Here is a 68,110-nt window from a genome sequence, read left to right on the forward strand (position 1 = left end):
TCCAGTGCCTCCACCCGCACGGGCTTCTCAGCAGGATCTTTCCCACCGCCTGCGGATCCATCCCCCGGCGAAATCATACCTTATCGCCCCCGATCTTCACACTTCTCCTTTCATTCTCCGACAAATTCATCTTCTCCAACATCCCCAACACCTTATCAGCTTTTGGATCCATGGTGACATCCAAAACAAATGACTTCTAGAACCCTAGACTCTACTGCCCCTCGCTCGGTACCCCACATCGCAGCAGGAAGAGATGAGAAGGCCCCGAGCGGGGGGACTTGAAGTGGACACGAGGTTGGAGGTGGAGAGGTGGGTTTCGAACTCGAGATCGGATTCCTGGGAGGGAGTCAGATCATTGACAAGGAAGAAGACGAAACCCTAGACTCCACCTGGGACACTTTCTCGAGTCGCCCTGGAGGCGCCGAGACCCATTACTCCTCTATCTGGAAGGATATATACGCGCAACTGCCATCATTCAGAGCGCTGAGACAAGAGTGTCTATTGGTAATGGGCCAATGATAGTGTTTTGGGCTGACCTTTAATTTGGTTTGGTTCTCAGACCTTAGCTCTTACTTTTCCTGCCTTGTTCTCGCACACTCTTCGGCCAAATGCAGTTGTGGCCCGAGTCCTTTCGACACTGGATTTACTTCTCTCCCTCCGCCCCGACTAACCAATGTTGCAACAAATGAACTATTGGAGCTTCAATCACTAATGGCGTTGGTCACTTTTGATCCCGACAGAGCAGATATACACGGGTTCTTCGAAGCACTGGGAAATTAAATTTCCCACGGCAAGGGACCATTACTTTATTTCTTTTGAATCCTACCCAGATGGCCCTTTTTCCAAAACAATCTGGAGGAGCTATTCCCCCCAGAAGTGCAAATTCTTTCTTTGGCTACTTCACAAGCAAAGGCTCAGTACAAATTCCATGCTGCATCACTGCCACATGCACCCAACAGGGCAATGCCCTTTCTGCAATGCCCAACATGCACCCAACAGGGCATTGCCCAACAGGTCTATTCGTTTCTTGTGTCCTCGTAGTGACAGCTTCTGGTCATTCACCGACCTCCAACCTGGTTCACTAAAGCAGCCCATGGTTGTGGACCAAATTTGGACGGAAAACCCCATCGAGGAACCTTGCCCAAGAATTCGAAGCACGGTTATCACTTGCATCCTCTGGAGCATATGGAAATGTAGGAATGCGAAAATTTTCAGGCATGAGGATGAAACAAACTTGACGATATCTAGAAGATGTAGGGATGATCTGACTTTGTGATCAAATAGATGTTCTTTCCCTTCTGCTAAGGCGAAGTTGCCAGCTCTTGGAGTAATTTGTTCCCCATGTAATTAGGTCAAGTAGTTTTTATTTACTCCTGTCCCCACCTTTCCCCACTTTTCTGAACCTTTTGTAAAACAGTTGTATTTATCTGTCTCGGAATTAATAAAGATCAGGCATCGTGCTCCAGGGTTGCCGTAGTTCTTCCTTTCCAAAAAAAAAACGAATGAGCTGACAACAGAGAGTCACATGCATGCATGAGTCTGATGACAACTTTATCCTTTATTCCGTTGCGTGCTCATACGTCTATCTATAGTAGTATTTTCCAGTGAGAAATTATATACATATTGTTTCTGCCTGCCATGCGTGCCCTTTACCAGCGTACCGCAGCGTGCATGGCGGCTAGCGCGCGCGCTTTGTCTAAACATAACGCTGTTTCGACCTTACTTTAATTTCTCTCCCATGCAGGCATGCAAAGGCTCCCGGCCTGCCTAAAAAGGCGAGTGTGTATGCTAGCTTTCGCTAAATTCAATCCAATCCAATGCAGTTGCTGCTAGTTGTCTCTACACATTAATTTTGTGCCCATAAGCTTTCACGTGTGCCCATAATTTTGTGCCCATAAGGCGGTTGAAGCAGAATATGAGAGCCCAGAATGATGTATGGTTCTCGCAGTTTCTATTAAAAATTGGTGATGGAACAGAAAAAACCTTCCCAAGGTATTTGTGCGTAAGAAATGGTTGGATAATAGATGGGTTGTACCGTATAATCCAACACTCCTGATGAGATATAATTGCCACATCAATGTTGAAGTTTCAAGCAGTATCAAAGGTTGCAAGTATCTTTATAAATATGTATACAAGGGCACAGACTTTGCATCATTCGCAGTTCGAATCAAGACCAGAATGGAGAGATAGAGATAAATGAAATTAAACAGTACAGGAAAGCACGGTGTATAACGTCTATTGAAGCAGTATACCGGCTCTATAGGTTCCCAATGTTTTCTATGTATCCCCATGTTTTACAGATGCAAGTTCATCTTCCTGGCATGCACATGGTCCTATTCAATGATGACGACAACCTTGAAGATGTGCTGGAACACGCTAGGAACCAAAGATCGATGCTAACAGAATTCTTCAGAATGAACAGTGAAGATCCAAATGCTCGAAGATACTTATATAGGGAATTTCCAGAACATTATACATGGAACAAGTCCAAAAAATTTTGGTCTACTAGAAAAAGAAGTTACCAGATTGGAAGTTTGGTGTATGCGTACCCATCTGAGGGCGAAAGATTCAATCTTCGAGTTCTTCTAAATCATGTTCGAGGTCCAACATCATTCATATCAATCAGAATAGTTCGTGGTGTGGTGAGTCCTACTTTTAGAGAATGCTATGAGAAACTTGGTCTTGTTGAAACAGATAGGTCACTCGACAATGCACTTAGTGAAGCAGTAGCTTTTCAAATGCCATGTGCTCTCAGAAGAATGTTTGCCACAATTATGATTTTCTGCGAGTACACAAACATTCGTACCCTCTGGGATAAACATTTCGAATCAATGGCTGAGGACTATGTGCGTGTTCATGGAAATTCTTCAAGTGTTGAACAATTTGTCCTTAGGGACATCGCGGATATTCTCTCCTCGATGGGTAAAGACATTAGAAATTACGGCCTGCCACATATGCATTAGTCTGGTAATATATTTTTCCAACTTTATTTGCGATGTTGTGTTGCTATTATTATTGTTTATTGTATACTTGTACTTATAATTAAAATTTTGGCCGAACAGGTGAGACAAATAGAGATTATTATAGGGAACTAATTGAGAGGAAAATTGTTGTATTTGATGAAGATATTAAATTAGCCGAGTCTCTCAATATTGAGCAAATGGAAGGTTTTAACGAAATTTTTGATCATGTCATCGGAAATAAACGAAAAATTTTCTTTGTGGATGGTCCTGGTGGGACCGGCAAGACATCTTTACAGGGCTCTTTTGACCAAAGTTCGATCTACGGACCGCATCGCAGTGGCTACAGCTACATCTGGTATTGTAACATCCATCATGCCTGGAGGTCGTACGGCTCATTCGATGTTCAAAATTCCCATAAAACTTCAAGATAATTCTGTTTGCAACTTTACCAAACAAAGTGTTACTGCGGCACTATTGCATGAGGCGTCTTTAATTATATGGGATGAGGTTGCGATGACACGAAGGCAGGCTGTGGAAATACTTGACAGATCGTTACATGATATTACAGGGTGTGATTTACCATTTGGTGGTAAAATAATGGTATTTGGAGGGGATTTCAGACAAATTCTACCTGTTGTTGCTAGAGGTACTATAGCACAAATTTGTGATGCTACCTTGCTTCAATCCTATATATGGGATGATATCAAGATAATACGGTTGAAGCAGAATATGAGAGCCCAGAATGATGTATGGTTCTCGCAGTTTCTATTAAGAATTGATGATGGAACAGAAAAGACCTTCCCAAATGATTATGTGGATCTGCCAGATGACATTATGCTTGAGTATAATAATGATCAGTCTATTGATATTCTCATCGATCATGTGTTTCCTGATCTAGCTAACAACTGCACCTCCGCCAGTTACATGCGCGAGCGTGCTATCTTGTCAACAAGAAATGAGTATGTTGATAGCCTCAACGCGATGATGATTGCAAAGTTTTCTGGAGAAGAAAAGGTTTACTACAGTCATGATTCTGTAGATGATGACTCAACTAATAACTATCCTCTTGATTTTCTGAACTCAATTACTCCAAATGGTCTTCCTCCGCATGAGCTTAAAATTAAGAAGAACTGTCCTGTCATACTTATTCGAAATCTGGATCCTCCTCATGGACTGTGCAATGGAACTCGACTTATAGTGAAGGCTTTCGAAGACAATGCAATTGATTGTGAAATTATAAATGGACAGCATGCTGGAAATCGAGTTTTTATACCAAGGATTCCATTGTCTCCATCAGAAGATATTTCACTACCTTTCAAGTTCAAAAGGAAACAATTTCCAATAAGACTCAGTTTTGGAATGACTATAAATAAAGCTCAGGGTCAAACTATACCAAATGTTGGGATCTATCTTCCAGAGCCTGTTTTCTCTTATCGACAGCTATATGTTGCCTTATCAAGAGGTGTTTCACGTTCAACTACATGGATGCTAGCTAAACCTAACAAAGATCTTGATTCCACCGGCAGAAGAACCAAAAATATTGTTTTCAGAGATATTCTACGATCTTCAAAATGAAGGTATCTCATATGATGTATCCTTTTTTTAGTGTAGATGTTGTTGGTTATCACTAATACATTATAAATTGAAAGGGCCAATCTGATTGATTTTTTTACTTAATGGAACTTTTATCGTTTGCAGTGACACCGGAGTCCATCATAAATGGGATATGAGTTGGAAATTAAATTCTGGCGACATGGTGTGAAAATTTTGCATCATTAAATTTTTATAATATGTATGTTAGATGTGGCATTCATATGTGGATTTTCTGGAAAAAAAAAGATGTGCTACAATCAAGATATGACCAATGCAAATATTTTATTCTTACCTTTACCCTCCTATATAATTCTTGCGATGTCATTAATGGGTTGCATGTATGTATGGTCATGTCCATATGATCTGTATATCTCAAAATTTTCATTTTGGGTAAATTTGTATCGAACAATGTACTAAATATTGTATCCACAAGCTAATGGTAGATGTGGCTATGAATATATTATTTTGTAACATAATTCTTTTATTTGGTTTTTCTAAAACACGCACGTGCACCCTACTAGTAATAGTTCAAATAAGGTACAATACTATTTTTTCTCGGGTCTACGCTTTTTTCATGGCCATGAAAGTTTCCAATATATCATCTGGCTCAATGTAGGTGACTAGGATAGCATCCAAAAGATTATCTTGTATCTCAATTGTACAAGCACGAAGCTAATTACCTTGCCTAGTTGCCTCCGTGGCTGTGGCTGTGTGGCTCGCAGGTGACAGCATGACAGGTTGCGGCACGCGCTCGGCGGTCCGGCCTCCGGCCTCCGGCTGTGCCGGCGTGCCGCGTACTCCTAGCCTTCCGGGCGGTGTGCCTTCCTCGCGTAGGGTTTTGGACTTTTGGGGCGAGCGGGTCGCGAGGAAGCATTTTAGATTCGATGTTTTTCCCACTGTTAGCCCCTGTCGTGCGTGCGGATGACGAATTTTTTTTCTGAGCAGTGGAGCCGGTGTGAGAGGTGGGAGGGGATGTTTTTAGTAAAATGCTATTTCAAAAGGTTTGGTTCTTTATAGTATAGATATAGATATAGATAAAACCCTGCAAATATTCATTCTTGACACACATATTAGTCTCAATCACCAAAATTACAATTATGGCCTAATGGGCCATTTTTCTTACAGTTAAACATGGTCGTGCCAGCTCTCTTGCTTCCATTCTCGGCTACCCCATCTAGCTCCTTTCCGCAGCCTTACCTTGGCTTGCCACTATCCACCTCAAAGCTCTCTACTGGTGACTTCCTCCCTATGATTGATGCTTCTGACAAATACTTAGCAGGCTGGAGGGGCCACCTGTTAAGCGAGATAGGCAGAACGTTTTTGGTAACTTCTGTTCTTGCCTCTCAATCGGTATACACCATGAGCTCTCTTCTTCTTTACAAAGATACCATTGACTCCCTTGTTAAGAAACAGCGAGCTTTTCTTTGGACGGGTTAAGATAAATGCAGGGGAGGGCAATGCAAAGTTGCTTGGGATGAAGTCAGTCTCTCAAAGGACAAAGGTGGCCTTCCTTGGTGTCGCTGATTTGGCCAAACGAAACAAAAACTTACTTAAGAAGTTCCTCTTCAAATTCCATTGCGCTCCCCCCGCACCGTGGATTGATTGATTCCGTCAGAATTATGGGTGGAATGACAACTTTGATTTTGGCGACGACACTATGGCCATTACTCCTATGTGGAAGGATATATACGTGTGCAACTGCCGTCATTCAGAGCACTGAGACAAGAGTGTCTATTGGTAATGGGCCAATGACAGTGTTTTGGGCCGACCTTTAATTTGGTTTGGTTCTCAGACCTTAGCTCTTACTTTTCCTGCCTTGTTCTCGCACACTCTTCGGCCAAATGCAGTTGTGGCCCGAGTCCTTTCGACACTGGATTTACTTCTCTCCCTCCGCCCCGACTAACCAATGTTGCAACAAATGAACTATTGGAGCTTCAATCACTAATGGCGTTGGTCACTCTTGATCCCGACAGAGCAGATACACGGGTTCTTCGAAGCACTGGGAAATTAAATTTCCCACGGCAAGGGACCATTACTTTCTTTCTTTTGAATCCTACCCAGATGGCCCTTTTTCCAAAACAATCTGGAGGAGCTATTCCCCCCAGAAGTGCAAATTCTTTCTTTGGCTACTTCACAAGCAAAGGCTCAGTACAAATTCCAGGCTGCATCACTGCCACATGCACCCAACAGGGCAATGCCCTTTCTGCAATGCCCAACATGCACCCAACAGGGCATTGCCCAACAGGTCTATTCGTTTCTTGTGTCCTCGTAGTGACAGCTTCTGGTCATTCACCGACCTCCAACCTGGTTCACTAAAGCAGCCCATGGTTGTGGACCAAATTTGGACGGAAAACCCCATCGAGGAACCTTGCCCCAGAATTCGAAGCACGGTTATCACTTGCATACTCTGGAGCATATGGAAATGTAGGAATGCGAAAATTTTCAGGCATGAGGATGAAACAAACTGTTAGATATCTAGGCAATTATCGGTATATTTTAATTCCAAAATTAAATGTATAAACTAACAATATTTCTATGACTTTAAGGAGTAAAATAAAACATGTGAACATGTTTATACTTATCACACATATAAGCATAAACAATATAAATAACCAAAGTTTCAGGGAGTACCCTGAAGCGGGGCCGTTGCCGGAGGCATTGGCTGCGCTATTACCAACTGGAGTAGACATCTACTCGGTTGGCCTCAGTCGAAGTAGTCGAACTAAATCGGTGCAGGAAGAAGTTCGCAGTGCAGTCCCGCGAACGGTCACCAAGATGTAGTCGACGTAGTCGTTCGGCCACCAGAATGTAGTCGACGTAGTCGTTCGGCTCGTCCACCAGGAAGTAGTCGTACAATCGGGCAAAGCCTTAGTATTTTTGAGTAGTCACGCTAAAGCATTACCCAAAAACCTGATTGCCCGCCTATCCCGTGCAGGATCTCAAGGCGAGCAAGGTTTCGGAGGCCTGCTCACGCTAATTCTGTGCGCGCAGAAATTAGCGTTGGAGAACTCAGTTGTTGCAACTGGAGAGGGAGAAGAGAGGAGCCGAGTTGCCTCAGTGCTCTGGTGCAGAATGGATGAGGGGAATGTCACTCCTTATATAGTGACTCAGGTGCTCAGGATCGTTGAACCTGGACACCATCAGAGTCACTTAGGTGATGCGGTTATGGCCATTAATTACAGATTTAATTGCACGTTTAATCGCACGATTAATTGCTGTCAACGGCAAAATAGCCATCACATCGCACCGCGCCACGCCGCACCGCACCGCACCGCACTGCACCTGCACGTCACGTAATGTCCGGCCGCGCACGCGCACGCGCACGCGCACGCGCACGCGCACGCGCACCGCACCGCCCGGCCGGCCGGCCGCGCCGCGCCGCGCCGCGCCTCGTCTCGGCCTCGGCCTCGGCCTCGGCCACGGCCACGGCCACGGCCCGGCTCGGCGAGGCGAGCGAGCGCGCGCGCGCGTGTGGTTCACCGTCCTCCTCTTACCGGCTTCACAAGTGGTGTACACGAAGTCCACCTTTTAAGTCGGTTGAGATCCTCCTCAATTCCCGATACGGAATTAAGCATTGATTCCCTAGCATTAATAGTGGGCTTTAAATTCTTTTAATGTTTTAGAATGAATGGGCCAAGCCCATTACTCCAACAATCCCCACCAAGAAATTCAAGCCACACTAGAAATACCCTCATTCCCTCATTGATATACCAGTATTCGACAGAGACTGTTAAGTTGAACTTCCATCTAGGACAAAGGCTACACTTATTCACAACTGTGCAATGGACTATGCCTTGAATTGCCAGTTTTGTGCAAACAAGTTTGACCAGAGCCCTACACTGGTACTAGGCTGCATAAGCATCCCCGCGGTTTGGAGCTTATAAGTCATACTCCAGGCCCTTCACGAGTTTCTAGAGAATACCCAATTCTCATAGACCATGACCAGTGGTCAAACTCATATAGGTGTGTTCCTTTCAGATGTTCTGTAGGACAACATCTTTGTTTCAAGAAAACAACTCATTTGTTTAAAAGAAACCACCTGGCACACATTAAGGTATAGACCAACCTGCCGTACAGATTAGAAGAGAAATGCACCTTATACACGGAATGAGCCCTTTTCACAAAGGTTCTCTTCTCACAGTCAGACTTTAGTTTGTTTCACCATCCTAATTCACGGGATCTCCGATCACATAGGACAGGTTTCCACTATAGAATGACTCACGTGGGTCTCAAGCCCAATTCCATAGATGCATTGTCTATCACATTTCGTGAAAGACCCTTTGTAAACTGATCTGCCAGATTTTTAGCCGTCTGAACATAGTCCAGGGCTATAACTCCGGAGTTTCTCAATTTTCTGACAGATTTCAACCGCCTTTTCACATGTCTAGATGACTTCATGTTATCCTTAGAACTATTCACCTTGACAATTACCGTTTGATTGTCACAGTTCATTAGGATTGCCGGTAACGGTTTTTCAACTATCGGCAAGTCCATAAGGAGCTCACGAAGCCACTCAGCCTCAACAGTGGCGGTATCTAATGCTGTGAGTTCTGCTTCCATAGTTGACCTCGTTAAGATGGTCTGCTTGCAAGACTTTCAGGAAACAGCTCCACCACCAAGTGTAAACACATATCCACTTGTGGCCTTTATCTCATCAGCATCAGAAATCCAATTTGAATCACTATACCCTTCTAGTACCCTTGGGTACCCGGTGTAGTGAATTCCTTAGTTCATTGTCCCCTTCAGATAGCGCATTACTCTTTCAAGAGCCTTCCAATGATCATCTCCCGGGTTTGAAACAAACCGGCTCAGTTTGCTTACAGCAAACGAGATGTCAGGTCTTGTAGCGCTCGCTAAATACATTAATGAACCAATGATCTGAGAATATCTCAGCTGATCTCGCATTATCCTTTTGTTCTTTCTAAGAATTAAACTGGCATCATATGGTGTTGAGACAAGTTTATAGTCGCTATAACCAAAGCGATTTAACACCTTCTCCACATAGTGAGACTGTGTAAGAATCACCCCACCATTGATCTCTTTTACCAATTTTATATTAAGGATAACATCAGCTTCTCCCAGATCCTTCATCTCAAAATTTTGAGATAAAAACTCTTTGACTTCCTTAATCACATTAAGGCTAGTGCCAAAGATCAGTATGTCATCCACATACAAGCACAAAATCACTCCTTCAGCCCCACCATAGCGATAGTACACACATCTGTCAGCTTCGTTCACAACAAAGCCGGCAGAGGTCAAAGTTCTATCAAACTTTTCATGCCACTGCTTAGGCGCTTGCTTGAGACCATATAAAGATTTTAACAACTTACAAACCATTCCTTCTTGACCCTTTGATACAAACCCATCCGGCTGATCCATATAGATCTCCTCTTCTAACTCTCCATTGAGGAAAGCCGTCTTAACGTCCATCTGATGAACGAGAAGACCATAAGAGGCTGCCAGGGAAAGTAACACCCGAATTGTGGTCAATCGGGCAACTGGTGAATAAGTGTCAAAGAAATCTTCTCCTTCTTTTTGGGTATAACCCTTGGCCACAAGCCTAGCCTTGTACTTTTCAATAGTACCATCTGGCCTAAGCTTTTTCTTGAACACCCACTTGCATCCAACCGGTTTACATCCATAAGGACGTTCAACGACCTCCCAGGTTCCATTAGACATAATAGAATCCATCTCACTCCTTACTGCTTCCTTCCAATAGTCAGCATCAGGAGATGAATATGCCTCTTCAATGGTTCTGGGTGTATCATCTATGAGGTATACAATGAAATCATCACCAAAAGACTTTACAGTCCTTTGTCTCTTGCTCTTTCTCGGAGCATCATTGTTATTCTCCTCAGGATTTTCTACAAGTGTATGTTCATTGTGTTCTATCGGCTCAGCAGAGCCATCATCCTCGATGAACTCTTGTCTAGATGAACTTGTTTCATCTCTCAAGGGAAAAATGTTTTCAAAAAATGTAGCATCTCTGGACTCCATTATAGTACCAACATGCATGTCAGGTACTCCAGATTTCACTATTAAAAATCTATATCTAACGCTGTGAATAGCATAACCTAGAAAGATACAATCCACAGTTTTAGGTCCAAGCTTACGTTTCTTAGTTATTGGCACACTCACTTTTGCCAAACAACCCCATGTACGTAAGTATGACAGTGTTGGCCTTTTCTTCTCCCATTCCTCGAATGGAGTTATCTCTTTATTCTTTGTAGGAACACGATTTAGGACATGACATGCAGTCAATATAGCCTCACCCCACCATTCCTTGGAAAGCCCCGCTGTATCTAACATGGCGTTAACCAAATCCGTTAGAGTGCGGTTCTTTCTTTCGGCAACCCCATTTGACTGAGGTGAATAGGGAGGCGTCCTCTCATGAATAATACCATGTTCCTCGCAGAATAAAGTAAATAAATTTGAGAAATACTCGTCACCACGATCTGACCTAACTCTTTTGATCTTTCTCTCAAGTTGGTTTTCTACTTCAGCTTTATAGATTTTAAAGTAGTATAAAGCTTCATCTTTTGACTTCAACAAATAGATGTAACAAAATCTAGTACTATCATCAATCAAAGTCATGAAATATTTTTTACCACCTTTTGTCAACACTCCATTCATTTCGCACAAATCGGAATGAATTAATTCTAAGGGTGCCAAGCTCCTTGCCTCCGCGGTCTTATGAGGCTTACGAGTTTGTTTTGATTCAACACATACATGACACTTAGAATTTTTGACAAAAGTGAACTTTGGAATTAAGCTCAAATTAGCTAAGCGCATCATACAACCAAAATTAACGTGACAAAGCCTCGAATGCCAAACATTTGTTTCATCAACGTTAATAACATTGTATGCAATTTTATTACAATCATCTGACAAAGAAAGACGGAACAAGCCTCCGCTTTCATAACCTTTTCCAACAAAAGTACCAAACTTAGACAAGATACATTTATTGGACTCAAAGACTAATTTGAAACCATCTCTACACAGTAGAGAGCCGCTGACTAAATTCTTCTTGATGGTGGGGACATGCTGTACGTTCTTCAGCTGCACGGTCTTCCCCGAAGTAAACTTCAGATTTACCGTACCAACACCAAGAACACGCGCATGTGATCCGTTCCCCATCAGCAAGGAGGAAGTCCCGCCGGTCTGGTAAGAAGAGAACAAAGAAGCATCAGCACAAACATGAATATTAGCACCAGTGTCAACCCACCACTCGGGTGAACCAAAGACTGAAAGAACAGTAGGTAATAAATTACCGTACCCCGATGTTCCTCCAGGCTCGCTAATAACCATGTTGGCGGAGTCGTTGCCTTTGCGGTTCGGACACTTTGCAGCAAAGTGATCCGTACTAGCGCACACATAGCAAGCTCCCGTCTTCTTCTTCTTCTTAAAAGTGGTTGTCTTCTTAGTCTTTGGTTGGTTCTGCGGTGGCTTTTTCTTGTTCTTGTGGGAGTTGTTCTTCTGAACAAGATTGGCACTTGAAGCACCAACAACTCCTTTCCCACGTATGTCCTTTGCTCTCACCTTCTCCTCAACATCAAGAGTCCCTATGAGTCCATCTATTGTGAACTCCTGTCTCTTGTGTTTTAGAGAAGTAGCAAAGTCCCTCCAAGAAGGTGGCAGCTTAGAGATTATACCTCCAGCCACAAACTTATTGGGTAACACACATGGGGACTCTTTGCTGCAATTTTTGAGATCTTTTGCCAGAGTATGTATTTCATGAGCCTGTTCCACTACAGAACGGTCTTCGACCATCCTGTACTCAAGGAACTGCTCCATGATATACAACTCACTCCCGGCGTCAGATACTCCATATTGAGCCTCAAGAGCATCCCACAATGCTTTGCCAGTTGGCAGCCGGATATAAGAATCCACCAGGTTATCACTGAGAACACTAATGATCAAGCCTCGAAAGAGGATATCAGCCTCATCGAACGCACTCCCTTCCTCTGGAGAGAATTGTTCAGGCTTACCCTCTTTCACATGGATCACTCTCGATAGTGTTAACCACAGTATAAGCCGCTCTTGCCAACGTTTGTAATTTGAACCATCAAAAGGTGATGGTTTGATTGATGCAGCAAAGCTAGATACCGAAAGCCTATTAACACAATCAGGTTTTTGGATTGTTAGATATCTAGGCAATTATCGGTATATTTTAATTCCAAAATTAAATGTATAAACTAACAATATTTCTATGACTTTAAGGAGTAAAATAAAACATGTGAACATGTTTATACTTATCACACATATAAGCATAAACAATATAAATAACCAAAGTTTCAGGGAGTACCCTGAAGCGGGGCCGTTGCCGGAGGCATTGGCTGCGCTGTTACCAACTGGAGTAGACATCTACTCGGTTGGCCTCAGTCGAAGTAGTCGAACTAAATCGGTGCAGGAAGAAGTTCGCAGTGCAGTCCCGTGAACGGTCACCAAGATGTAGTCGACGTAGTCGTTCGGCCACCAGAATGTAGTCGACGTAGTCGTTCGGCTCGTCCACCAGGAAGTAGTCGTACAATCGGGCAAAGCCTTAGTATTTTTGAGTAGTCACGCTAAAGCGTTACCCAAAAACCTGATTGCCCGCCTATCCCGTGCAGGATCTCAAGGCGAGCAAGGTTTCGGAGGCCTGCTCACGCTAATTCTGTGCGCGCAGAAATTAGCGTTGGGGAACTCAGTTGTTGCAACTGGAGAGGGAGAAGAGAGGAGCCGAGTTGCCTCAGTGCTCTGGTGCAGAATGGATGAGGGGAATGTCACTCCTTATATAGTGACTCAGGTGCTCAGGATCGTTGAACCTGGACACCATCAGAGTCACTTAGGTGATGCGGTTATGGCCATTAATTACAGATTTAATTGCACGTTTAATCGCACGATTAATTGCTGTCAACGGCAAAATAGCCATCACATCACACCGCGCCACGCCGCACCGCACCGCACCGCACTGCACCTGCACGTCACGTAATGTCCGGCCGCGCACGCGCACGCGCACCGCACCGCACCGCACCGCCCGGCCGGCCGGCCGCGCCGCGCCGCGCCGCGCCTCGCCTCGTCTCGGCCTCGGCCTCGGCCTCGGCCACGGCCACGGCCACGGCCCGGCTCGGCGAGGCGAGCGAGCGCGCGCGCGCGTGTGGTTCACCGTCCTCCTCTTACCGGCTTCACAAGTGGTGTACACGAAGTCCACCTTTGAAGTCGGTTGAGATCCTCCTCAATTCCCGATACGGAATTAAGCATTGATTCCCTAGCATTAATAGTGGGCTTTAAATTCTTTTAATGTTTTAGAATGAATGGGCCAAGCCCATTACTCCAACACAAAGTTGACGATATCTAGAAGATGTAGGGATGATCTGACTTTGTGATCAAATAGATGTTCTTCCCCTTCTGCTAAGGCGAAGTTGCTAGCTCTTGGAGTAGATTTTTCCCCATGTAATTAGGTCTAGTAGTTTTTATTTACTCCTGTCCCCACCTTTCCCCACTTTTCTGAACCTTTTGTAAAACAGTTATACTTGTATTTATTATCTGTCTCAGAATTAATAAAGTACAGGCATCGTACTCCAGGGTTGCCGTAGTTTCTTTCCAAAAAAAATGAATGAGCTGACGACCGAGAGTCACATGCATGCATGAGTCTGATGACAACTTTATCCTTTATTCCGTTGCGTGCTCATACGTCTATCTATAGTAGTATTTTCCAGTGAGAAATTATATACATATTGTTTCTGCATGCCATGCGTGCCCTTTACCAGCGTGCCGCAGCGTGCATGGCGGCTAGCGCGCGCGCTTTGTCTAAACATAACGCTGTTTCGACCTTACTTTAATTTCTCTCCCATGCAGGCATGCAAAGGCTCCCGGCCTGCCTAAAAAGGCGAGTGTGTACGCTAGCTTTCCCTAAATTCAATCCAATCCAATGCTGTTGCTGCTAGTTGTCTCTACACTAATTTTGTGCCCATAAGCTTTCACGTGTGCTCGCATCCATTAACATCGGAGGTTACTATGTATGTTTGTCTAGCTATATATATAAGCTAGCGGAGCAGTAGCCGGAAGTATGTAAGAGATAAGTGCAAGGTCTACACTGCCACCGTCGTCGCTGCTTCCTACTCATTCGAGTCAAGTAGTGTCACGCATGGCGCAAGAAAAACAAGGTACATATGCATGTATAGTAGAATATAATGCTAGCTATCCCCATGTATTCATAAATTATACATTTTTATTTGTACAGCATGCACTACATAACATTTATATACCTGTCTAGATACATAATAAAAATTATACATCTAGATTTGCCAAAACGATCTATAATTTGGAACAAATGGAGTAGCATATATTCTTGTTGAGTATTTTGGTTTTATTATCCTTTCTACAGTTACTCTTTTGCATGCATTGAGGTTTGTATGGACAAACATGTTCTCCAAGTGCTGGCACACCACCCAGCCCACTTAGCAACAGCACACATTTAATGCAAGCAGGGGAAACCTGTTCTCCATGCTGTGGGTTGTTTAGAGGTGTGTGGGTGGAATAAATTTAACCAAACAAGCCTACTACTGGGGCATATATGTATTTATGCTATCTAGGTTAATTAGTTGGATTATATGATCGGGAAGTTCGGGTATTTCACTCTCAGCCGGTGAGCTAATTAACATTTTGTAATCTTGTTTCAAATATTTTGACCAATAAATGATCAATGAAAAAAATAGCTACAAAGTTTTAGATCTTGTCAAGAAATACATCTTTTGTATATAGCCTGTCTACATCAGAAATTGTTTGAAATTTTTGAAAAAATCATATGAGAACTTAAAATGAACATTTGGAACATTTCAACTACGAAATTGTAGATCACTTCGACCACTGCAAATTAGGTATTCATTACCATGTCAACATTCAAGATCGATCATTTGAAAATTAACTTTTTTAATTTTCAATCTAAGAATTTCAATCATATTTTTGCAACTCCAAAAAAAACTTTGGTATAGACTATGTGTACATCTTACATTTCAAATTCTAAGAAATTAAAATGAAAATTTGGGACTATTAAAACATTTCTAACAAAAACTTGTCAACTAAAATAATTTTGGTATAAAGTTCATCTTCATCAAATTTCATATAAAAAAGTTAAAAATTATGTTTGATGTAAATATTTCTAAAGGCGGTCCATTTAATAGTGCTGCCTCTATTAATCGATATCTAGAGGCAGTATCCTTTAATGCCCACCTCTATTAATAGACATTTTTTTGGAGGTGGATATATTAAGATGTTCATTTCTATATCTCTGTAAATAATTGATTAACATAGACGATCTCCTTAAAATGGCCACATTAGAGGCGGGTGTTTGCCTGAAACCCACCTGACAATTTATAGAGACGTCTCCTAAAATGTCCGCCTCTGCTAATCAAGGGTATATCTCCTAGAATCTCTTTTGCAGTACTGGCCGTGGAATCCCACACATGTATATAGCTAAACTAATATATATATATATATATATATATATATATATATATATATATATATATATATATATATATATATATACTCGCGTGTAGCTACTCTCACCATCAGTATACTATCATATGTATGTCCACATACTCATTTATCAGTTTGAGTATGTTCGCATACTATTTCTAAGATACTTCAAAGGGATATGTATGAAAAATTTCAAAGCATCCCTATTTTTTAAATATATTAAAATTATACCTTAGTATTAGTATATAAAAATAAGTATGTCCATATACCCTACGTATAGTCACATACCCAATGTATATACCATCATAGATATTCTAGTATGATCACATACTTCATGTACATACTCTTCATTGGATCAGATACGTCCTATATCATGAGATACACATATAGGAGTAACTACAAGCGAGTGTAGAAAGGAATTTTCCAAATTGTTCTCGTTATTACTGAAGACAAAATTGTATACGTCCTATATATATGACTAATAACTGAAAACAAAATTGTTCTCATTATTACTTAGCAACCTATGGTCTCATGTTTTTGAGGGTTTCATTGTATCTGTGCATATTTTAGCACACCTCTGTTGGTTGTGTTTTAATGAAACACTTATGATGATCCATTATATAAACGATGCACGATTTTCACATTTTTGTTTATATATTGTTCAAAATGCACTCAAATCTGAAGGGGTAAACTTGCTGATGTGATCAACTTTAGGTTTCTTGACCATTGTTTTCTTGACAGTTGCTGATATGATTAAAAAGTAGGGACCTAGAGTAAAAAAAATCTACTCTAGTAGGGTCCCTACTTGAGTCCCTAAAGTAGGGAGCATCCCAAATCCACCCCTTGAGCCCATCATCTCCTATGGGTGGCTAGAGAGGTCCCTAATTTTATTTTATTTTATTACTATTTCTCTCCCTTGCGCGCTTGCAAACTGCCGCCCCGTGCTGCCACCACCCTGGGCTTGACCGCCCCCAGCCTCCAGAGCTGTGGCACCAGCATCACCGCCACCCCTAAGCTTAAGCACACCGCCACTCCCCGAGCTGCAGCACCCACGTCGCCGCCCCTGACCTCAAGCACCCCATCGTCCCCTGAGCTGCAGCAATCCCACCCTGCCCTAAACCTCCAACACCCCCCGCCCCATCCCTACATACGGGTTTGACCATGTCGTGGCCCTCTCGCCCCGATCCCGACCCGACCGGAGCCTCACCAGGCAGCTATCCTGCCATTTATCGCTTGCCTCACTGAGCCAAAGCCCTCTCCTTTCCCGCCACCAGGCTCCGCGGCGAGATTCCTCAAAAACTCGAGCTGGACCAGCGCCACCGAGCCAAGTCTGCCGGCCACCAATGGAGCTCGAGTGTCACCACCTAGGTTCGCTCTGAGCCTCATTCGCTACAACCCGAGCTCGATTCGCCATGCCGCCCCCCTCCTTCACACCAGTGGTCGAGCTTCTGCCGCGGCAGACATGGAGGAGTTGCAACGCCCCTCTTGATCCGCCGGTGGAAGGCTAGATCTTGTCGGCCTGAGCGGTTGCAACCGGCACCCCTCCTCTCCCGCTGAATTTGCCCCGCTCGTGGCCCCTTCGGCGAAACAATAGGCTGCCCAAGTGCTGCGGAGTCTGCGGCAGAGGGGAAGGAGAGAGAGAAGGGAAAGAGGAGGAGATAAGCTAGCTTTGACTACCGACCCCACATGTCATAATAGAAAGGGTGGACAATAGATTGGTAGGTGGCTCCCACTTGCACTACTGGAAATCAAAATTTCTGTGTGTGCCAACAACCGCCAGAAATATAGGGGAAAATTTTTCTGACGGCCAACCAATAGGCAAATCCCGACAGGGATAAAATGACAAAGAAATTAAATTTGCCTGTCGGTCTCCCGATAGAAATAATTTGCCTGTCCGTCTCCCGACAAAAATATTTTCTCTGACGGGATTTTCCTGAGGGCTGCCTCACAGAGAAATTAGCATCTGTCAGGTTTAGGAAATCATCCAGAATCATTACCCTGTGGGTCCTGCCCGATAGGAAAATCTCATTTCTCTGTCAGTTCTCCATCAGTGTTATAAATTGTATCCCTGACTATAGTTTGACAGAAAAATAATAAACAGACCGATAGAAATAGAATCACAGGCATTTCAGGTGCTAATATAGCATTTTGCAGTATCCTTCACGGTATAGTTTTGACAGAAAAATAATGAACATACCAACAGAAATATGGTCCTGATACATTCAGCTCAAAGATACATATATGGTCCAGATCACTAGCATAGAGGTTCAACCAGATTACAAAGCTAGAACTAAACTAGATACATCAACAACTAGATAAAGAAATGTCTTTTCCTTCACTACATAGAGCATAAAGGTCCATGATCATTCTAGTCTAAGTTATCGTTGTTCAGCCATATGCTGTCCAAAAGACAACCATGTGTTCAAAAGACAAGTCAGCTGGCATGATATTTGTTGCTGACTGATGATTGCACCAACAGTCATGCTTACCACATGTCATGTTCATTGCAGAAGTCACGAAATTCACTATCGATTGATCCACCATTGTTCCTGCCAATATTTTCTCCATCTCCATCCAATTTCTGAGCTGTGTCGAATCCATCCATATCTTCACTATCCATGTCCTTCCCATCTAAGTCCTCTCCATCCATGCATGTCTTCACAATTTCTGTCCTCATCAATCCTTTCCATCCAGGTCCTCCATGTCCTCATCTTCCATGTCATCTCCAGCATGAGATAAATTAGTAGGTAACTGCAAAAATGATAGTATCATTCATATAAGTAAACAATATAGTGTTTAAAAAATAATATACGCAGGCAAACCAATACTACAGCGCAAAAAATGAGAACAATCACAATACATGAATATTTAGTAGTCAGAATAGATTCATAAATATACCACAAAAAAAAGAGCTTTACCTTGAACAAGGACAATTCAAGCCTCTTCCTTATGTGTAATCTGCTGGTTGACTGCATATGGGGACCCCCAGGTCTCATCCCTGGAACAAGCTGCTACTGGAAACCAAATTCCAGCTGGAAGAAAGTGAATATACCATCAATATATCCATTTAGTTCAGCATATTAGCTAATGTAAATGAAATGCTTGATGCAAAGAATGAGTATATAACAGGACTGATGTTGCTAACCAACTGAAAGTCATAAGTGCAAAACAATAATAAACTATGCCTCACTTTGTATGCCAGTACAAGATAAAAATTTCATAACCAAAGATGCAGTAGGAGAAGGGCACCTTATCAATTGAGTTTAGTGCAAAATAAGACATCAGTATCACAATAGGAAGCAATACAATGTAGTATGCCTCTTAGACTAAACAAAATGTTCAGGTTCTGAACTCTAATTCTAAAGTTTCAGAAGACATATTTTAAAAGTTAAAAAATACAGTAGGAGAAGGGCACCTTATATCATAAAACAGAGGTTGTATTCCCTATATGGTCAACATTTCTTTTTTGCTTCAACATTGTTCTAGATGGCAAACGGCCAATCATTTGCCAGCTCTTCTTTTACATGAAGCTTTAAATAAAAATACTGCTATGTGCTAATCTATAGTAAACACTTGCACCAATCTATACTAAACACTGGCACCCTAATTTCACATTTAATATTAGCATAATGCAGACTCGGCTGGTTTGAGGAATATACATGTACCATTGCTTTTCTATCTTCTTTGCGCTCGGGCCAGGGGGAGAGGTGGGAACGCCCAGGGCTAGGGTTTCCAGTAGTAGATGCGATCTGAGCCATCCGATTAGTGATGAATTGACAAAAAAGATTGGGTCGTATGGGTACAAACGGCCCAGTCCCATATTTTTGGTCCATTTAATCTTTTATTCTTACTCCCAACTAATTAAGGCATCTTTATTAAGTGACAAAAAGATAATAATCTTATATGTACCAATACATTTTTCACATGTATTAGACTGCATATAGGTTGTCTTGCAGAATATTCAATAATTTTTTAGCTCATTTACTATTTTTAATAGTTTAAATGATTTTCTGTATATTTATTGAAAGTAATTACAATTTGAACTACAAGTATCTCAACTAATATTTAAAAAATTACAAAAAATATATTTTAAGAATTTCCATTCCATTATAGCTCATAGCCTAAAAATAGATGAAAAGTCAAAATGTTTGTTAGGAAAAATTCACACTTCTATTTCTAAATGATCATATAGTAATTATAATAATATATAAATTTAGTCAGAAAATTCTAAAAATTAACATGGCAATATATTCTTTATCCATAAGATTTCCATAGAAAAAATGAATAATTTTAATAAAGTAAGATCATATATTATTCATAAAATGGTACATCTCTCATATAGTTTCTTATAACTCAAAGCAAATTTTGAGATTTGCATACCTCATAACATTTTAAACTCGTATGGACCTCAAATTTTGACACAATCCCAAGTTTGTTGTAATATTAGAAAAGATGAAGTTATATTAGCAATTGTTATGCAAAACACGTGTATATTGATTTTAGAAAAATATCACTAAATGAAATATATTGATTTTAGAAAAATTTAGAGAAAAGAACTATCAAATTTGGAGTTCATATGAGGGATAAATACCAATTATAAATTTTAATTTCAGATTAAAAATAAAAAGATGAACCATACACGTATTCTTCACCTAACTCTAGATGGCGCAATTTCCCTATGAGTTGCACATCAACCGATAAGGAAATTAGTATTTCCCTGTGAGTTTTATAATAACCGACAAGGAAAGTGCAATTTTCCTGTGAGTGCAGGAAGCCGACAAGAAAATTATCATTTCCCTGAGAGCCTTGGTGGTACTGTCAAAAACATTTAGCGGCACAAAGGGAAATTTCGATTTTTAGTAGTGTTGTCATGACATGTGGCTCCCATTTGTCATAACAGGAGTAGGGGTTGGGTAGTAGGTGCAGTTGATGGCAAATAACATAGCCGTAGAAAGTTGAGACATCAGCCCCTACTCAATAAAGTATGGGCTGGAAGTAGAGACTGTTGCTGGAGATGCTCCGATCAAAGAGAAATATACAAAATTATTCTGTACACTACTACATAAAACATTTATAGGGGCAGGTAAAAATGTATTTTTAGGGGTGGGTGCCGCACCCGCCCCTAGTTTTCGCAGGGCGGGTCATGGGCTCACCCGCTCGTACAAATCGATTTGTAGAGGCGGGTGAGCCCATGACCTGCCCCTACTAATTATTTTTTGAAATATGAAAAAATTAGAAAAAATAAGAAAACAGCAAAATAAAAAGTAAAAAATATCTCTGCTAACCGGCCACCATCACAAGGCCCTATCCTAGGGAGATAGGATTTTTTTGACGATATATGCCCATTTGCATAAACCGGGATTCAAACCGTGTACCTCAAGCCTCGCTTGCGCTAACCTTACTTACCACCACACTACACAACCACTTGTGACTTAATGGGTATGCTATTCTTTTATACTAAATCTGAAATCAATTTGTAAGGGCGGGTGATGCCCTCACCCCCCTACAAATGATTTTTAGGGGCGGGTGATGCCCCCACCCGCCCCTACAAATAATTTTTAATTTTATTTCAAAAGTTTGTTTAATTCAAAAAAAAGCAAAACACATCAAAAAAAGGTGAAATTTTTAGCATAAGCCTATTATGATATATAGAACTAGGAAAAAATATCAAAACTATATTTCAGCATATATAGTACATTAGTACCTAAGAGTGTGAAACCATAGTGTATAATTCACTCACTCAACTATCTCATATAACTCAAGGCTAATTTAATAGTTTCCACATCCATAATCACTTTATTCGCTGAAATATAATTTTAATATTTTTTCTGATTCTATAGATCACATTAGGCTTATGCTAAAAATTTCACCTTTCTTAGATGTGTTTTGCTATTTCTTTAATTAAATAACTTTCTATAATAAAATTAAAAATCATTTGTAGGGACGGGTGAGGGGGTGATCCGCCCCTAAAAATGCATTTTTTGGGGGCGGGTCACCCCCTCACCCGCCCCTAAAAATGGACCCATTTTTAGGGGCGGGCGAGGGGGTGATCCACCCCTAAAATGCATTTTTAGGGGTGGGTCGGTTGCTACCGTAATTCCACTCCATTTGTAGTAGTGGGTCAAATTTTGAGCCACCCCTAAAAAAATCTGGGACGTTACTACAAATTATTTTTATAGTAGTGGCAGGCCCATGCATGCGTTTGGACTCCAGGAATTAAAATATTGCAACGCAATAAGGCAAGATTTGGTGAGACCACCGTACCTGAGACCTGGGATAGATGATTTAGCTCCGTTCATTAGCCGAGAATAAGTTATTACTGCCGGTTCTAAACTTCTCATCACATACCAACTGGGCTACACGACACATGTAACTATATAGCTGACGTTATTTTTTTAACTACACATTTTAGAACATTTTAGAATCTTATATTGTATATTTAACACGCAAAACAATCTTAAATGAAAAAAGTTTGCAAAGTTGTAGATCTTATCAAGTACTATAACTTTGATGTTGACTTTGTCTCCATTCGACATCTATTATCTTAATATAATAGTGTTAAAAGAAGTCACCACGTTCGCCGAGAGGGTCTAGAAATTATTATATTAGTCGAAAAAAGAGAAGAATTTGCACTGTTAAATTTTATGAAGATCTAAGGGCCTAAATTAATCTAAATAGTTTGTATAGAATACGATATACCAAAACTCAGAATTAACAAAAAAGGAAAGCTGAAGCTGATTTCAATACGGATTGGAGCCAATGACTGATACATGCCATCCATATTCAGCTATTAGTTACCGAATGTAACAAAGAACGAATTTGGCAAGCACATGTACTCAAAAGCTTGCCAAGCACACTACCCGTACTAACACATGTCCACACATAATTTGCTATGCACCATCGTGATGTATCCACCGCCGTGAGACATTTATTCTTTTCAGCTAACCCAATCAAATAGAGTTATCAAATGTTTACATTAAAAAGAAGGGATGGACATCAAGTGATCGATGTTGTTACGTAGATTTGCGTGTATGCTAACTTATTAGAAAATCAATATCCAGTATTTCTTTGAAAACCCGGCATGTATTAATTATTTTAATACTTAAGTGTGATACAAAGTCATGACATTCGCTATAGAGCATATAAATTACCATGTTAGTCAATGAAAAATATAGATATCTCCAATTCTCCATGATTGATCCCAGTGGGACCATATCATAATAGTGCGGATTATTTGATACGGGTAAAGTACAAAAGTACAACTGTATTTTAAAATAAATCTTAGCCTCATCGCAAATACAAACATAGCCTTCAGCACAAGGAAATTGTTAGAGATGAGGGCTTAATACAATGCCAAGGAAATAGGAGAGCAAAAGAACAATATTGTTAGAGCTTGTCAAGGACATGGAATGAATGGATGAGGAGCAGTGTGCGACCTCCACCAATGAGAAACAACAACCCAAGACCTATCACAATGGTGGACATGTTGCATAGACGCATGCTACATGCTTGCTAGAAAAGGGAAAAATAAATAGGTTGGACATGATATTAGCACCATGTGCAGCATATATAGTGGTGCTCCAATGGTGGAAATATAGTGCAACTGAAAGCACCCATTTGTCAAGTATAGACGATTGACCAAGACTGCACCTTTCGTAAGCCGAAGGTGTCTTTAGAACATAAAACCAAGATGACAAGAATACATCAGGTGTCTAAACGATGCTCTTAAGAGAAGCAATCGGTGTGAAAAAATAAAACTCACTTATGATTACATTGCAACATTGTAAACAAACCATTCAAAGACACAACACTCCTACAACTATTATTACCTCAGGAGTACAATGTATAAGCACCGGAATCGGTAGGGTGTGGAAAGTGAAAGGAGGTGATGATTTTCACTAGACCACAGATTGTCGTCCTAGAGACGATATATCTGTTAAGCAGATGTGAGAAATGGGAAGGTACCTGTGAAGCACCTGATGGAAGGTTTTCAGGGCTTCACAAATTTCGGTGGACACACTGGGCAACTATGATGGCAGCGAGATTGAAAGAGACTAGAAGAGAGAGAAATAGAAAAATAAATCATTTTTTCCAGAAGGAAAAAGATGACCAACTACAAAAAGACTAGCTGGGGTGGGTCTCGAGGGTATATCCCCTATTAGTTTGCAAAAATATTTATAACTAAGGGATTTTTATAAAAGTTTATAAATACTAAATGGATTAAAAATGTGCAACATTAACTATTATTGTATACCCAAGATAGGTCCAAAAAAAACAATAGAACTAAGGAAAAATAGCAGTTTGTTTTTATAGACTTCGGAATGTAAGTAACTAAACATTCTACATCAATTACATAGAAATAAATACTAAAAGTTCATTAGTACAAAAAGCTAAATTTATTGTCGGTCTTCCAAATCACCGGCGAGTAGATTAGTGTGCGTCACAGGTGTGGATGGAATCGCAAGGGAAGACACAAGGATTATACTGGTTCGGGCAAAATGTTCCTACGTCCAGTTCGCACCGCTCATGCTCTTGCTCAAATTTGTAGTAGGGGGTTACAAATGATCGAGGGAGGGAAAGGGCTTCCAAGTCTCTGGGTTGCGAGAGTGCATGTGCGAGTGCGAGTGTTGATGGTTCTATTGTTCCATCGTCCCCTTGCCCTGTTTCCCTCCTCTCCTTTTATAGTCCAAGGAGGAGGAAAGGGTTGGATACAGGAGAGGGGAGAAGAAAAGAAAAGAATAAAGTGAATGGGTCGGGCGGCGCCCGACCCTCCTTCGTTGTTCATCCGCCGTAGCAGGGCCCGCAGTCTTTGACGATGGCGTTAGATTGCGTGAGTCAACCGTGCTTGGTCCTGTTGGAATCATGGTGGATGGGATTTGGCGTGCGTACTGTTAATGATGCCCCATGGATGATCTCACGGCCTGTAAGGGTTGGTGGGTCCGATCACATCCTCGTCCGGACGGGTCATGATGTTCCTGGCGCAGACTTCGTGGGGAGTGGTTGAATCGTACCCCCTCGGAATGGTCTTGTCTTATCGTCGTCCTCTCTGCTCATGCTGATGAGTGAGTGGTCACATCCCCGCGCGTGAGTCTTCTTTCTGACCAGAGGGTGGCCCCGTGCTCAATGGGGGTGACATCTCATCTGGCAGCGGTGGGCCCTTTTTGCTGCGAGTTGGCGCCTGCCCCTCTGGGTCGGGCGAGGCGGATCGTCCACCAAGGGTTGGTGTCCACCCCTGGGGTCGGGCGAGGCGGAGCTCGCTGCCAAGGGTCGGGCGAGACTATTCCCTTCAGTTGAGTCGGGCGAGTCGATACTCAGCCCGGCCGTGGGCTGTCCCCGGCTTGATGGGCCGTTGCCAATCGTTGAGACCCTATCTTGATATTCGTCTGTGATGTCGTTTACTTGGCTAATCCTTGGCGGCTTAGCATTTTTTATGAGTGATTGGGGGTACCGTTAATTTTATCCCCAATATTTATCTTGAACAAAGAATTCAAAAATATAATATAAAAATATAGTCATGCTATCTGCGCGGTTGCTACACTTGGAAAGTGCAGTAATAACCCATATATGAAGATTAGGGGCACAATAATATCACGGCCTAAAACTATTAATTTATTTATTTTCTCATCGAAGAATAGTGGGCGGTCACTGCCTGAATTTGCAGGCTCGATATAGTTGATTTTAAGCTAAAAAAATAAGGCCTTTTATTTGTCCAACCCAAGCTCGATTCTACCCACAAAATGATCAGGTGTATTTGTCATGCGTGTCCGTTGACAGCAAGCTAAAACACAATTAAGCATTCATGTTTCATGATGGTACGGTAGCTGGAAAATCTACTTGGAAGCAAACATAGGAGAGAGAGTAAGACTATCTGTTTACTGGTACTTCGCATCAAAAGAAATCATACCATTTAGGAGTATCAAATAAAATTTGTTTATAAATTTTTTTGCAAAGACGAGTGCTAATTCGCGAAACGAATCTAACGAGCCAAACTAATTCATAATTTGCTATAGTGGTGCTACAACAACCATCCACTAATTATGGATTAATATACCTCATTAGATTCGTCTCGCAGTTTTTTCCCAGGGTTCTGCAGTTAGTTTTATAATTAGACTTCATTTAATACTTATAAATAACAAGATTCTCTTTAATGTGACATAGTCTAAAGTGTAGCCCCTTGATCCAAATAACCCCTAAGAAAAGGGGGAGGACATATGTTACCAAGAGAGAGAGAGAGGATGAGCACAAATGAGAAGTCTATACAACCTATCTCAAAAGTAAATTAGATGACCCGGGAAGATGAGTCGTGCTGGGACAAAGATGCAAAAGATGCAAGAAAATATGGGAGTATAAATGCAATAGGGTTGTGGCTGATTTAGATTGGGGATTACAGAAAAGAAAAGAGATTTGGATATGATGAAAACTGAAGAGGGTGCATTCACTTCTCACAAAGATTTCAATGCAAACTCAAAATTAAATTATGAATATTATTTCTGGTGGTACACACTTAATCACTCGCCTAGATATTCTTCTACAAACTAAGGATAAATTATCACCGTGAAAAAAACGTACATTGCTGGTCCAAAAATAATCAAATATGATCCTATTAAAATGTAAATATTTATATATTTTACACAAAAGTTTTTCTTTTCTGTAGTGTGGTTATACTATATAATAACAATGAATGACACACGTGGATACATGCAGGCGAAGATGATATAGAGATGCAAGAAATCCGAGAGGAACGCAGTGGCAGCAATTTCCACACCACGGACGCATTGTCATTCGAATTCCCTACTATCAAGAAGGTCCGGGACAAATCACGTGCCGCCATCCACGACAGTGCTAGCTACTACAAGCCATGCCATGTGTCGATCGGCCCGCGCCACCGATGTTCCTCCAACCTGTTGAGGGAGGCCAAGAAGCGGGAATGGCTCGGCCGTTTGAAAGCAGCTGCTAATGAACGGCCAGAGGTACAGGTGCGGTATTGGTCACTCTCCCATTGTGATTTTATTTTAGGGTTCATAATTTATTATCCAACAAAACCTGTCACTGCATATCGTTTTTGGACAGGTACATACTAGTACATGTCTAATTAGTCCATAAGGCCGGCCGGCCAAGCCTTAGTGGGGCTTTTATATCTCAATTTTCAACACTATCATATTCGTTGGAAATAACTAGTGTGTATAAGTTTATCCCCATAAAACTTATTTCATTTCATGAAACTTTCATCGTCTTTTTCTTCATTAATACTATAACATGTTAACTTATCATCAAATTTCTATGAAACGCCCACTAAGAATGACCTGAATATATAGCGTTAGTCGATCTATGGTCATTTGACTTACATTACTGTTAGGAGATGCTCATAGTATGGATGGGATGAACCATGGGCCAAGTATACCTGCCAGTTTGCAGCCCAAGGAAGGTACGCGATGGAGCCTGAGTCAGTACAAAATAGGAGAGCATCGCCACAGGGAAAAGGGGGGTCGATCAAATATTCAAAACTAGAACACCTTCTCCTCCTGTTACTCCCTTTTATCTGTTCCTCCTCCAGCAGGTTCCCGGCCATGTATCTCTGATTACCATATATATTATTGAAAGTAAATCAGACGCGTGAGCATGGGAGAAGCGCTGCCCCTAAACTCAGGGTGCTAGGTATGCATGTTTATCTTGATGTGCAATGCACCAGAGAGTTTACAATATATAGGGCTTTAGAGATTAGATCGGCCAAACTAATTTACAAGAGATATGTTACAACAAGAATTCAACAACTCAATCTATTGGCTGCCCATATCTCTAAGAGTCCTAACAGGTTACATCATCTAACACTCCCCCTCAATCTGATCTTTCTAGGTTAAGATTGTTCTTGAAAATTTCCATCTGTCAAACAGTCAGAGCTTTTGTAAACCCATCTGCCACTTGGTCCTTTGTAGAAATATATTCAACTTCGAGCAATCTTCTTGCTACTCTTTCACGCACAAAATGATAATCAACCTGTATATGTTTTGTCCTTGCATGAAAAACAGGATTAGCTGAAAGATACTTAGCTCCAATATTGTCACACCACAACTTTGCTGCTTGCGGTGTTTGAATACCCAATTCATACAACAGTGTTTGTATCCACATAACTCCTGCTGTAGCATTTGCCACTGCTTTGTACTCAGCTTCAGTGCAGCTTCAGTGCTTGACCATGACACAGTGGCTTGTTTACGAGCACTCCAAGATATTAGATTTCCTCCTAAGAAAACAGCAAAGCCACCTGTTGAACGCCAATCATCCAAGCAGCCGGCCCAATCAGAATCTGAGAAGGCAGTAATGAGCGATGACGACGACCTGCAGATCTTAAACCCAAGCTTAGTTGTGTGCTTCATGTATCTCAGAATCCGTTTCACCGCTGCCCAATGAAGAGTAGTTGGCGCATGCAAATATTGGCACACTTTGTTCACCAAATAAGATATATCCGGTCTGATTAGTGTCAAATATTGCAAAGCTCCAACAACACTTCTATAATTTGTAGCATCACTTGGACCAAGTGGAGAACTTTCATTAGCTGACAGTTTTTCTGAAGTAGATAACAGTGTACTCACCAGTTTGCAGCTCATCATGCCAACACGTCTTAGGACATCATTTGCATACTTCTCTTGAGTCAGGAGGATGCCATTCTTTACCTTGTTTACCTCAATTCCAAGGAAATAGTTTAGATCACCATGGTCCTTCAAGGCCAACTCTTTATTCAAATCTTGCAAGAGCACTGACGTTGCATCCCGTGTAGAGCTAGCAACAATAATATCATCAACATAGACAAGTATAAACATCATAATTGTTCCCTTACTGTAGTAGAACAGAGACGTGTCGGCCTTTGATGATTTGAACCCGAGCTCATGCAATTTGGTACTCAATTGTGAATACTAAGCCCTTGGTGCCTTTCTAGACCATACAAAGCTTTCTCTAAATTGCAAATATAATTAGGAAGTGATTGACTCTCATATCCTGGAGGTTGCCTCATGTAGACTTCTTCTTCTAGAAAACCATGGAGGGAACACTACCGGAATTCTCCAATTCGCCGTGTGCCCCAAGCACACGGCGAAGCCTAGTAGGCACACGGCGAAGTCTTCGCCGTCAGTGGCCGACGACGAACCCCCGACGACAGCGCTAGGCACGGCAGAGGCCTAGTTTGCCGTGTGCCATCTGTCGGACACACAACAAACACATTCGCCGTGTGTATCCAAGGGCACACGGCAAAAAAAAAAGGCCAGACGTCGTGACGCCACCGGCCTAACGGCTTGATGGAGGAATTCGCCGTGTGCCAGGAAGCAGGCACACGGCAAAATTTCCCACTTTGCCGTGCGCCACCTGGATAGGCACACGACGAAATTGGTCACGCGGGGCCCAGCAGCAGAGCTCTTTGCCGTGTGCCCTTGGCTTTGACACACGGCAAAGTATTTAGGTTCGCCGTGTGCCCTTGGCTTTGACACACGGCGAACTATGGTCAGTTCGCCGTGTGCCCGTTCTAGGCACACGGCGAACTTGGTGTTCAGGGCTGGCCAAATGGTCACTTTGCCATGTGCCTAGTCCCTGGCACATGGCAAAGTGACCAAACAAATCCTATTTTTTTTGGTTTTTCACGTAAAAAGGACCCCATATCACAACAAACGTCACGGACATTATATATCACAATATATATATCACAACTAGCCACAAATAACATCAAACACATACAGAAGTCCAATGCAAAGTCCTGCAAGTTCACAAAATATCCAGAAGTTCACAAATGCATATCCAGAAGTTCACAAGTCCATAAATATTGAAATAAACAAGTTTATGGCTGTGGTGGGTCGTCGAACGGTGGGGCGCCGCCGAATGGAGGTGGGAACAACTGCTGTGGGAGCGTCGGTGAGATGCCCGGCGACAATTCTGGCGTATTCGATGCTGCCGATAGATTCTGCAAAAAAAAGTAAGACAGTAAATTGCAGGTGAGACAAAAACCAAGTTCTCAAGTTATAATTCATGAGATGAGATATGCTACACTCGTTTACTGAAATGCATTGGGACAGACAGAACATAAGTTCAAACTTTCATTGAAATACCTGATTTCGAATTCCTATGATAATGCATCTTGTAATTCAAGCTTGAAACTTCAGTTTCGAATTTGATTTGCAAAACTAGATCGACCAAATTACCGCAAACAAATCCATGAACCTCTTCTATGAAGAAATCTTCGCCTATGACTTTATTTACAAATCAATTTCAACATTTCTATATGTAGTTTGGGATAGTTTAGCCAGTAATTTTTTTTCAAAATGGAACCAACTTTAAATTTTCTACGAACTCGGATATCCAAATGAAAACTCCAAATTGAAATTTTTTCAAGGGCTGTCATACAAACTCTGGAATTTGTTGTTCTTCGATTGGGCCGACTCTTCTCATGGCTTTTTGTGTGAAAGAGATATCCATTTACATCATATTCGGAGTATGATAAGACCCTATAGGCACAACTATTGGCAACCTGTCTCAACTCAGGACACATAGACGCATCATTTTGGGCCTGCAGGTAGAAGCATGATGGTTTGTCATACTATTCGCACGGAAAAGGAACTTCAAATGTCTAACAAGCATGATGGTTTGTTATACCTTGTGCTTGAACCAAGAAATGAAATCAGGGGCTCTTTGTCCTGCACCCGACTTAAGAAGGGCGTCAAGTTCCTGCGCGGTTGGAACTCTTCGGCGACGCCAGAATTGTTGAGTAAATTCCCTATATAAACGAGAGGTAAAGGGGGTTGGATACATAATAGTTAATACTCGAGGAAATAGTTTGTTGAGAACTTACTGTATGTACGGCTCGACTTCCACTAGGTTCGTCAACACATACATCATGATAGTGCGCAACTCTTCATTGACCAAGGCCTTAGGAGTCGCACCACTTGCACTTCCAAGTTGCCCTTTAAAGAGGCTGAGGTTCGTTTCATTTTCGCCTTCATTGTAACGAGTGGGTGGATTATGCACGATTGGAAGGGTTTCACCATAGTATTTTGTTGTATAGTTGGAGACCTCATCCAGAATGTTTGCTTCTGCAATGGAAGCTTCTATTTTGCATTTATTTTTACATTTGGTTCGAATGATCTTTTGTTGTCTCTCAATTGAGTAGCACCAACGGCCCTGAACAGGCCCCCCATCTGTGCCTCATACGGGAGGTGCAAAATCATATGCTGCATCGGATTGAAGAAGCCGGGTGGAAAGATTTTCTCCGACTTACAAAGCAACACAGGGGCCAATGTTTCCATTTGTTCAACCACAGTCCGAAACAACTCCTTTGCACATAGCTGGCGGAAGAAATTGCTTAACTCCGCCAGCACTTGCCAGACATGGTCAGGGAGATAGCCTCGAACCATCACCGGAAGAAGCCGCTCAATCCATATGTGGTAGTCATGACTCTTCAGCCCATTGATTCGCATAGTAGATAAATTCACCCCTCTCCTTAGATTCGTTGCATACCCATCGGGAAACATTAAAGTTTGGAACCATTCTAGTACTTTTTTCCTTTGGTGCTTCTTCAGGACGAATTCAGCTGGAGGCTTTTTCCATTTCTTACCATCTTTGGGTGGAGGAATATTCAGTTTTGGTCTATCGCATAAACTAGCTTGATCCACTCGGGCCTTAACATTGTCCTTTGTTTTATCAAGAATGTCCATGATTGTACCCCATAGTGCCTCAGCGATATTCTTTTCCGAGTGCATTATATCAATGTTATGAGGAAGAAGAAGATCATCCATGTAGGGGAAACTCCACAGGCCCGACATCTGAGTCCAGGCATGTTCTTCGCCATAACCCACAAAACCACCGCCTTCTTTAACCCTCAACGACTGTAACCACTCATGGATTGTGGCACCTGACATCATCTGTGGTGGAGGGTCATCAACCACGACAACTTTCATATAGTTCTTGATGTCACGTCGGAATGGATGGTCAATAGGGAGGAATTGTCGGTGCTTGTCGAACGAAGAATACTTGCCACCCTTTGCCAACCAGATGAACCTCATAGCTGCCTTGCATACTGGGCAAGGGAACTTCCTGTGCACACACCAGCCGCAGAATATTGCATACGTTGGCAAGTCATGCAGTGAGTACATGTACCACACTCGCATTTTGAAGTTTGTCTTTGTAGCTCGGTCATATGTCCATACACCTTCCTCCCAAGCATTAAGCAAATCATCAATAAGAGGCTCCATATACACACTCATATAATCCCCCGGATATCCAGGAATTATCAACGACAAGAATATGTTCTGCCGTTGAAAGATAACTCCAGGGGGGAGGTTGAGGGGGATAACAAACACGGGCCAACAACTATACAGGGCCGCCGTCATTCCGTAAGGATTGAATCCATCTGTTGCCAATGCAACACGTACATTTCGAGCCTCCCCCGCTTCCATTGTATTATGCTTGTCAAAATGTTTCCATGCTTCACCATCGGATGGATGTATCATCTTCTCAGGACGGTAGCGTTTGCCGTTTTTGTGCCATCGAATCTGTTGTGCTGACTCCTCGGTCATAAACAGATGTTGGATTCTCGGTATGAATGGAAGGTACCGTACGAATTTCACGGGGATTTTGAGCTGTTTCTTTTGACCGTCACCAGAGTCTACCTCCAGCCACCGAGATGATTTACATTTTGTACAGTAGTTTGCGTCTGCATGTTCTTTTCTAAACAACATGCATCCCTTCGGACAAGCATGTATCTTCTCATACGGCATCTTAAGACTACGAAGAAGTTTTTGTGCCTCGTACATGCTCTTTGGAAGAATGTGTCCTTCCGGAAGCAGACTACCAAAAACCGTCAATATTTTGTCGAAGCCATCCCAACTAATGCCACACTCAGACTTTAGGGCCAGTACGCATGCAATAGCATCGAATTGAGAAACATTGGTATGCCCATGAAGTGGTTTCTGTGCCGCAGACAACATGTCGTAATACTGCTTTGCAGTAGGCTCTAGCGGTTCCCCTCTAGGTACTTCTTGGAAGTGTGCTTCATGAAAGTCTGCTAACATGTCTGCGCAATCGGCTTCAGCATCATAATCATCGATGCGTTGTCTGACGACCTCTTCTCTCGCACGACGGGCTTCACCATGGCAGATCCACCGGGTATAGTTTTCCACAAACCCATTTCTGATAATGTGTTTACCCATACTGAGTTGTGATTGATGTATTCTATTTTCACACTTGCTACATGGACACGACATTCTACTCTGTCCTCTATCAAATGCCTTTATCAAGAAGTCATTGACCTTTAGAGCAAACTCAACATACTCTTGCTCGCTCTGCCAGCCCTTGTACATCCACTCACGGTCATCCATCCTTTACCATGTGAGGAAGTGATTTAAAAATCAATACCAACTACACGATGTCTAGCATGCTCTAATAGGTGAAGATAGGTCCTAATCCCATCCGAAGATGTGTAGCTGTGGTTAGTTTCCATACTCTACTACTATCCGAGACAGAATTTCTGCAGCACCTCCCTGCTGTTCTCCAAATACACGTCCCAACAGGGAGATTGTGTATCCAGAGAACAACAGAGAGATGATACCGATACTCTATCTCGAATCGTAGTAGAGCATGGAAACTAACCACATCAACACATCCTCGGACTGTCCCAAAAATAGGGACAATTCGAAACACATACGGTTCCATATATGCAAAGAGCTGCATATTTCGAACCATATCTCTTTGGAACGGGAGACGCCTAGGTTACGTGAAGCACAAACAAGATAAGTAAATGAAAGTCTGTGATGACTCACCTAACTGTCCTACAAAGTGACGAGTCAAGAATGGTGCCACAACCTCTCCTACAAACAAAAAACAACTACATAGTATCCATAACTGAACATTTCAGTTTGAAATTCTACAAAGATAAAACAGCACAGTGGTCGACAACTAACAAACATGCCTCATATATGTTCCCTTTCATTTGACCTTAAACTTGAAGCATAAGAAACCTATAATAAATTCATGACCGCCATTAAACCATGAGACACATCCAGCCCAATCTTATCATCATCGCACCCGAGTTGTTGCTTGGGCATGGATGTGTCACATGGTTTCATGACAACCATGATAAGCATATCCATAGAACAGAAATAACACACTTCCACTAACACTCATGCTCAAGCTCAAGGTCAATATATATATAGCATATATCATCACAAGCAATATAATTTTCTATCCAAAATACTCTCTAGCGGTGCCGAGAGCGGCAAAGTGAGATACAACTACCTACCAGGCAATCGAGTTTTCTATCTAAACTAGTGACATACAACTACCTACCAACAAACTAATTAAAAGCACCACCAAAATACAGGATGTGAAATTTTTGTTCAAGTCCTCACCTAGGAGCTTAACGGCAAGCGACCTTCTTCTTCTCCTGCAAGACGCTGTGGGGCAGGGCCGCGACGGAGCCGCGGCGCCAGCCGGGCGGGGCGGCGCGGGGGGGCGCCGGGCCTGGGCGGCGCCGGGGCAGGGCCGCACCGGAGGGGCGGCGCTGGGGCAAGGCAGGGCAAGGCCGGCGGGGCTGCGCCGGACCAGGGCCGCACCGGGGTAGGGTGGGGCGGCGCGCACCGGGCCTGGGCCGCGCCGGGGTAGGGCCACGGCGGAGGGGTGGCGCCGGGGAGGGAGAGACGGGGCGGGCCGGGGCCGCGCCGGCGAGGCGGGGCAGGAGCAGGGCCGCAGTGGCGGGGTGGCACCGGTGCGGGGCGGGTAGTGCCGCGCCGTTGTACAGGGGCGCCACGGCAGGGCCGGTCCGGCGCGCAGGGGCGGCGGTGGGGCGCAGGGCGTCCGGCGCGGCGTCGGGACGGGGCGGGCCGGCGTCGGGGCGGGGCAGGAGCCGGGGTGGCACGGCGTCGGGACGGGTGGGCCGGCGTGAGAGAGAGAGAGAGAGAGTGAGAGAGAGCGAGAGAGTGAGGGACCAGAGCTAACGGCTAACTGTTGCAAAGTTCGCCGTGTGCCAGATCCAGGACACACGGCGAACAGTTCACCGTGTGCCAGATCCAGGACACATAGCGAACTTAGGAGGTCGCCGTGTGCCCTGGATCTGGGCACACGGCGAAGCCACTATTTCGCCGTGTGCCATATACTCACATATACAGGGCACACGGCAAACATTTTTTTAATTTTCAATTTCAAATGATTCTTTTACAAAAATAGAAATTACATGCAATATCAGCGATTTGCCGTGTGCCTAGGTTATGGCACACTACAAACCTAATTTATTTTGTCCACATTTTGTTTTCCAAACATGTTTCACTAAATTTAACAAAATATACATTGCAAAGTATTATTAAATTAACTAAACATATCATATGAACTGCTTATTTCAAAATTTTGTATTTTTTTATGCATGTATATCTCAATTTGAATATTTCCACTTTAATTCTAATAGTAATAAAAAATCAAAAAATGGCAAACAAATTCAAAAAAATATCATGATTGCACATGAACTACTATTATGTGGTGTGTTACTCATAGAAAAAGTTTACAATCCAAATTATTACTTACAAATCGTTACACATACACACGTAACTAGAACCTTTCAAGGTATATGGATCTTTTGCGAAGAAACAGCAGTTTATAAGCATCGTTTGTGAAACAAGTGAATAATCCAACCAAATTTTTACTAGAGACTCGATATATGATGACATGAGTTCATGACAATTTTCATAATTTTTAGTTCACGTTTCGATTTCATATAATTTGTAAATGATTATCCATAATATTTGTATTCATGGCCTTGTTCAGAGGATTCGACCGGTTTCTTTTATTTTGCCGTGTGCAAAAGGCTGAGCACACGGTGAACATTCTTCTTTGCCGTGTGCCTAGAAGCAGCACACAGCAAACCCTTACATTTGCTTTGTGCCTAACTCCAGCGCACGGCAAAGGCGACGACGTCCACGGGCCATTGGGATCGGTTAACAGGGCCATGACTTTGCCGTGTGCTGCCCCAAGGCACACGCCAAATAAGAAGGTTCGCCGTGTGCTGGGCTGTGGGCACATGGCGAATGCTGACGGTGTTGAGCTGCAGCGAACGGCCGTTAACGTGGAGCCCATTTCGCCGTGGGCTGTCTGATGGGCACACGGCGAAGTCTTGATTCGCCGTGTGTCGGGCCTGGTGCGCACGGCGAAGTCTCGAGTCGCCGTGTGCTGTCTGTTCGCCGTGTGCTTAGTTCTCGGCACATGGCAAAAGTTCTGTTCACCGTGTGCCCGAGGAAAAGCACACGGCAAACATTGAGGCACACGGCGAACTCATGGTTTCCGGTAGTGGAAGCATTTTGCACATCTAGTTGTCGTAAGCTCCACCCTCAAGATACAGCGATTGACAATATGATTCTAATAGTAGTTGTTTTAACTACAGGGCTAATGGTATCCTCATAATCTATTCCATACCTTTGTTTAAAGCCTATTGCAACTAATCTAGCCTTGTATCTGTCAAGACTACCATCCGATTTTCTCTTGACTTTATATACACATTTGCAATCTATTATATTTATGCCTTTCTTTGGTGGAACTAGATGCCAAGTCTTGTTCTTCATTAGAGCCAAATATTCTAATCCATAGCTGCTTTCCAATTTCTATCATCCATGGCCTCATCTAGATTTTGAGGTTCACCAGAAGAAGTAAGAAAGCCATATTTAATAGTGCCATCAGTGTATGCCTTCTCCTTGCGAATTCCACTTTGCAGCCTTGTTCTTGGACATGTATCCGCTATTGGAGCAGAAGATGCTGAGGGTGCAGTGTCTGATGTGGTCGTTGGAGCGCTCCACGTGTCCTCTGGCGCATGCTGCTCCCCTTCAGCTGCAGCCGCGCTAGGCCGCGCGGAGGCCGCTAATTCATGCGGACAGAGAGCGGGCGGGGAGCGGCCGACAGCAGGTGTCGTGGCAAGTGAGGATTAGCGCGGCAGATCCGCCGCCGGTGGACCTGGATCCCGGGGCGAAGCAACACCAGGATCATCACCGGATTCTCCTGCCAATGGAGCCGCATCATTCTTGTGCTCCGGGCAGAAGTTGTTGTCATCACCTTTGCCATTATCTGATGCTCCAGGGCTTCTGTTTTCATCAGGATTTTCACGCAAATCATCAGAGAAATCAGGAGGGTTAGTCACAAGGTCAGCTATATGTTCCGTCCCAAAATTATGAGAGAAAAGATGGGAAGGGAGGAGGGCTATCTCGGACCGAAGACGAGCTCCTGTGTTTGGATGAAGAGTAGAAAGGGGAAAATTGTTTCATCAAAGATAACATCCCTAGAAACATTCACACGCCCCGTGGATATGTCAAGGCACTTAAAGCCTTTGTGAAGATTATTGTACACAAGAAAGGCACACTGTTTTATCTGAACTCGAGTTTGTGTTTGTTGTAAGGACATAAGTTTGGCCAACAAGCACATCAAAACACTCGAAGAGACGTGTAATTTGGTTTTTGTTTGAAGAAACGCTCCAAAGGATTTTCGAAATCAATAACTTTGCTAGGAACTTGACTAATGAGATATGTGGCAGCTAGAAAGGCTTCATCCTAGAATTTCAACGGCATCGAGGCATGAGCAAGACGAGCAAGACCCACCTCAACTATATGGCGATGCTTACGCTCAGCTGAACCGTTTTGCTGATGAGTATGAGGGCATGACACCGATGCAAGATCCCAACTCGATCAAAGAAAGCGTGAAGCTTTTGATATCCCCCCAGTCTGCCTGCATAGCAATGATCTTGCGATCAAATAATCTCTCAAACATACTTTGGAATTCATGGAAGTTTAGGAAAACTTCCTGTTTGTACTTAAGAAGATAAATCCATGTGAATTTACTGAAGTCATCTATAAAACTCACATAATATTTTTTTCCTCCTACAAAAGTGAGGGTAGGACCCCAAACATCTGAGTAGATAAACTCCAGAGGATAGGATTACTAGAAACACTGAGAGATTTGGAATAAGGTAACTGATGACTCTTAGCTTTTTGACAAGCATCACAGACAGACTCTTTATTTGACTCACTAGAGCAACGTAAACTATTGCTATTAACTATTCGAGTAACAATAGGAAAAGACGGATGGCCCAAGCGACTATCCATCGATCAAAAGAGGGCTTGACAGCTCCAAATGCTTGCTTCATTGGGGATGCTTAAGGGAGAGGATAAAGTCCTTTGTGGCATCTTCCTTTAAGGATCGTGTTCTTCGTGGCCTGATCCTTGATAATAACCGGGATAAAACTCAAGAAAAGCTGAATTATCTTTAGCTAGGTGATGAATAGATACAAGATTTTGGGCAGCTTTTGGAACATGAAGAATACTGTTTAGATGTAAATTGCGAGTATGAGTTGGAACAATAGCATGACCTATATGACTAATCTCCATACCTGAACCACTTGTCGTGTGTATCTGATTATTGCCTTTGTACTTCTGACGAGTTGAGAGCTTCTCAATATCACTAGTTACATGATCAGTACGTAGCCCCCGAATCTGTATACTAGTTGTTGTCAACTATGTATGTGCTTGTGGCCGCAGCAACCAGGTGCTCATCCAGTACATAATTCTCATCAAAGTGACGTCAACAGTCAGTAGCAAGATGTCCTTTTTTAAAGCATACCTGACAGAGAGGCCGACTGTGGTTGGAGTTTCCACCCTGTGAACCCTAGTTGAAGCGCTGCTGATTGTTGGACTTTCCATGTCCTCGCCAGAGCCACGGCCGCGATTTCCTAATGTACCATGACCTTGGTTGGAACCTTGAGCGCCACGCACTACTACAAAAAAACATTAACCGCGACCTTTAAAAATAGCCTTGGAGGCGGGCAGCAACTATAACCGCCTCGGTTAATGCCTCGGAATTAACCGAGATGGTCAATTTTTTATTAATGGAGGCGGACAAAAATAATCGCCTCCTAAAATCAATTAACTGAGTTGGGCAATGTAATATAACCGCCTCGGTTAATTACGATTTACCGAGGTGGTCATTATAATGAAACCGCCGCGGTAAATCAACTAACGGAGGCGGTTATTTCATAAGGCCCGCCTTCTAAAATCTGGCCCAGCCCAATACCAGAAAGCAGGCCCGTATCTTCCCACCTATCGGCCCTTATATATAAACATGACTTAGGGTTCCGCTGTCTCTCCCTCAGCCTGCCCCTCTCCATCCGTCAGCCGCCCCTCTCCCTCCCCTGAGCGCTCCCCGACCTGGCTGCTCCTCTCCCTCGCTCAGCCGCCCCTCTCCCTCCCCAAGCGCTCCATGACTCGGCTACGGCACCGCCCGCCGCAGCTCGCCCCAGTGTCGGCGCCCCGCCCTGAGCAGCCGGACCCGGCGCGGCCGCACAGGCTGGGGGGGGCTCCGAGCTACGCGCCCCTGCGGACGGCGGGCGAGGCGAAGCCGGCAGATCCGGTGGTGGTGTGACGCGGCAGCTTGCACGGGGCGGCGGCCTCTGTTCGCATTCGGCAGCGGTGCGGGGTGGCGGTGGCGGATCCGGTGGTGGTGCTCCCTTCCTCCTTCGGATCTGGCATGGCAGGGCGGAGCCGCGCCCTCGAGCGGTGGCGGTGGCCCGGAGCTACGGCGTAGGTGGAGGGCGGCGGATCCGGGGCCGGCGAGGTCGGATCCAGTCGTGAACCGGTGGATCCGGGGGCGGGGAGGTGCGTGCGGTGGCGGTGGCCAGGAGCTGCCATGCAAGGCGTCGATGTGCGGCGTGCGGCGGGATCTGGCATGGCAGCGGCGGGTGGGATCCGCGGCGGAGCTACCGATGGGCTGGGCGGGCCCGTGGAAGGGCTCGCCGAGCTTTTTTTTATTTTTTGTTTTCTATTTACTGAGGCGGGCGTCGGTCAACCGCCTCTGATAATGCACAGATTAATGGTGACCTTTTGGTAGAGGCGGTTGCCTTTGCCCGCCTCCGAAAATATAAAATGTCCGCCTCGGAAAAGAATTCTGTAGTAGTGACGGCCCCCTCTGTTGACATTATTTGCAGAGGAGCACGAACCATCTTGCTGAAGATCAAGGCAAGTCTCAAACCTGAGTAGTTGGGCGTATAACTCACCAACCGAGATTGGTTCCACCCTACAGATTAGGGCAGATACCAACGGATTGTACTCAGCTCGAGCCCACTGAGGATGTTGGTGACGACTTCATCATCTAGCGGCTTGCCTGCAGCTGCCATCTTGTTGCTGAGAGCTTTCATCTTCCCAAAGTACTCGGTGATGGTCATTGATCCCTTCTTTGTTGTGGTCAACGTGAGGCGCACATTCATTGAACGGGCACGCACTCCATGCCTCCACCGCACTCCACGCCTGAGCCGCCGTTTTTGCGACGGTGATCTGCGTGAGGATGTCCTTTGTGTCGGACATAAAGAGGAAGCCAAGGATCTGTTGATCCCTGGCAAACCACTCTTCATAGGCTGGGTTGGACACCTTGACGAACTTGCCATCGGCGCCCTTCTCTTCTACCTCAGCCTCTGGAGCACCGGTCTTGCCGGTGATATGGCCTTCTAGGCGATCACTGCTTATGGCGGTGAGGACCTGCGCTTGCCATAGCACCTGGTTGCTCTTGTTCAGCTTCTCCGTGATTTGGACACTGAACAAGGGGTTGGTGATATTGGAACTGGACGCCATGATGAAGATCTAGCAAAGAGAAGCAGTTTAGGCTTTGATACCATGAAAGTAAATCAGAAGCGCGAGCATGGGAGAAGCGCTGCCCCTAAACTCAGGGTGCTAGCGTATGCATGTTTATCTTGATGTGCAATGCACGGGAGAGTTTACAATATATAGGGCTTTAGAGATTAGATCGGCCAAACTAATTTACAAGAGATATGTTACAACAAGAATACAACAACTCAATCTATTGGCCGACCATATCTCTAAGTGTCCTAACAGATTACATCATCTAACACATATGCATCAATAACTCACTCCTCTACTACTCTATGTCCTCTTGCTATGCTTTCTTCCTCGAACTCTTATCCTTTTCATTCTTGTTCGTGCTAGGTGACGGATGGTGCAATCTGTCTCTAACAACCACTAATTAATCTTCATGGAAATTTCTGCTTTCGTAGCATGGCAGTGAATCTTCCGGGACGACCGAAGGAGCACAAGATTTGGACGATGAAGCTTTGGTTAAAGAAATTAGTGCACAGCTGAATAGTGCCCCTGCCACGAGGTACTACGACCACGCTGATGGAAGCTGGAACGGTACTGGGGAGGACTTGGCACGTGTGCTCTTACTTGATGGGTGCTACCTCATCGCTCAGTACGCCGATGTTATGAAGACGCTGCAGCAGCACAAGAATGCACATGCATCGAGGTCATCACAGGGACAGGGACAGGGACAGGGAGGTCCTTCAAAGAAGCTGCGGCAGATTAGTGCGGAATTCTTGTGCAGCGGCATCTGCAGCAGCGGCAGCAGCAGTGAGCAGCAAAAGGAGGAGGAGCAGCAAAAGGAGGAGGAGCATACCCGTGCAGGGAGTGACGACAATGCACTGATGGTGCGGGACACCTGGTTCATATTGGAGAATCAGATTCCGTTCTTCGTTCTTGAGCAGATCTTTAAGCGTGTAATCGGATGCGCGGCCGCCGAAGTCATTGTTCGCAGGATCTTCACAAATCGTGCACATGACCTGTTGAATATCCAGCGGATGTGCATCAGCAGAAACCACCCCGCCGCTTCCAAGCTGCTGGATGAGACACCTACATACCATCTCCTGCACCTGCTGCACAAATTGTTGAAGCCACATAATAAACCAGAATCAGAATCGCAACACAAATCCAGATCCAAGATGAGGAATGGCGACAGAAGAGCAGCAGAAGGCCAGTGGCACCGGGCCACGGACTACCGCATGTACGCCAACGTCGACTTCAAGGGAAGAGATATTATTGAGGACAACAACCACAGTGCTGCTGCCGATGTGCTCTCTGTGCTCGACGTGCGCATCGAGGGACGCAACGTCGTTATCCCTTGCCTGCGCGTCGACGGGGACACCTGGACAATCCTGCTCAACCTGATGGCGCTGGAGGGGCAGCACCCATGGCTGGGCACCTACGTCACGGCTTACTGTCTCTTCATGTCGCAGATAGCCTGCACGAAAGAGGATGTGGAGCTCCTGGAGGCCAAAGGTGTCATCGACAGGCATCTGAGCACGCCGGAGAGTGTCGCGGCGGACTTCTCCAAGCTCTGCTATGGCGTCGTCTTCGACAAGAACGACCCCGCCGCAAACTATCTCAAGCCCCTCTGGCACCATCTGGAGAAACGCTACACGAGTCGACGGCAAAACGCTATAGCATGGCTCCGTCTGAATTACCTAACTTGCAGGAATGTATCAGTTCTCCTCGGGGTTTTCTCAGCCATCATTCTTCTTGGCGCTGGAGTTCTTAGTGCAGTCTACCAAGTTCTCTCGTATTATCACCCACAGAATATCGCACCGGCACCACCACACGGGCACTAACTTAAATTATTAGTTTCCAATATCAATACCGTTCACCTTTATTTTTATTCTAATATACTCGTTTTAGCTTTTTTAAGATACATATAGCTTTTATTATGTGTCTACACATAATCTCTCTCTCTCTCTCTCTCTATATATATATATATATCTATATCTATATATATATCTAGATGCATATCTAGATGGATAACAAAAGCCTAGAAAAGCTGAAATGGAGAGAGTATGCAATAGGTGACGGGTACTGGTGTGTTATTACTCCTGCCGCTTTCAACTTCAATGTATTGTGTGATTTTATGCACCTTTTATTTTATTCTAACATGTAATGTATAAGGGGTACTTGTGTGTTATTATCCCTCACACTTTCGACATCAATATATATATATATATATATAATGTGATTTCATCCACCTTTTATTTTATTCTAATGCATGTAATAAGTAAGGGGTCATACTGGTGTGTATGTTATTACCTCTCCCAGTTTGCTCTGTCACCACCATGGCCATGTCATCCCGGCGCTCCCGGGAACCCAACCATGACCATGTCATCCAAAATTCCCGGATCCCTATGATAGACGACTGACGGTTCAGCACTTACAATTCGACCGTGGCCATCACTACTGGAAACCGATTTTCCCCTGTGGGTGTACCATATCCCTGAGGGTTTTTTTCAAGAACCCACAGGGAAATCCATTTTTTCTTGTGGGTTTGGAAAAAACTCCCAGAGAAATATTCTAGCACACATGGAATTTAATTTTTTCTTGTCGGCTGTAGGATAACTCATAGGGAAATTCCCTAACACACAGGGAAATTTCTGTACCTGGTTATTAAAACGACGTTTAAACGTCGTGAAAACGACATTTTCACGAGAAAACGTTCTTGTGAAATCGACGTTTAAACGTTAAAACGTCCGTTTAAACAATAAAACGTCCATCGTTTCGTTAAAATCTACCCTCTATTCGTTTCGTCGTTTTATCGTTTTAATAACCTTGTTTCTGTATGCTTTGTCGGTTGCGACAAAACTCACAAGGAAATTACCCAACACACAGGTAAATTCCTAATTTCTGTCGGTTCTGAAAACACACAGGGAAGGACGGGCGGCAATCAATCCATTGTTCCCGCGCTCATTTTTTCCTCACGTGGCACGTGATCAGGTTGGCGCACTTCTTTGGCACCCACAGGAAACGAAAGTGATGGAAAAAAAAAGAAAAAAACAAACCAGCGCCCCTCATGTTACTAACCTAGCAACCCCTCCCCCCGGACTCCCTTTGTCCCTGTTTCACTATTAAATCTGCAATTTCTGTATTATTATTAAATCTGCACTTGCTGTTTCAGATTCTTCTTGTGTCTTGTGCTATTATTCTCGGTGCATCTACTTCCTGCCATTATTGCCAGTGAGCTATGACTATTGTATTCTATTGTAAAATGGATCTAACTTGCTGTCCCTTTGCAGATGGCCCGCGGTATTCATCATGCACACATCAATCGTGCCATGGCCAGGTCTGCCTCTCAAAGGATTAGCGCCTCTCATGGTTCAGCCACTACTGGTGATGCCTCTCAAAGGACCTGCATTGCTGCTGCTCCTCAAGTTGAGCAGCCTAAAAAAAAAGAGGAAGGAAGCCAGGGTCCCAAACAAAATTGGCGCTGCCACTACCAGGAACCAAGGTGGCCCTTATACCAAGTGGTGACCAGTGAGTACATTAGTAATTGATGCTTTTAATTAGGTTCCAGTCACTACTAGAAAACGAGCCAAAGATCCAGTCCAAAAGTACCGGCTAGTGTTGCAACCGGTACTGATAGGAGGCATCAGTACCGGTTGCAACAACAACCGGTACTCTTGGCCTGCGCCGAGCGCCGGCCAGGGGTGCCGCGGCACAAACCGGTGCCTATTCAGTAGCAAAGGCACCGGTTTATACCCCTAGCCGGTACCGATTGGTCCATGTATCAATGGCACCGGGTGGAGGAATGACCCGATGCTTATGGAGCAGACATTAGCACCGGGTCATGCCCTGACCTGGTGCCACTGCTGGCCTTCGACATAGGAACCAGTTTGAACTTTTAACTAATGCTGATTAATTAATTTTAGCACCGGTTCCTTTTGCATCCAATCAGTGCCTTTGGCCCGCCCCTATAAATACCCCACCCCCTCCCCCACTCCAAGCTGCCGTGAACTCACTGTTCATGGCAGCCAGGGGAGGGGAGGGGAGGGGGATTTTTTTCATTTTGTTTGTTTAAAAGGTTAGTATTTTTTCTCCATGCTTGAGCAAATTAATTTTTTAGATGTGGTTAGCACTTGATTTAGTTTATACATGTGATAAACTAAATTTAGATATAGTTAGCACCTGATTTAGTTTATAGTTGTTATATTAATTGTTATACATGTGATAATTATTTTTAGATGCAGTTAGCACCTAATTTAGTTTGCTATTGTTTTATACATGTGCTATTTTTTTAGATGTAGTTAGCAAGAGATTTAATTTATTATTCTACTATAATTAAATCTGCGATTATAAGAAGTTAGTGATTTATTAAAGTTGAAAATATGGTGTCGTCGTTTTGATTATAAGAAGGAATCGGCGATGTCTCCATTCTTTCTCTCTCTCTCATTCGCGAGAGACAAATACATAGACACATATATAGAGAGACACATAGAGATAGTGATAATGTTATTGTAATTATGAGAAATCTATATATTTGATATGCGTAGTGAAATCTATCCATTTGAACATAAGAAATTAGTTGATTTACTCTTTATTTTTCCAGATGAGTCGGCAATGGATGTATAATGCCGACCGGCGTTCAATGGAGTTTATTAATGGTGTGCATGAATTCATTGATGTGGCCAAGAAATACAAGCATGAAGGTTTCTTTCGTTGTCCTTGCCAATTGTGTAAGAACGAGAAGGATTACTCTTCAACAAGAACCATTCACAGTCACTTGTTCCACAATAGTTTCATGCCCAACTACAATGTTTGGACCCAGCATGGAGAAAGAGGGATTATTCTGGAGGATGGTGAAGAAGAAGATGATTTTGTACCTCACTTTGTGCACAATTACCATGATGCCTTCTTTGTAGATACTGCAATGGGTGAGCCTGAAGAAGATGCTAAAGGACACGTTGTAAAAGATGATCTTGGTTAGATGCTGCGCGAAGTGGAGGAAGTTTGCGAAATAGAAAAGGAATCCAGAGATCTGAAGCATATGTTGGAGGACTACAGAACATTGTTGTATCCAGATTGCAAACAAGGCCACAAAAAGTTGGGTACCACATTGGAATTATTGCAATGGAAGGCATCAAATGGTTTGTTTGACAAGAGATTCGAGGAGTTGCTGAAACTTATAAAAAGCTTACTCCCTAAGGGAAACACCTTGCCTGAAACAACATATGAGGCAAGAAAGGTTGTTTGTCCTTTAGGATTAAAAGCACAGAAGATACATGCATGTCCTAATGACAGCATCCTATATCGTGGTGAGGAGTATGAAAATTTGGATTCGTGTCCGGTATGCAACACATGTTGGCATAAGATCCCTCGAGATGATCCAGGTGATGTTGATGGGATGCGTATCAAGAAGAGGGTGCCTGCCAAGGTGATGTGGTATTTCCCTCTAATACCATGTTTGAAATGTTTGTTCATGAACAAAACAAATGCTAAATTGATGCGATGGCACAAAGAAGATCGTAAGAAAGATAATATGTTGAGACACCCCGTTGATGGGTCCCAGTGGAGAAAGATGGATAGAACATTTCCAACATTTGCAAATGATGCGAGGAATATAAGGCTTGGCTTAAGTACGGATGGCATGAATCCTTTCGGTGAGTAGAGCAGTGGCCATAGTACCTGGCCTGTGACACTTTATATATACAACCTTCCGCCTTGGTTGTGTATGAAGCGAAAGTTCATTATGATGCCGGTGCTTATCCCCAGCCCGAAGCAACCTGGTAACGATATTGATGTATATCTGAAACCACTTATTGACCATCTTCTATTGTTGTGGAAAGAAGAGGGTGTTCATGTGTGGGATGCGCACGCAGAGGCACATTTTAACCTATGTGCATTGCTTTTTGTAACGACCAACGATTGGCCTGCACTAAGCAACCTGTTCGGATAGTCCAATAAAGGTTATAGGGCATGCACCCATTGTTTAGATGAAACCGACAGCACGTATCTGAAGCACTGTAGGAAGATAGTGTATATGGGTCATCGTCGATTTCTTCCTATCAACCACCCATTAAGGAGGAGGCATGCTCACTACGGTGGAAAGGCAGATCATCGTACGAAACCTAGGCACCGTTGTGGGAAAGTGGTGTTTGAAATGGTCAGAGATATAAAAGTAGTATTCGGAAAAGGACATGGCAGTAGAACAGTGTAGAGTGATGACCGACGTGCACCTATGTGGAAGAAGAAGAGTATTTTTTGGGAGTTACCTTATTGGGAAGTCTTAGAGGTCCGCCATGCAATTAATGTGATGCACCTAACAAAGAATCTTTGTGTGAACCTTCTAGGCTTCCTTGGTGTCTATGGTAAGCCAAAGTATACACTGGAAGCGCGGCAAGATCTTCAACGTATGAAACAACGGGCCGCCCTACATCCAGAAAAAAGGGATAAAGGACGTCATTACCTAGGTCCTGCCTACTACACTCTTAGCAAGGAAGAGAAGAAAAATATGTTTGACTGTTTGAACAGTATCGAGGTCCCATCAGGCTACTCTTCGAACGTAAAGAGGCTACTAAACCTGAAAGAGAAAAAATTCGCACATGTAAAGTCCCATGACTGTCACGTGTTGATGACGCAATTACTTCCAGTTGCACTTAGAGGTATTCTACCAGCTAATGTTCGAGCAACAATCATAAAGCTATGCACATTTCTCAACGAAAATTTCTCAGAAGGCAATCGATCAAACAAATCTAATCAAGCTACAAGAGGATGTTGTCCAAAGTTTAGTTAGTCTTGAGATGATATTTCCTCCATCATTCTTCAATATTATAACACATCTTCTAGTTCACCTGGTCAAAGAGATTAGTATTCTCGGTCCTGTTTTCCTTCATAATATGTTCCCTTTTGAGCGATACTTTGCAGTCCTAAAGAAATACGTTCGTAATCGGGCTCGTCCAGAAGGAAGCATTGCAAAGGGTTATGTGATAGAGGAAGTCATTGAGTTTTGTGTTGACTATGTGGATGGACTCTGCCCAATTGGGGTTCCGGTGTCACGGCATGAGGGGCGGCTGATTGAAAAGGGCACACTTGGAAGGAAATCAGTAAATGCCACTGATCATGCCACGTTGAGCAAAGCACATCTGACATTTCTGCAACAATCAGCATTGGTGGCTCCGTACAAGGAGGAGCACAAGCAAATGGTGCAAAGCAGGTACCTTTTGAAGTCTGAGATATGGATTACAAACCATCATAACGATACATTCACCACCTGGTTGCAGAAGGAAGTCATGGGCAACGATGAAATTCATGAGCAGCTAGCCTGGCTGGCCAGGGGTCTGGCTAATTCAATCTTGATGTACCAAGGATATGATATTAATGGATACACATTTTACACAAGAGCCCAAGATAACAAGAGCACCAATAAAAATAGTGGTGTCCGCATAGATGCCACAGACTCTAGTGGCCAAACGAACTCATATTTTGGTTACATTCAGGAGATCTGGGAACTCAACTTTGGGCCACTGAAGATCCCTCTATTTCGTTGCCAATGGGTTAAGCTGACAGGAAAAGGTGTCGATATCGATGAATACGGAATGACAATAGTAGACCTCAAAGAGCTTGGCTATCGAGACGAACCATTCGTCCTAGCTAAGGATGTCACTCAAGTTTTCTATGTGTAGGACATGTCTATCAAACCCAAAAAGGACAAGTCAGATGGAGATGAGCCAAAGCGCCACATAGTTCTGGCAGGTAAAAGAAAAATTGTGGGGGTCGATGACATCACAGATGAAGAAGAATACAATAAGGTTGAAGATATGACTCTGTTCGCAGTAGAAGTTGACACAAGTATCCTTTTAGCCCAAGAGGAGGCTCCCTACGCACGCCATGATCATAATGAAGAGATGATTGTGAAGTGAACCATTGTTAATATTCTATTAGATCAATAATTGTCTTTTAATATTTTTCATCAACATTTAATATTTTGTTTGACCCAATCAGTCGACCAGATATATGAGAGTCATTAATATTATATTTTTACTCATCATGTAATATTATATTTTTACTCACTCTGATGGGGACTAGGGTTCCCGATCTTCCGAAAGGTTCTGATAACTCTAGATTTGGTGAAGTGAAACCCGGATACTCCGGCCGGGTGTCCGGATACTCCGGACGGACGTTCGGACATCCAATTGTCGGTCCGGATTCTCCGGACGAGTGCCCGGAAACTCCGGACAACTAGTTTTGGCCCGGAGACTAAGTTGGTGACGGCATGTTTTTCATGCAAATAAACACTTTCTGGTAAAAAAACAATGCAAAATAATAATAAAATTAAATAAATATATTTTACCCACTTAGATACAAATAATACAAAATAGTCCCACACTCACACACATTCATCAAATATATTTTACCCACTTAGATATAAATAACAAAACACTGAAAAAAATACGACATATACAATTTTTTGGTGAATTTTTAAGCCCATATATGATTGTTTAGGGAAATAAAAGACTAAAAAGCAAAAGCAAAACAAAACAAAAAAGAAAGAGAAATGAAACGGCGGAAAACGAATTCTTTATACCCCTTAGGTACCGGTTGGAAATATTAACCCGGTACCTAAGGGGGAATTCATTCCCGCCCGTTGGGGCCTTAAGGTACCGGTTGGAATTGTACCCGGTACCTAATGGGAATTCGTTCCCGCCCGTTGGTGCCTTAAGGTACCGGTTTACTTATTCACCCGGTACCTATGGGTCTATCTATATATCCCCGGCCCCTCTCTTCCTCGATCCATACTCTTCCGCACTGATCCTCGCGTCTTCCGCCGCCACAACGCCGCCGGCCCTCACCTCCTCCCGCCACGCCGCGTGCCTCCTAGCCGCGCCCTTCTCCCCGCGCGCCTCCTCGCCAAAAATCCTCGCCGCGCGCCTCCTCGCCAAAAATCCTCGCGCGCGCGCCTCCTCAGTGCGTGCCTTCTCGCCACGCCCTCCTCGCCGCCGTGCGGAGCTCGCCATGGAGCCCCCTCCTCTGGCCACCCTCCGTCCCTGACAACGCCTCCAGCAGCTCGACCCCAACTCCCTAAACCTCACCGCCCGTTCCTCGAGCGCCGCCGAGCGCCGGCCTCACTGGAACACCAAAGCCGCCACCGCTCCAAGGCTCTGCTCCGCCGCACGACCTCGCCGGCGATCTTCCCCGCCCCGAGACTCCCCCAAACCGAGCCACGATGAGCCCCTAGCCCTTCCCGTGCCACACCCTGGCCAAGTCCGGCAACCCCTCGCTGGAATCAACCCGCACCGCCACTGTGAGCCATGGCAGGGGCCACATTGCAATGGTCAATTTTCTTTTAGGGTCCTCGGTGCAAAATTCTAGGGGCACATCTCTAAAACCACATTTCCAAGTCTAGTTTCAATTTAGTGAACTTGTAAAATGCATTAAAAATCACAAACAAATTATAAAAATATGAACTAAAATTCTATGAATCAGTGGAGTATATATTTGTTTATAACCAGCAAGAATTTTTCTCTAGAGCAAGAACAATGACACCAAAGACCACACCATCTTTTAGGGTTTACAATTTCATGTTTTATTTATATTTACAATTTAGATTCTAAAATACATATATGTATTAGTTAATGATGTTTAAAAGATGTAATAGATGTACATATATGTATTACAATTTAGATTCAAAAATACCAATTCCCAGCAAGATTCATGGGGTAATATAGCAATCAAGAATAACTAATTGGTAAGCTCACCTATGAGGATAATTTTGAAAAGCATGGTATTCGGAAGGGCGGCTCATGGGAAAATGGTGCAACAATGAACTCGAGTTGGGAGCAAAATGCAAGTGCTGGTAATGATTCGGGTGACTGGGGAGGTTGGAGTAATGGAGGTGCCGCAGCTACCAAACTAGCTACTTGACCAACATAATTCATGCTGGCATGTGCATGGTAGGACTCCTGGGACAAAATAGCTCTAACGGGTTATAGCAATCTAGAATAACAACACCCTTAATGCAGTAGATGATGTATGCTTGTCGCCTGAACCGGTCAAGTGATAAGTATAGATCATCTACTGCATTAAGTGTGTTGTTATTCTGGATTGCTATATTACCCCATGAAGAATGCGGCACAAAAGAAGTACAGCCACCACCTTGGGGCGAGTGGGTATAAGAAGGCAATTAAGAAATGGCAGAAGATAGAGCAGGACTTTATGGATAGAGGCATCCGGGCGGCGACTTGGGACTGGCCGGATAGATCGAAGTGGTGGTTATTTGCTAACGGTGTGACACTAAACCAATTGGATGGAAATTTGGTTGTGCCGGAGCAAATGCAAGAAGTGGCCCACGATTTGGTCACAGCAGTAGATGAGGCCAAACAAGGAACATTCCAGCCTCAATGGGAGAATGATGAGCTGACTAGGGCATTAAAGAATCCCGAACACCCTGGACGAGCCCGCGGCATCGGCGTGGTCCCATGGAAAGTTGCTTGGACCGGAGATAGCTTTTACAAGACTCATCGAAAGAGCAAGGCAGAACAGGATGAGAAAATCCGTGCCTTGCAAGAAGAGATGAACAAGAAGGTTGCGTCACTGGAATCTCAGATGGACGCAAGGGTCAATAAGGCAGTGCAGCTTGCTCTGAGCTTGCAAAGGGCCATTGCTGGGTCATTGCCAGATGTTGTGATAAGCCCGGCCTCTCAGCGACGCAGCAGCTGTGCATCCACGGTGGCGCCCGACGTACCAGCTGAGCACCCCCAGATTGAGGCACCGGCGGTGGAGCACCAGAGGTACCCACTGGATGATATCACCATTCTGACAGCATGCAAGCTACATGTTCGAGCTAAGAATATATCCGTTCATGTAGCATATGGGTCAGTCCTACCACTGAATTCTTGTACTACAATTCATGGAATGCCGATACCCCCTGGCTACACCTCCGTCACAGTTGAGCAGATAGTTGGAACGAGCGGGGACAATGAGAATCTTGAACTCGATTTTGTTGGAGGGGATGGAGAGAAGACTTTGGGAGACGCACTCCACGAGATTGTTCTATGGCGCAAGGCCGACATCAAACTTATTGGAAACACAACGGCTCCCGTGGATCCCCATCGTCCGTCTTCGCAACCTCCCTCACCACCGTCTCCACAACCTCCTTCACCACCGTCACTGCCCCGTGCAAAGGGCTATGAGTACTCCAACCCCTCCAGCACCAGAAAAAGGAAAGAAGAAGACATCATCCTCCCACCGACCGGACCCACAAACAAGAAGTAGAAAACGGTCAAAAAGAAAACATGCCCGCTGAAGAAATTAGACTACGAGATGACCAATGAGGAAAGGAGGGAGGAACTAGCTCAGTATGTGAAAGAACAGTTGAAACCTAAAGTCTCAGAGAAGAGGGTACCAGTAGATCCAGAAGTAGCAACAAAGGTTTTAGTAAATCTGAGCAACCCACCACCACCAAAAATATTATCCTCAGACTACGACTGGACACTGATAAAGGCCCACCGACAGAGAAATAAGAAATGTGGAAAGACCATTCCTCAGCTAGGCACACAACAAAAGGAACTCGAGCCCCTCCAGGCGCCGACGATGCCAAACATACACATGGTGGAATTTCTTGCCGAAACAGGATTAATGCTAGCACAGGCAACGGGGGCAATGGAGGATATCCCAGTCGCTCCCATTGTTGCTGTTCCATACGAGCATGGAAAAACCTTTTGTCACCGACGAAGAGGAGATGAGTCTGGGCACGCTGATGTACAATTTGCATAAATGGTACCTGCAAATGTCGAAGAACGAAATGGTAATGTTTGGAGTCAAGCTTCGCGACCAGGATTTCTTCCGCGGGGAGGACGACTTTTGGGTGTACATCAAAGTTCTACATCACATATACCGTCGACAAGCCGTCGATGTCTCTATCATCACCATTTGGGTTCTGTAAGTATCACTTATCTCTAGATTAATACTTTTTGTTAACAAGCGATGTAAGTATCTGTGTGCACTATATAATTTCTATTTTATCGTTTAGTATGGAGCTTCAAAGATGCCAAAAAGAACAAAGGAGCTAGTCAATGGAGGAAGGAACTGAACGTTAGAATGGATTTTCCGGTATGTTGATTCACGAACCTTTTTCTAATTAAGTAATCCCAATTGTTTTGTATAGGCATACACAAATATTGAATAATTACTTTATTTCTCCTTAAGTGTGGGAGACAACAACAAGGAATTGATTGGTGTGGGTACTACGTATGCGAGTTCATGCACCTTCAAGCTCCATGCGGGAAGGCTACTACGGAGGATCTAAGAGTACGTACAATCCGTTCACAAGTATATTTTCCTAATTATACTAATGTGATGAAATTAATATATCAGTCCTTTTTAAAAAAAATGATAGATGCGTCGAATCAGGGAGGAAGTTTACTCTACCGATCGGATTAATGCCGTGTGCGAGCAGCTCGCAGGATTCATTATGAGGGAGATCCTGGATCCTAGAGGCGAGTTCTACCACGACGGTCACATTCATAGGCAACCATCCGCATCGACGTCGTGAGGGTCCTACTGCACAATAAACATGAGTTCTATATTTATAAATATTTCTAAACATGATGTCCTGTTGTTTGTATATTTGTAAATATATTATTATAGCCAAATAACTTAATTATATGCTTGCCTTTGACTTTTACTTAATTTCGAATATTCTATGAACTCAAACATGACCAATGGACGTATAGTACTGTAGAGCTCAAACAGAACCAATGGACGTATAGTACTCGAATATTTTGAATAAATTAGAAATTTCAAAAGAATAAATAGTAATAAATAAAATACATTGCACTGGATTTGGTTAAATTAGGGAAAACACATTGGTACAGGTTAGAAATACCAACCGGTACCATAGGGGCTGCCAGCTTGCGTCAGCATGGCAGCCTCTGTGGTACCGGTTGGTATTTCCAACCAATACCAATGATCGCCTAAGGCACCGGGTGAAAAACCCGGTGTCCTAGACCGAGGCCATTGGTCTCGGTTTGGGGGAACCAGTTGGAAAACCGGTTCCTAAGGCCGTTTCCAACCGGTTCCCATAGCCTGTTTTCTAGTAGTGAGTATTGAACAGCTAAAAGAACCCACTATTTCTGTATAGGCAATTTAGTTATGTCAACTATAAGCCCCTTTACAAATACACTACTCAGCTTGGAGTCATCCTCAAGAGAGAATACCCAGGATTGGTTGAGGACAAGGATGAAGATGGTACTGTTATAGGGGATCCATGTCTAGCTTTGGATTGGGGTGATTATTTTCTAAGCACCCCTGATGAGTTGGGAGTGACAAGTGGAGATCGTGTGCTTTCCGAATTTTGGGTAAGCAACAAGTACTTTGCAAGTGAATTTTACTACTAGCTCTGCACCTTTATTACCATAATTTACTGATCTGTGCTTACTATTTTGGCACCCATGCAGCGCTTGTTTGAGGTTGCAGAAGATAAACAACAAGAGGCTGATCGTGTTCTAGAAATCTATTTGAAGAAAAGGGTGAGCGACGTGATGTATCAAGCACATGTGGATTCTGTAAAGGTGTACTATGCGAAACGAGATCAGATACTCGATGATACACTAGCCTGCCCAATAGAGATTGAGTATGGACAATACTTGGATGGCTGGCTCAAGTGGTGCGATGATGAGGTGTGGCCTAAACTCTACCGTTATTGGTGCTCAGAAGAATTCAAAAGAAAACAAAAGAGAGGGCAGGCCTGTCGCTAGAGTTGTGAAGATTCTGCTCAAAATCGTGGAGGCTCAAGACCGTTTACAGAGACACAACAAGTTCTGGTATGTTCTGTAATGTCATTTGTAGGCCCTATTGAATAAGCTAGGTTCCTACCTCATTCTACTATTTGTTGTCTTTGCAGAAAGCTAGGTTTGGACCAGAGAAGGCAACCCCTCTTAATGTATATGTTGTGATGAAATTTGGCACAAATGGTGTTGATAGCAATGGTAGTATTGGTCCAATCAGGAGCCGCAAAGTGCAAAAACGTGTGGTATGTATGTTCAACACAGATTCAACACTGATTCAAATCCAATTTTGATAAAATACACTCTGGAACTGATTCAAATATTTAGCTGTTTGATGTATATACTATGGAACTGTGCAGCTCTATATAGAGACTTCTTACTATTTTGATCACTAGTCTATGTACATGCATGCTGATATGAATAATTCTGCCACAATAATACTCATACATACATAGACGTAGTGCAATTATTTTTAGCCTTAGATGTTTGTTTGGTTTCTGAAAGTTCCAATATCACTACTCCTTTAAAATGCTTCAACAAGGATTATTTGGCACTGTTTGTAGGATGACTACATTGCAGGTGTTAGGAGCATTGCACAGACAGAAGATGAGGATGAAAATCATGAGGGCATGGGAGTGGAAGATGAAGAGCAAGGGGAAGAGCAGCAGCCGCGGCGGCTGGAGCTGGAGCAGCAGCCACAGTTGAATGGGAAGGTGTTGTATGATATGTCTGGTAGCACACCACATGGGCGTTTTCCTATAGGAAATGGTGCTGTAATAAATTGGGAAACTATATGCACATATAGTTACTATAGAAACTAATTGTAACTTTGTGGTATTCAGAATGGCAACACACAGCTGCAGCTGTGAGGAAGTGGCCTCTTGTTGATTCTAGCATATCATCTGGACTTAACTTGCATTAGTTCAGATATCATGGTAAGGTAGATAGACCTCATGGCTTTAATCATGACTAGTTAGTAGTCTGTGCTAGGCTCCAGAGGTAAGTCAAAGAAAAAAGAGCAGATAGTTGCATATCTGAATTTCATCAAGTGTAGGTACATAATAGTTTTATTTGCATTTTTATTATCTCTTTTAACATAGCATTTTCTGTCAAGAATTGCAGTACATTATATTTGCCAAAGACAATCAGACTATCTTATTATTCTCTTACATTCTTCATAAAATTCTTGAATACTTACCTAATAGTATCTGCTTATCTAAGTCTCATTCACAAGCAGGCAACTGGTTCCTCGCATGTTGGCTCGGAGTCCGCTAACATCATGGATGTTAATGACCACAATGGTGAGGACCTCGGCGGCACAAATATTGTTAACATTCATGGCAGCAACCAACATAGTGAAAACAATGCCTTGTGTGATGATGCAGCTTGATAAGAGTAGAAGCAATGCATTGTCTGACGCATGTGGTCATTGGCGAAGAAAGACCAAAGAATGCCAATGACAAGGTTCTGGACAGGGAAGTGATTTTGGAAAAGACTCCTGATGGCAAGGAGTCAATAAAGATTACCATCAAAGCTCGTGTGCCCGGGGGGCAAGAAGGTCTTGTTTCTTCGGCGAGTCGGCCTGTTGTGCAGGACCGACCGGTCAGACCGGTTGCTCAGACCGGTCGACACCAGGGCTGACCAACAACCTTCAAGTCTAAACGCCCAGAAGTGGGTACTTGGAAGACCAACGAGCCAAAGGTGCACGGGAGAGTTGCAAATCAGAAACCCACATTTGGCCAGCTTCTGAACAAGTATTGAAAGGCCATTCGAGAGGATCGGCCGTCAAAAAAGAGACTAAGATCGCCACCATATCAAGGTGGATCTTCTCTTGAGAGGGGAAAGTCTGGCAAGTGTCATAGTGATGCTATTACATTGTTCCCTCCTCATAAGGTTTATGCTATCATGCCTCAGGCGCCTCCGATGTCAAATGCTTCAAATCCAACATGGGAGCATAAAGTGGTTTGGATGCAGTGCTTCCCTATGCCATACCTGCCATATTATCAAGAGGAAGGTTCTAGGAAATCGGTACACGACCGATTGGGGCCACGCCGATCTGGCCACAGCCAACAGACTCCACAGGTCAGACAGGTCGTACCAGACCGGTCAGACCGGTCTCAGCAGAGACCGGTTCACTTTCGTCCTCCGCGTCTGGAATATCGTGTCAAGAAGAAGGAGGATGGAGTACAGCCTATGCAGGTTGATTTTGAGAGGACTACAGCTGATGATATTGTACAAATCGGCGATATGAATGTAGTCGTTAAAGATATTGGCAAGAGACCGATGGTGTTTGGCAAATCGGCCGATTCTTCTGCTCAGAAGCTTGTTATGGCTAATGATCATGAGGCTAGCAGCAGTAGGCTGTCATCAACCTCGGTGGTGTCCACCAGGTTTGAGCCATTCTCTGAAGAGGAGGTTGCAGCGCCTGCGGCGTCAAGAACACAAGGAGCAGGAGGCCGAGAAGCTGAGGGATGAACAGTTCAACAAGTATAGACCAATGATCCTTCAGAACAAAGAATGGTGGGTCAAGCCAATTGGCCAGCTAGAGAGACCGGTCGGACCGCCACAGCCGACCGGTCAGACCGGTTCTAAGAACCGGTCAGACCGCCAGGAACAACCGGTCGGACCGGCTGAGCCTGAGGTAAAACAGCAAACTGAATTGGCAATGCCTGTTTTGGTCACTCATGAAGGGACGTCTGCAGCTCCTCCAATACGAGATGATGAGGAGTTAGTGGATTATGAGGATTCCCCAGAATGCAGCAACATGAAAATCAATGTCGTGCACTTTGGTGATGATTACTTTGCCGTTTCGGAGGAGGAAGCAGCTCTTTTGGACTTCGGACCACGTGAGGCCATGTTCCAGAAGCCCAAAGAATCGGATAATCATTTGAAGGCCCTTTATATGAGGGGACATATCAATGGAAAGCTGATTTCTCGTATGCTTGTTGATGGTGGGGCCATTGTAAATCTTATGCCTTACTCATTGTATAAGAAGCTTGGCGGTAAGGACGAGGAGTTGATCAAGACAAACATGACGATCAGTGGAGTTGGTGGAGGCGATCCTATTGGTGCCAAAGGGGTTGCTTCTATGGAATTGACCATTGGGAGTAAGACGCTTGTGACCGCCTTCTTCGTCTCCAAGGTGCAAGGTAACTTTAGTTTAGTTCTTGGGTAGGATTGGATTCATGCTAATCAATGTGTACCATCTACCTTGCATCAAATCCTTATTCAATGGATCGGAGATGAGATTGAAGTAGTCCATGGTGATATTTCATCCTTCATTGCTATCGCCGATTCAGGTTCTCTTGGTGTGCATGATAATATCAAGTGCTTATCGGGTTTGGATCTGTCCAATTATGAACTGATCAGTTGCACCAAGGATCGTTTCGTGCCTACTACTTTAAAGCCGATGGAAAATCAGCTAAATTATTTGTTGTGATCAAGATGAGCCCGACAGGCGGCTCAGGCTTGACCAGTCAGACCAGTTCCCCTGACCGGTCAGACCAATCTATTGTCGGACGGCGCACAGAGCTGACCAGTAAGACCGGTGGGTCCAACCGGTCTAACGTGGACTAGCTGTAACAGAGAATCGAGCACTATCGGGTGCAAACGAATGATATGTGCGAGGCCACTGAAGACTTTGATGATATCGATAAGTTAGGCTAGGGTTTTACGTCGGCTGATCCTTTAGAAAAGGTAGATCTTGGGGATGGTACTATTCCTAGGCCAACTTCTGTAAATGCAAACTTATCGGTTGAGTATAAAGCCAATTTGATTAATTTATTGAAGGAATATAATGATTGTTTTGCATGGGAATATTTTGAAATGTCTGGTTTAAGTCATGATTTGGTTGACAATCGATTGCCGATTAAGGACAGTTTTAGACCATATAAACAACCTTCTAGGCGATTTAATCCTGTTATGTACAACCGAATAAAAGAAGAGATTAACCGTTTGTTAGATGCTGGATTTATTCGGTCTTGTCCTTATGCGGAGTGGATCTCTAATATTGTGCCTGTTGAGAAGAAAGATTCGGGCAAGATTAGAGTGTGTATTGATTTTAGAGATCTTAGCAAAGCTACTCCTAAAGATGAATATACTATGCCTATAGCCGATATGTTGATCAATGAAGCCACTGGACATCGGGTTATTAGTTTTCTTGATGGTAATGCGGGTTACAATCAAATATTTATGGCCGAAGAGGATACTTCTAAAACGGCCTTTAGATGTCCAGGTTCTATTGGTTTGTTCGAGTAGGTGGTTATGACTTTTGGTTTGAAAAATGCCAGTGCAACTTATCAAAGGGCTATGAATTTGATCTTCCATGACTTGCTTGGTGTTATCTTGGAGGTCTATATTGATGATGTTGTGATTAAATCGGCCGGTTTGGGTCATCATTTGGCTGATTTAAGACTTGTTCTTGAGAGGATACATCGGTATGGTTTAATAATAAATCCACTCAAATGTACTTTTGGTGTATCGGCTAGGAAGTTCTTGCGTTTCATTGTTCATGAGAAAGGCATAGAGATTGATCCGAAGCGAGTTGAAGCCATGAAACATGTGGGGGCTCCTACTTGTAAGAAGGATTTACAAAAGTTCTTAGGCAAGGTAAATTTCTTGAGGAGATTCATATCTAATTTGTCCGGGAAGATTGATGTTTTTACTCCTATACTTCGTTTAAAGTATGAAGCCGAATTTACTTGGGGGCAGAACAGTAAGAGGCATTTGAGAAAATCAAAAATTATTTGTCTTCGCCACCTGTGCTTAAGGCACCTAGGAGAGGGGTTCCGTTTAGGCTTTATATGGCTGCAGAAGATAAGGTTGTTGGTGCTGTTTTGACTCAAGAGACCGAAGGATAGGAGTATGTTATTACTTATGTGAGCCGACGGCTTATTGATGCGGAAACGAGGTATAATTTTATTGAAAAGTTGTGCTTATCTTCATACTATGCTTGTACCAAATTGAGGCATTATTTGTTATCTAGTACTTGCATAGTTACTTGTCAAGCCGATGTTATTAAGCATATGTTAAAAAAGCCGATTTTGAGTGGCAGAATCAGCAAGTGGGTTTATGCACTTGTTGAGTACCATTTGGCTTATGAGTCTTTGAAGTCTATGAGGTGCCAAATTGTAGCGGATTTTATTGTTGAGCATCGGATCGATGATGAACGTGATTTGGAAGTCGGCTATATTACTTGCACACCATGGAAATTATACTTTGATGGATCGGTTTGTAATGATGGGAGAGGAGTTGGTATTGGTAATATCCTTGTTTCTCCAAGTGGTGCTATTTTTGAATTCTCAAACCGATTGGAGTTTCACACAAATAATCAAGTTGAATATGAAATGCTTCTATTCGGCTTGGAAATTTTGCAATCCATGGGCGTAAAGCATGTTGAAGCCTTTGGTGATTCCCTTCTGGTGGTGCAGCAAGTATCCAAGGTATGCCAATGTTATAATGGATTTCTAAATGTATATCTTGATAAATGCCTTGATATTATCTCTTGCTTTGATGAATTTGTGATCCGACATATTCCAAGGGAAGAGAATGAAAAGGCTAATACTCTGGCTCAGCAAGCATCTGGTTATAATGTTGCGAAGAAGTATTTCAACATTAGAAAGTCGATGCAAATTAAAGCCGAGTTACTGGTTCTGGACGAACCGGTCCGACCGGTCGCAGAGACCGGTCTGACCGCCGAGGGTGGTGTGGAAAGCAGTTCGGTCGGTAATCCTAATCGAAAGGTGAAGGCTGAGGTGCAGGATTGGAGGATGCCTATCATAAGATATATAAGGATCCTGGTCATGGTGCGGAAAGAAATATTCGGCGTTTGGCATTTAAATATGTCTTGATTGGTGACGAGCTTTATCGTCGAACCACCGATGATTTATTGCTCAAGTGTTTAGATGTTGATCAGGCTCATGTTGCTACGGGAGAAGTTCATGAGGGCATCTGTGGTACACATCAATCGGCTCCTAAAATGAAATGGTTGTTTAGGAGAGCCAGTTTTTATTGGCCAAGCATGATGGCGGATTGTTTTAGATATTATAAAGGATGTGAAAAATATCAGCGGTTTGGTGATATTCAGTTGGTGCCTGCTGCGTTGTTACATCCTATTATCAAGCCATGGCCATTCCGAGGATGGGGGTTGGATTTTATTGGTCAAATTAGTCCCCCTTCTTCAAAGGGACATCGCTTCGTGTTGGTTGCTACTAATTATTTTACTAAATGGACCGAAGCAGTTCATTTGAAGAATATGACACATAAAGAGGTAATTGAGTTTGTTACAGAATATATTATTCATAGATTCGGCATTCCTCAAACTTTGACGACAGATCAAGGATCATCATTTATATCAAAGGAGGTATGTGAATTTGCCGAATCTTACAAGATTAAGATAATCAATTCGTCTCCCTATTATGCTCAAGCCAATGGTCAGGCCGAGTCTAGTAACAAGATCTTGATAAAGCTTATCAAGAAAAAGATAGAAGAGAATCCTAGGAGGTGGCATGAGGTTTTATCCGAAGCTTTGTGGGCTCATCGTATATCTAGACATGGTGCTACTAAAGTTACTCCTTTTGAGCTTGGGAATGGTCAAGAGGCTATTTTGCCCATTGAGGTGAATCTCGACGCTTATAGATTGGCTAGGCAAAATGACCTTTCTGCTGTTGATTATCATGATTTGATGATGGATAATATTGATGAGGTGAGCGACAAGCAGTTGCAAGCTTTGAGGGAAATTGAGAAGGACAAGCTTCGGGTGGCTAGGGCTTACAATAAAAAGGTAAAAAGCAAATATTTTCAGGTTGGTGAGCTGGTTTGGAAGACGATTCTACCTCTTGGGATAAGAAGAAATAAGTTTGGTAAGTGGTCGCCAAGTTGGGAAGTGCCGTACAAGATTGTCAAAGTTATCTTCGGGAATTCATATGTGGTGGAGACGCCGCAAGGAGAGAGTTTATCAAGGGCATTGAATGGGAGATACTTGAAGAAATATTACCCCAGTGTTTGGTAAGACGCTTGAAGGTGAAGATGGCCGGTATTTGAATATCGCCCTTAGCATTATTTTTATGCCGATGCTTATTGTGATTCTGTTTGTTTACAGCATGTTTTAGTACTTGCTTTTTGGCTTGCAAAGCTCACCAAAAAGGCAGGGGAGCATATGTTGACACCCCAAAATTGGCAACTACTGAGGCCGACCAGTCAGACCGGTCTAGGTCTGTTTAGTCCGAGTCGAGTTAGATCTGTAATTTGGAGTCCTTTTGTAACCCGATTTGGAGGGGGTACGACCTCCCCGGCCTATAAATATAAAGGCCACGGCCGATTGAGGGTTTTTTAACCACAATCGAATCAAATCAATTTATTTAACCTTTTTTCCTCAAACCCTAGCTTTTCCAATCCCTTTGCTGTTCTTCGCTCGTCTCTATGGCGTTCGAGGGCATCCTAAGTGGCCTGCCGACCTCAGGGCAACCCTAAATCTTTGAGCTCCGACGGGGTCCCTCCCGAGCTTGAGGTTCTAGGTCTTCGCGATTTTCTGCCTCCAACCGGTCTGACCAGCTGGGGCGACCGGTCTGACCGGTCAACGTGGGATCTCACTGGTGACGGTCGTTTGCGACCCATGCATTCTAGCACTTTGTGTGTTGACCTAAACAGCGTCAACACAACCTAGGTGGTTCCCTCCAGGGTTGACGCACACATAGAAGAGGAAGCTGTAGCGCCTTCGCAACAAAGAAAATAAGGAGCAGGAGGCAGAAAAGCTGAGGGATGAGCACTTCAACAAATACAGGCCTATGATGCCTCAAGGCAAAGTATGGTAGGTCAATCTAGTTGACCGGCTGGTAGCAAGACTGGTTGGACTGACTACCGGTCAGACAGGTGCTCCTTACTGGTCAGACCCCCCTAGGTCACCGGTCAGACCGGTTGAGCCCAGCACAGAGTAGCCAACTGAAATGGCAGCGTCAGTTTTGGCTTCTCATGATGATGAAGCATCACTGGTTCCTCTAGTACAAGGGGATGAGGAGTTGGTGGATCATGAAGCGTCTCCAGGGCACAGCAACATGGAGATTAATGTTGTACACTTGTCTTCAGATTACTTTGTTGTTCCAGAGGAAAAAGTTTCACATCTTCGGTTTTGGCCTCGTGATGTTGTGTTTTAGAAGCCAAAAGAATTAGATAACCACTTGAAGGCTCTCTACATGAGGGGGCACATCAATGGAAAACCAGTTTCTCGAGTGCTTCTCGTCCCATTGGCACCAAGCTGATCAAGATAAACATGATGGTCAGTGGCGTGGGTGGAGGTGATCCCATTGGCACCAAGGGAGATGCTTCCATGCAGTTGACCGTCGGAAGCAAGACGCTCGCTACCACCTTCTTTGTTTTTCAGGTGCAGGGTAACTTCAGTTTAATCCTTGGGCGTGATTGGATCCATGCTAATCAATGTGTACCATATACCTTGCATCAGTTTCTTATTCAGTGGATCGGCAATGAGATTGAAGTGGTACATGGTGACACTTCATCTTTCATTGCGACGGCTGATTCCAACTCTGTTGGTCTTCATGACAACATTAAATGCTTATCGGGCTTGGATCTGTCCGATTACGAACTGATCAGTTGCACTAAGGATGGCTTCGTCCCTGCTACACTAAAGCCGATAGAGAATCGGCTAAATCATTTAATGCGACTAAGATGAGTCAAGTAGGCGACTTAGGCCCAATCGGTCAGACTGGGTCCCACGACCGATCAGACCAGTCCTCTTCGGATCGGCACTCAGAACCGACCAGTCAGACTGGTCCAACTCAGATTAGTTGCAGCAACGGATTCATCACTATCTGGCGCGTGCGAATGATATATGTGAAGCCATTGAAGATATTGATAATATAGAGAAGCTAGGTCAAGGTTTTATGTCAGCTGATTCTTTAGAAAAGGTTGATCTTGGTGATGATACTATTCCTAGGCCAACCTTTGTAAATAAAAATTTATCGGCTCAGTATAAAGCCAATTTGATTAATTTATTGAAAGAATATATCGATTGCTTTGCTTGGGAGTATTCTGAAATGCCTGGTTGGAGTCGTGATCTAGTTGAGCATTGTTTACCAATTAAATCTGGTTTTAGACCTTGTAAGCAACCGACTAGGCGTTTCAATCCTATTATTTATGATCGAATTAAAGAAGAAATTAATCGATTATTGGATGCTGATTTTATTCGATCTTGTCGTTATTCTGATTGGATCTCTAACATTGTGCCCGTTGAAAAGAAAGATTCAGGTAAGCTTAGAGTCTACATTGATTTTAGAGATCTTAACAAAGCTACTCCCAAAGATGAATATCCTATGACTATAGCCGATATGTTGATTAATGAAGCTTCTGGACATCGTGTTATTAGTTCTCTTGACGGTAGTGCTGGTTACAATCAAATATTCATGGCCAAAGAAGATACATCTAAAACGGCCTTTAGATGTCCAGGATTTGTTGGTTTGCTTAAGTGGGTTGTTATGACTTTTGAATTAAAAAAGCTGGTGTAACTTATCAAAGGGCTATGAATTTGATTTTCCATAATTTATTTGGTGTTATCGTGGAAGTCTACTGTTGGGTATTTTAACAATGCGAATTAAATCCGCAAGCGCACGGATATCGTCGTAGCTTTCACCCGTGAGTATTCAAGGGTATCATTTCCACAAAGAACGTGTGTGCACTAACTCCTAACTCAGTCGGTCCAAGGACACACCAAGATTAAGTGGCAAGGCTGGAGAGGATTTCTGCGGTAGCACGAAAGTTGAGTTAAAGGTCGATCTCTCGGGTAAGACTCACTTCGGGCACCGGCTTACCCCTGAAATGGTCAGGAGACTCCGGCCAACGGCTCTACGCTATATCCAAATGTGGAGGGCTACTAAGGACCAACAGGGCTGTCATCACCTGCGGCCTACCTCACAGACCATGAGATATAAGGCAAACGAAGGTAATCCTTAGCCTAGACTCCACGTCTACGCTACTGATTACTACTGCAGTCTAACTGCGTCTGATATCCCGTAGCAAACTACAGCAATCTGTAAAATATGGAGCGATCAACCCATGAGTAAGAGAACTGATCTCACCCATACGAAAGTACTATGTAATACAAGAATCATAAATAATAACTTACTCATACCAGAGGAAGCCAGCATCCATAGAGGTACAATTTGGAGAAGAGCGCCGACAGGCCGGCGCCCCTCCGAACTACTCCTCATGCTCCTACTACTCTAAGCACTAGCCTAGGCAGCGCCTCGCCTTTGCAATGGAGCACAAGATCTACATGGTGGTGGTGTGTTGAATGGGGTGCTCTTCTCGTCCTTATGTAGCCTCTCCAAAGGTGGATCCGCGGTTAGACTCGCGAGGTGGTACTATGCACATCCGGGATAGATGTAGGGGAGTTGTGGGAGACTGCTGGAGAAAGATGGGCCAGATTTGGCCCACTAGGTGGTCGGACGACCCAGGGGGTCGGCTGAGCCCAAATGGCACTCCCCTGGGCCTGCCTTTCTCTGGATAGCTGATATGTGGGCCCTGGCCTTGATTCTTGGGTGCATCTTCCTTGTCGTGCCCATTTCGTCTAGTTTGTGGACCCTTCTTGTAAGTGAAACACAGTTATAAGATATTCTGTGCATTTCTTCTCTGTTCACTTGTGTTTTCCTCATTTTACAGATGTGGGTGCCTACAAATGATAATTCACCAAAACTCATGGAATTCGATTAGTCATAAGCCCTATAACTAAGTTTGGTGATTATTGATCATGAAAAGCTGCAGGAGTTGACGGCTGATTTTAGGACTTAACAGCCGTCAACAACACCCCCACACTTAGCCTTTGCTCGTCCTCGAGTGAAGAAGAAAGGACTAAGTTGGATGCCACTCCTTGGATGTAACCTGCATACAAGTTATTCCAAGCTTCCTCTAGTCCTGTGAACTTTGAAGTGGCTACCATACTTTCTTGGGTTATTGAAGAATGAACCAATGTAGACTTCAGGTTCCTAGCTCTTCCTGCTTCGAAACTTGAGTTTTATATTTTGAAACAAAAGAATAGCTTGCTCCTCAAATTGTTCTCTCGAATCACTCGTTTTGTTTCATATCCTCACCAAGGCAAAGTTGATGTCTTCTTTTCTCCTATCATCTAATCAGGCTTATGTGGAGCTTAAGGTAGGAGTAAAGAGGCATGTTTGCTTTACTTATATTGTTAGGTCAAAAACAAGATCCAAGCATAAACGAGTCATACAATCTGATCAAGATGTGCAAGTGTGTGGGATTTTTTTTTGTATGTGTGCGGAGGGTGGATGAACTCCTTTGCATGCTTTGTGGGCATGTGGCATACCTTCTTTTGGTATACATCTTTTTTTAACATGCCTTTTGAGCATGTGGCATACCTTCTTTGGGTATGCATCTTTTATTTCTTTTTGCATAGCCCACATCCTTGATGGTCAGTTTAGAGAGAAAGAGTCATGGTATGTCATGGAGTTTTATTTTGTTGGTGGATGACAATGTTTGCTATGTGATTGGACGTGTACGTGATCTTGATCATGAGAGTATGACAAGTCTCTGACAAGGGTCAAAGAATTTGACAAAACTCAAAGCAAAGTCAAACTGCATATGAAGGTTTGAGCAGGAAAATCTAAATTTGGCTTTGGTAGGATTTCATTTATTTGAGGAGACAAGCTATTGATGATTTTTTTTGGAAAAGAAATCCCAAGTACTTTGCAAAGAAGAGCATGGTTCCATTCATCCAATCATATCACATTAGTCAATTACTTAGGCAGCATGGGTCCCTATGAAGATATATGTTCACAAGAACAAGAAAGAATGCGAGGAATAAAGAGTATGCAAGTTTATTCATGGAAGCGCATGGAGTGCACATGGTGAATTGGCATCATTCATTGAGTTTAAATTTAGTGATCAACAAAGAAAATCATTAAACTCAATAAGTTAGGGAGGAGTTTGAGGGTAGGGTTGTGCAAACCATCGTTTGAAGAGGAAGAAGAGGGAACTGAGGGAAATCAGAGGATGTTTGGTCGAACAAGAGGTTCCACCATCCTTCTCTGGATTCCATCTGTCCTGATCTTCAGTGTATTGGACTGTCGATGTTGTGCAACATGTTGGGGAGAGATCACGAAAGAGTTTGCAATTGGTGATTTTGAGAGATCTCCCCCACACTTATTCTTGTACCTATTTTTATTTAAAAGGAAAAAAAGGTGGAAACAAAAAGGACTCTACCGATTTTGAACACCGGGGAGTCTAAACTTTATTATAAAAAAAGTGAGAAGTGCTTGAAGCACCGGATTTTATTTTATTTTTGTTTTTTTTATTATTTTCTTTTTTATGTAAAGATATTCCGGGCTACCTCCCGGCAGTTCTTGGTTTATGGTCGCAAGCTCGACCATAGGGATTCATCCTGCAGCTGCCATGGTGATGTAGTTCCCAGCGTCATCACCATTTTTTTTATTTATTGTCGTTCAAGCTGCAAGGTTAGTGCACAAATACAACTACGAGCCCTGCAAAGATATTATGATAGGCAAAACTAAATACAACCATCGAAAAGGACACAAACCCTGAGATGATCATAAGACTCGCAGGGACTTGGCACAAAAGACCTCGGAGATATCAAGGATGAGCATGGGTTTTGTAAAGAAACTTCATGCTCATGGAGTGAGTGGCTTGATCTCTGGATAGAGAAACTCGAGAATGTTCATGGCCCCATAGCAAAAGAGGATGTGTAACTCTGTGGGACAAATGAACGATTCTGAGTTCGGTCATAAGGGAAATGAGTTTCTTTCAACTCATCCCCTCCTTAGCTAGGAAGCTTCGCATTTCATCAAAGATGAACGTGGTGGCAAAGCAATCCATCCTAAGCATCCAATAGAAGTTCATGAAGCATGAACATAACTTCTATTCGGCATCAATCAAAATCAAGGATTAAGAAATAAACTTTGATTCACTTGATTTGATTGGCATTGATCGATAATCGAGGATATGGGTAAGAGTTCGTCTCACTCGACTCGATCGATAATGAGGGTGAATCTCGTAGCCGGATGAGGAACTAAGTCCAGAGATGATGGCTCTAAAGACTCACCCTACAGGGACGGAAGGTGTGTACGAGGATAACCTTCTAAGGGTAGCGGGGGTAGAGGTAGAGATAAGAAAAGCAAGAAGATATGAGAGTGGAATGGGTAGTAGGGGTGAAGGTAGAGCTAAAGAAAGAGAAAACAGATTTTTTTTTTGTTTTGAAAATATATGAGGACCAACTAGGTTCGAAATCAGAACAGCAACCATTCCCCGGCAACGGCGCCAGAAAGGTTGTTGGGTATTTTAGCGATGCGAATTAAATCTGCAAGCGCATGGATACCGTTGTAGCTTTCACCCGTGAGTATTCAAGGGTATCATTTCCACAGGGAACGTGTGTGCACTAACTCCTAACTCAGTCGGTCCAAGGACACACCAAGATTAAGTGGCAAGGCTGGAGAGGATTCCTGCGGTAGCACTAAAGATGAGTTAAAGGTCGATCTCTAGGGTAAGACTCGCTTCGGGCACCGGCTTACCCCTGAAATGGTCAGGAGACTCCGGCCAACGGCTCTACGCTATATTCGAACGTGGAAGGCTACTAAGTACCAACAGGGCTGTCACCACCTGTGGCCTACCTCACAGACCGTGGGATATAAGGCAAACGAAGGTAACCCTTAGCCTAGACTCCACGTCTACGCTACTGATT

At 43.5% G+C, this 68,110-nt stretch overlaps 5 protein-coding genes and 1 non-coding gene across 7 annotated transcripts; 4 read left to right on the forward strand and 2 right to left on the reverse strand.

Annotated features, from left to right (window-relative positions):
• The first annotated feature begins 2,831 nt into the window (after window positions 1-2,831).
• Window positions 2,832-4,538, forward strand: LOC120645372 (ATP-dependent DNA helicase PIF1-like). The gene is made up of 3 exons (XM_039922163.1): window positions 2,832-2,922; window positions 3,063-3,167; window positions 3,532-4,538. The coding sequence occupies exons 1-3, from the start codon at window positions 2,832-2,834 to the stop codon at window positions 4,536-4,538; spliced, it is 1,203 nt and encodes a 400-aa protein (XP_039778097.1).
• Window positions 4,539-11,411: 6,873 nt separating this feature from the next.
• LOC120646433 lies at window positions 11,412-13,299 on the reverse strand. The gene is made up of 3 exons (XM_039923000.1): window positions 12,862-13,299; window positions 11,833-12,669; window positions 11,412-11,717 (listed from the first exon to the last, which is right to left on the reverse strand). Exons 1-3 carry the CDS (start codon window positions 12,918-12,920, stop codon window positions 11,693-11,695), a joined length of 921 nt encoding a protein of 306 aa, XP_039778934.1. The 5' UTR covers window positions 12,921-13,299; the 3' UTR covers window positions 11,412-11,692.
• A 1,178-nt stretch (window positions 13,300-14,477) lies between these two features.
• Window positions 14,478-42,562, forward strand: LOC120643764. The gene is made up of 3 exons (XM_039920240.1): window positions 14,478-14,701; window positions 26,721-26,992; window positions 41,074-42,562. The coding sequence occupies exons 1-3, from the start codon at window positions 14,683-14,685 to the stop codon at window positions 42,457-42,459; spliced, it is 1,677 nt and encodes a 558-aa protein (XP_039776174.1). The 5' UTR covers window positions 14,478-14,682; the 3' UTR covers window positions 42,460-42,562.
• On the reverse strand, window positions 40,030-40,164 carry LOC120646580. Its single transcript, XR_005664482.1, has one exon. It is a non-coding gene; the product is annotated as a small nucleolar RNA Z247 (small nucleolar RNA).
• An 8,037-nt stretch (window positions 42,563-50,599) lies between the features above and the next one.
• LOC120643766 lies at window positions 50,600-52,668 on the forward strand. Its single transcript, XM_039920241.1, has 2 exons — window positions 50,600-52,546; window positions 52,638-52,668. Exon 1 carries the CDS (start codon window positions 50,726-50,728, stop codon window positions 51,878-51,880), a length of 1,155 nt encoding a protein of 384 aa, XP_039776175.1. The 5' UTR covers window positions 50,600-50,725; the 3' UTR covers window positions 51,881-52,546; window positions 52,638-52,668.
• A 1,400-nt stretch (window positions 52,669-54,068) lies between these two features.
• Window positions 54,069-55,806, forward strand: LOC120646120. 2 transcript variants are annotated; one of them, XR_005664286.1, is made up of 4 exons: window positions 54,069-54,429; window positions 54,510-54,638; window positions 54,957-55,333; window positions 55,631-55,806. XR_005664286.1 is itself a non-coding variant. In XM_039922826.1 (4 exons), exons 2-4 carry the CDS (start codon window positions 54,561-54,563, stop codon window positions 55,781-55,783), a joined length of 381 nt encoding a protein of 126 aa, XP_039778760.1. In that variant the 5' UTR covers window positions 54,069-54,429; window positions 54,510-54,560; the 3' UTR covers window positions 55,784-55,806. The 2 variants fall into 2 exon arrangements, 1 of the variants encoding a protein (XP_039778760.1); XM_039922826.1 differs by having other exon boundaries at window positions 54,957-55,106.
• The last annotated feature ends 12,304 nt before the right edge of the window (window positions 55,807-68,110 follow it).

The sequence above is a fragment of the Panicum virgatum genome, chromosome 8K, assembly GCF_016808335.1.
Source record: "Panicum virgatum strain AP13 chromosome 8K, P.virgatum_v5, whole genome shotgun sequence".
NCBI lineage: Eukaryota > Viridiplantae > Streptophyta > Magnoliopsida > Poales > Poaceae > Panicum > Panicum virgatum.

Excerpts from the sequence above, each read along its gene's own strand:
- LOC120645372 (XM_039922163.1), top strand. The coding sequence starts at position 2,832 with ATGGCTGAGGACTATGTGCGTGTTCATGGAAATTCTTCAAGTGTTGAA. Across the intron at positions 2,923-3,062 it reads GGATATTCTCTCCTCGATGG|GTGAGACAAATAGAGATTAT; the intron begins GTAAAGACATTA and ends TTGGCCGAACAG. Across the intron at positions 3,168-3,531 it reads CAATATTGAGCAAATGGAAG|GGTGTGATTTACCATTTGGT; the intron begins GTTTTAACGAAA and ends ATGATATTACAG.
- LOC120646433 (XM_039923000.1), bottom strand. The coding sequence starts at position 12,920 with ATGTCTACTCCAGTTGGTAACAGCGCAGCCAATGCCTCCGGCAACGGC. Across the intron at positions 12,670-12,861 it reads GGCAACGGCCCCGCTTCAGG|GCTTTCGGTATCTAGCTTTG; the intron begins GTACTCCCTGAA and ends TTGTGTTAATAG. Across the intron at positions 11,718-11,832 it reads GAGCCTGGAGGAACATCGGG|ACCGGCGGGACTTCCTCCTT; the intron begins GTACGGTAATTT and ends TCTTCTTACCAG.
- LOC120643764 (XM_039920240.1), top strand. Across the intron at positions 26,993-41,073 it reads ATGAACGGCCAGAGGTACAG|CATGGCAGTGAATCTTCCGG; the intron begins GTGCGGTATTGG and ends CTGCTTTCGTAG.
- LOC120643766 (XM_039920241.1), top strand. The coding sequence starts at position 50,726 with ATGAAGAATGCGGCACAAAAGAAGTACAGCCACCACCTTGGGGCGAGT.
- LOC120646120 (XM_039922826.1), top strand. The coding sequence starts at position 54,561 with ATGAAATTTGGCACAAATGGTGTTGATAGCAATGGTAGTATTGGTCCA. Across the intron at positions 54,639-54,956 it reads GCAAAGTGCAAAAACGTGTG|GATGACTACATTGCAGGTGT; the intron begins GTATGTATGTTC and ends CACTGTTTGTAG. Across the intron at positions 55,107-55,630 it reads AGCCACAGTTGAATGGGAAG|GCAACTGGTTCCTCGCATGT; the intron begins GTGTTGTATGAT and ends ATTCACAAGCAG.